We start from the raw sequence: 72,089 nt of genomic DNA on the forward strand, positions 1-72,089 counted from the left end.
GCGATGTAACATCCCATAAACAAGCGTTGCTATAACCTTTCACCAAACAAAGAGGATTAACTCACTATACTCGCACAACGCACACCTCTTGGTGGGCTGCTACATGCGTCCTATCTCTAGGCTACACGATTAAGCATGCGATCGCCTTTGATAAATAAAGGTTGAAGATAAACAATGATAGAGATAAAGATGATGAAGAAGATGGCAATGAAGGAATCAAGATTTGCATTGATCACAAAATGTCTTAATATCTTAAGCTAAAATGTAATACAATACAGAGATTAGAAAAGAAATGAAGGGCTCTGCGTCAAGGCTGTCGGTGGTGCCATGGATGAATGGTGGAGATGTCTCTCTCGAGCTTTATCTCCGACGAAAGCTCTGGTCGTCACTTGGTCTGGTTTGTGGAGATGAAGACTTCTCACTGAAAATCTCGTTCAAGCTCTCATCTGTGATCACAAACCTCTGCCTTGAGGTAGAAGTTCAGATATCTTAAAATGAAGGTCTAAAGGCTATTTATAGAGTTTAAACATCGATAGCTATCATGATTGCGTTATGGCTCACTGATTTTTTTGTCGTGGTATGGGGCAATGTCACATCATCTTATCTTATTGATACTCCCAAGGAATGGGTCCGAGCTTGATTCAGCTGAAGCATCAACGCGTTCTACCTATCTTGCGATCGTCCTTCTATTATGGTTGTCACTCCGTGGATGCAATTCCCAATTGATCGTCGCATTCGCTTGATCACCGCAACTTTCGTGCAATGGATGCATTCGATCACTACAACTTTCATGCGGATGGATGCATGTGATCCAACTTTTAGCACATGCGTTTGTCTTTGCAATCGCTTAGCTTCAGCGCATGCATTTGATTCATGCGATAGCTACAAAAATAGACACTTTGGCATGGAGTAACGCATAATATTGGGGTCAGTGAGGATTTAGGTGCTAATCGATGCAAAACTCAATTTTTCGCAAATTCTAAGTATTATTACCGCATCTTCTACTTATTAGCTCTCATGATTCTAAATAAAAGGCTTATAATATCTGGCATTTCTGCTAGTTATCAGATGCCAAAGATGAATGGTAGAATCGAAAGCCTACGTCGTTAATAAGCCTCGGGTCTGGTCAAAAGAAAATTTATAATATCACCGAACTACTTCTATCACTACTAAAATGTAGCAACAGTGGTAAGTATGTGGTCGAACCATAGAGAAGCGAGGAATTAATTTCTTTTTGTGTTAAATTTGACTGCGGGAAAAACAGTAAAAATGGGGTTTTGATTTTGATTTATAAAGATGCAAGAAAAGTAAATTGCAAGGGATATATGGAATAGTAAAGGACTCGTTTAGTTCTTAGATCAAGTGTTCATTCGATGTAAATTAAGTCATTGTTATATGCCAAATAACTAATATTCGAATTATGCATGCATAGCTATTTAATTTGGTAAGAACTAATCAATCTCTACAAAGGTCAAAAATCAATTAGTACAAACCAAACTGAGCGTCCTAATCCATAGTTGAGGCTGGAAAGACCGTGCCCTAACTAGCCTACATGCTCCTAGATACAATTAGGTCCTTAGCGGCCATAAAGAACTAGAAACACATGCATGAAAATCAAGGATTCAGCTATTTTGATTAAGTGTCAGGAAAGCCATATTCAAATAATCAAAGTTTTCTTTAATTCTAAATTAAATGTACGATGCAAAGATTCAAGATTAGCCTATAAACTTAAACATACTCATCTAATTTGTGCTACATGGGTAAATTCAAAGCATGGACAATTATAAGGATGCGTGTGAGCCTGAACTTAACTAGCAAAGACATGCAATCGTGATAGGGTTGTCAGTCCAACACACAAGATCAAGTCTAATTCATGCGAGATTAAAGAAAAACACAATTCTTAATTGAAGCACACAATTGAACACATAACTCATTAAATTACAAAGAACACTTAGTCCAAGAACTAATCGAAAATTACCTCATTGATTCATAGACAAAGCAATGGGGTACAATCCGATACAAAACCATAATCCGGAAAAATAAATCTGACCTATGATACTAAATACATAGAAGAAAAAGAGAAAATCAAGGCCTCTCCTCGGCCTCCATGAAGAGTTCCACGTTTTTTTAGGGCATTTTTCTATACAATTCAGCATATATTTGACCTAGCAAACGGAGATATTTATAGAAAAATTCAGGGCAATGTCATAGCGTTGCAATGCTACGCTGTTGTCTTACAGCGTTGCACGACGTTGTGACGTTGATGTTGGGGGTATTTTGGTCTTTTAATGTCCCTTGAAGCTTGGATACTTCAAATCTATTCCAAACCGCTTCAAATTAGTCCCGATCAGCTTCAAATCCCTGATTCTACCTCTTGATTGCTCGGTACCTACAAAATGGAGAAATAAACACATAAAATCCATTAACGAGCTCGAATTAAGCTAGGAAGAATAGCTCTTTTTGAAAGCTATCAATGAGCATTTTCCTTGGGAGAAATTTTAAGTTTTTTATTCTAAGTTACCAGAGTTTTAAATAGTTCAATATTTAGGAGGGCTTTAGTTGCTAATGGTTTTAGCACATAAAGATTATCTTCCAGCTTAACAAAACAAAGTTCTATACTATTCTTATAAATAAATGATTTATTCATAGAAAAATGTACATAATATTTTTTTTCAATCAAACACTTTACATCAATTAAGTTGCTCTTTAACCAGGAATAAAAAATACATTTTCTAATAAAATATATCTATTCTATAAAGTAAGCTGGAGTCCTCCTATTCCCACAGTTGAGACGACGTGCCCAGTTCTAACAAGCATCCCCATCTCCCCAGCCTCCAGTTGCTACTAGGAACTAATTCCTTGAAATGAAGAATAAATATGATTAATGGCGCCTGAATCTATTATCCAAGCTGAATCATCATTCTCCACTAAACAAGTCTCTAAAACAAGTAAATCATATTTACCTTGCTTGGCCTTCTTCTTTTCTGCCAAGTATTTGGAACAATTCCTCTTCCAGTGTCCCTTATGGTTACAATGAAAACAGATTAATTTTGCAGCCTTGGCCTTCTTTCCCTTTTGGACAGCAATTGGTGGGTTAGCTTTCCCCTTTCCACCTTTCTTCTTCTTCCACTTTTTGGTGCCGAAAAAAGAAGACACAGACTTAGTTTCAGAGGTCGAACCTCTGTAGAACTTCTTAGAGGATGAAGCAACATTTGTCTCACCCTTCTGTTCCTTGGATTTCATCAAGGAGTGGAATGTCCGTAGCTTATTGAGCAAAGTGGGTAGGTTTGAAGGAACTCGTATTGAAGAGATCCTTGAGCAGAAGCAGATTATCCAAATTCCATTAATTATTGAAAACATAATTTACAATATACATATGATAGATATGCATTTACAATAAACTACAACATACTTTTTACAAGAAAAAAGGTTCAAGATACATTATCCTTGAAGAACCTTTCTTCGTGAAACTCCCTCGAACAGTCACGAGCCTCCAACAGAAACAACAACTCTTGAAGGTCTTCTTCAAGATATCTCGAACAGAAACATGGACACTACCACAAAGAGCCTTTGGTATTCTTGGGTGAGAACCCAAGAGTGGTGGGCTCCGACTATTTTGGTTAGGAGGGAAAGTTTGAGTGTAGAGGAAGAAGATTGAGAAATACACAGAACTTTTCTGCAACTCTCAATCGTTTAGCAATCTAAAAAATGTTAGCCATAGAGGAAGAAGAGAAAACCAATTTTCTTTCATTCATCTTGCCACAAAATCATAACCACCCACTAAGGTTGTTGGAGAGAAAAGAGGGAAGTTATTATTCAAATAATAATAAATTAATATAAATAAATATGATAACTAACTTATCATATTATATTTATATTAAATTATATGTTATATCAAATATAACACATAACCTATAGTTTTAATATTGTATCACATACAATATAAACTATAGTTTCTTTTCTCTATTTTATGGTATTTAATATAAATTATATTTATATTAAATTTAACAACTATGAATCACATTCATAGAAAATATATTTGAATCTCATGCAAATATTTATTTCCTCCAATTAGACTATAATGTATCAAATACATTATGATAATTATATCATATAAACCTGAAACAATTTAATTATATCATATATAATTAAATCTCTCTTATTAATTTGAACAATTCAAATTGACCCAAAAACTGATTCTCAAATAGATCCTTTTGAGCTATCAAGGGGACCTTATGGACCTGTAACTTGAAGTTCCAACGATACATGAATAATTAATTAAATTTTTTAATTACATTATTCACCATCCGTTAATCGTCGGACACTCCACTAGAGACTGACAGTTGCACTCTTTGCACTACAGATATATTTCTGTGTCCATTGGATATAACCAATCAACAGTACAATAACCCTTCACAAATTGTTCGTAAGTACAACTAGACCAAATTACCGTTTTGCCCCTATAATTACATCTAACTTCTTAAGTATCACTGGCCCCTCTAATGAACAGTATATCATAGTCCTACTATGACTAAACCTCTCTTATCCATATACTACAAACCATTTAGGTTATCACTTAAATATGATCCATCTGTATGTCTCCACATACATGTTTAAGTTACAATGATAACCTTGGATGTTAGTTTATTGGTTTGTAGTTAATGCAACTAAAATATCACATATTTTATAGACAAAGTGAATAACATATAATATATTGTTAATCACTAAAGAATTTGTTCATGCAATGTTTACAAACTATAGCACCCTACGAGATTTAGGGCATCAACCCCAACAAGGTTGTAGTCAATCTTGTTCATAATAACATTGCTACGAAACTGCAGGAAACTTTCAGGTAAAGATTCCAGTATGAAGCTAACCCGATTGGCTTCATCGATGATAGATCCATTCATCTTCGCCACGTTGAAGTGGACGATAATGTTAGAGAATATGTTCTCTAATAGATGCCCCTTCTTGCATATGGACATTGAAGATGTTTTTCAGAGTGTCATGCCTGAGTTGTACAGACGATTGTTCGAACATCCCCCGTAGGGACTCCATGATCTCATGGACAATGATCATGGGCTCATGCTTCTTGACCAAGACCTCAGAAAGGCTTGCCAAGATGTACACTCAAACCTTTTCATTTTCCTATATCTAATTCTCCATGCCTCCCGAATGTTTCGAGGAGCATTTTGAGCAGGAATGGGAGAACAATCCTCCATAAGGACAAATATCAGGTCATCAATGATTAAAATCGTGTTGATTGTGTTTTTCCATGTAGTGTAATTTTCATCGGTAAGTTTGTCGGCAGCGAGTGAATTTAGTGTTGCGGAAATCATTATGAAGTTTGCTGAAACATACAATTTATTTATATTAGTATTTAAAAATTACCCATTTGAAAAACTAATCAAATTTAGCAAAATAATTTAATACACCCTATGTGACATTTATTTTGCAATGATGTTTCAGTGAGGCAGGGTAAAAACCACCGTAAGGTGATCAGGTACCCCTTCACTAAAATGAGACCATCTCAACCATACAAAACAACTCATTGTTACTGTAAATATTAATCACCATTGTTCGATCCTGTTAACATGCTTAACATTTTCTTGTAAGTGTAACTCCTTATTTTAGATTCTAGAGTTTCGCCCCAATGAGCCAACCGTAGGGAAAAAGCGATTGGGGCAAAAACTTAAGAAGAACGCCCAAAATTCTAGAGTTTCGCCCCAATGACAGGACAAATGCCAACAGGGAAAGCCTACCAACCATAAGAAGAACACTCAAGATAGTGAGTGATAAGTTCAAGTGTTTCCCAACTGCTTTGATGAACGCATTATTTCCCTTAAGCTAGTTTGACATTTGTTTTTGTTTCTAGTATAAAGAGAAAAGTTTCCAAGCAAACTAGTTTTAAAACTTCTCTTTAACGTATGCTTAAGTACAATGATGATTCTATGAAAGCATGACTTAAGTCTTTTCATTCTTATGTTTTATGAGGCATGCGTTGAACATCTCTTTATATTATGTTAGATTACTTATATTTCAAGCATGTTCTTATTTCAAGAATAAGTTTTATGATGATTTTATGATAAACCCGATACTGAAGGACTTTGAGAAGGTAACCGAACCCTAGTACCTAAGGTATGATGGTACTCATTTATTACCACGTGCACATAGGTAGAGTTGACGTTGGTTGTGTTGAGATTACTCCACACCAACTAAGGATTGACGTGGAGGGATTGGACAAAAGGGTTCTCTCTCAACTAAGGATTATGATGTTTAATGATTTTCAGTAGTTTTATATTTAAAAGTTTTAAGTTATAAGTTTGCTTGACTTTTCAATACATGTGTTTTCAAATAGTCACTCACTGGGCTAGTAGCTCATGCTTTTCAAATGTTTTCCTTTTCCCCAGGTAGTGGTCAACTCCCTAAAGGATAGCTGTGCTGCTGCTCTGCCACTCAAAGACAGAAGAGAAGTTCTAGGTGTTTACCTTTGTTAAGTCTATTTAATATCATGTATATGGTTAGGGACTAGTAAGGAAGTGTTGGGACCCACTAAGTTTTGTGTTGTAAATACATTATGCATGCCTGTGTGTTGAACCCTTGATGTTCTCAACTTAATATGGAAATAATATTGGGGTATGTTATATGTTGTGTTTGTATGGCAAAGGTTATTTAAGCAGGTCATAACAGTCTGGATGTGTAGTGGATGCCATAAGAGGGTTGATAATTGCTACCATCACAGTCTCTTCTAGATTAAAAGAGTAATCTATGAGGGGGTATGACAATAATAATCAATCAAACATTGAAATTGCTTAACAAAAAATATGTGAGATAAACGATCGTATACCATGATGTGTACGATCATATATACAATGGTATACGATCTTGTATGTTGTGGTACAGATCGTGTATACAATGGTATACGTTCTTGTATGCTGTACATGATCGTGTATGTCGTGGTATAAGATCGTATATGCTATGGTATACAATCGTGTATATTGTGGTACACGATCATATACCTAATGATATACGATCGAAAATACAACGATACAAGATTGCATATATAATGGTACACGATCAGAAAAATGATAGTGAACAAACTTCTAAAACTTTCGGTTAACACTTACAATATTTGTTTCTATTCAAAGAATGCTTGTTATAGACCCAAAAATAAATTGATTGGAGTTGAAAGCGATTCGTGTTTGATTGAAAGTGATAGAGTAATGGAGAAGATGATAGTGTTTGAGTGAAATTGAAGAGGTGAAAATAATGTGCGTTTACTTGTCTCATGGCTAAGATCTAATAGCATTGAATTCTAATGTACAATGTTGGTTAAGAATAAATGGTTGCATTAAATTGTAAACGATCGGTAGTTGGAAGAGAAGATCAAAGGATGAAGAAGAGTATGAGAAACATTTAAAATCGGGGCTACAAATGACATTTCATATGTGGAAAAGATAATGAGCACAAAGTTCTCTTTAAAAAGAGATTATCCATGGAAAAGTTTTTACTATTTGGGTTATTTTATGAAACTTTCCGTCGCAGCTGGTAGTTCCTATCTCCTATCTTCCACCCATCGCCATTGCCAAAGCTCACAATCAAACTCCATTGCAATCAAGCTCCATTACCATCTCCTCATCTCATCTTCCATTTCACACTCTGTCAAAACGAACCCACATTCCCTCTCATGTTTACAGGCACCCAGCCGCTGTTCTTCTCGAGCTCTGCACTTCCATGAAAGAACTCCACCAAATCTTCCCTCTGGTCATCAAAAATGGCCTCTACAATGAGCACCTTTTTCAAACCAAGCTTGTCAGTTTATTCTCCAAGTATGGCAGCATCTGAGGCCGCTCGTGTTTCCGAGCCGATTGAGGACAAGCTTGATGCTCTTTACCACACAATGTTAAAAGGGTATGCGAAGAATTCGTCGATGGAAACTGCTTTTGGTTTTCTTTGTCGAATGAGGTACGATGATGTTAAGCCTATTGTGTATTACTTATTTATTGAAGGTTTTTGGCGATAACGAAGATTTAAAGAAAGGAAAGGAGATTCATGGGCAGCTGATTACGGATTCGTTTGGGGCTAATCTGTTTGCAATGACTGGTGTTGTGAATATGTACGTTAAGTGTAGGCAGATTGATGATGTGTACAAGATGTTCGACAGAATGCCCGAGAGAGATTTGGTGTTTTGGAATACGATTATAGATGGGTTTTCTCAAAATGGGTTTGCAAAAAAAGCATTGGAACTGGTTTTGAGGATGCAAGATGAAGGCGAAAGACCTAATTCGATTACATTCGTTATTGTTTTACCTGTTGTTGCTGATGTTGGAATGTTAATAGTGAGAAAGTTTATTCATGGATATGCCATTAAAGTTGGGTTGCAAAGCTTGTTAATATTTCAACTACTCTAGTTGGTAGTACTCAAAATGTTGGTTAGGGGAGACAACTAGATTGATTTTTGATGGAATGAATCAGAAGACCTTTGTGTCATGGAATTCATGGATGGATATGTGCAAAGTGGTGAACCAGAAATGGCTATTGCTGTTTTTGAGAAGATGTTGGAGGAAGGGATAGAACCAACCAAATGATATTACATTTGTATGTGTCATCTCTACCTGCAGTCACTCAGGTCTGGTGGACGAAGGACTTCGTTATTTCAACAACATGAAACAAGACTATGGATTAGAGGCCTTCAATGGATCAGTGCTATGGTCAATCTTCTTGGTCGAGCTGGCAGGATAAAAAAAGCTTGGGATTTTATTGAAAACATGCCTATTAGTCTAGGGATTACGATATATGGCGCCATGTTGGGTGCTTGTAAAATTCACAAAAATATTGAGTTGGGAGAAAAAGCAGCTAACAAACTGTTTGAGTTGAACCTTGATGAGAGTGGCTACCATGTCTTGCTTGCAAATATTTATGCTTTTGCTTCAAAATGGGGCAAGGTAGCTGAAGTAAGAAAAACAATGAAGAAAGGGCTTCCTTCTATTTAGGGAGCACAATTCATCCACAATATCCAAGAGAATATATGTCTTTTTTCAAGAACTTGAGGATGAAATCAAGGCAACTGGCTATGTGCCCGACACTAACTCGATTCACAATGTAGAAGACGATGTGCAGAGTGTCACAATCGCTCTTTCGAGAGCTTCTCTTAGCGATTGTGCGACACTTGTTCCCGCTCACGAACAAGTCAGCCAATTCGAATACGGACTGCCAGTGGCACACCGAGTGCCTCTCGCAACCTCCACCCCCGTTTTAGGGAAAACGGTTTTAGAAAACGGGTTTGGAGAAAAGGTTTTCGTAAGCAGTTTTTGTGAGTGTGAATAAACAAAGAAAGATTGTAGTAGACTAGAAAGCAATAAGCAACAACAACAGCTTTATAGAGTACTACTCCGGGTATGGGGAAGTGATGGTTAGTCTTATCCCCATATAGTGCATTCTGAACAAAAAGCCAACTGACACCCTTGCATATGCAAAAGGGCGAGTGGTCACTTACAATGAAAATGTAAAGAAAGCAAGCTAACTAAGCTAATACAATACATGATATGAAAGTATGCTAGAAGGGGTTGGATCGGGCATGCGGCCATGGGCAACAGGCCCTGGACAAGCATGACCGTGACATTCTCCCCCACTTAATTGGTTGACGTCCCCGTCAACCGACCTTGTTCAAAATTTGCGATGGCTGGAGCTGCATTCTTCAAATCTTCGGCCCGCTCCCAACTGATCTCTTCGTCGGGGAGATCCTTCCATTTCACTAAGAACTCTGTCAGTTCTCGTTTGGGTCTTCCAATACGGCGCGTACGTTTATTCAGGATTTGTGCAACTTCTTTCTCAACGGAATTCTTCATCGTGACCGGTGGGCGCCTTAGCATATTTCATTGTTCATCCTCGGGATCGGGATGATAGGGCTTCAGGATACTCACATGGATGATAGGATGAATCTTCATCCATGAGGGTAACTGAACCTTATATGAGATTCTCCCGACCTTCTCAATTACCTCCACTGGACCTTCATATTTCCTTACTAGCCATTGGTCTTTCTGGCCTCGGAAACGAAATTGTTCCGGTTGTAGCTTGATCAGGACCTTGTCCCCAGCTTGAAACTCGAGGCCCCTCCACTTCTTATCAGTCCACTTCTTCATCCTTCTTGACGCTCTTTCCAGGTAGGCGCGAGCTATCTCAGAGGTTTTGCTCCACTCTTTAGTGAAGTTATGTGCCTGAGGACTTTTGCCTGCATAAGGGTGGTCCACCAAGTGTGGCATGAGTGGCTGTCTACCGCACACCACTTCGAAGGGCGTTTTTCCGGTCGCGGAACTCTGCTGGCTATTGAAGCTGAACTGAGCCATATCTAACAATTGGACCCAGTTCTTCTGCCTAGCGTCGATAAAGTGACGCAGATATTCCTCGAGCATACTGTTGAAGCGTTCCATCTGGCCATCAGTTTAGGGATGATAGCTAGAGGAGATATTTAGTGTTGACCCTAATATTCTGAACAATTCTGTCCAAAATGTCCCAGTGAATCTTCCGTCCCGATCGCTAACAATGCTCGCGGGGACGCCCTATAATTTCATGATGTGTTTGAAGAACAGCTGGGCAGTCATCACGACTGTGCACATCTTCGGCGTTGGGATGAAAGTGGCATATTTTGAGAACCGATCGATGATAACAAGGATCGATTCGAACTCTCTCACCTCGGGCAAATGGGTGATGAAGTCGAGAGACAAACTCTCCCATGGTCTAGAGGGCACAGGTAGGGGTTCCAGCAGATCCGCTAATTTCGCCCTTTCGACCTTGTCTTGTTGGCAGACAAGGCAAGTCTTGGTAAATTGCATGACATCATCTCGAAGGCTTGGCCAGTAGTAGCCTTGTTTCAGGAGGGCATAAGTCCTCTACCAATCATTATGTCCTGCCCACGGTGTTTCGTGACACTCCTTCATCAGCAACCTTCGTAACTCCCCGGATCTGGGGATGTAGAGGCGGTTGCCCTTGGTGTATAGTAGATCGTCTTCCACCCAAAATTGGCGTGTCTTCCCCTCTTTGGCCAACTGTATGATGGCCTGTGCTGCTGTGTCGTTTGTCAAGTGAGTTTTGACAGTTTCTCGTACTGTTGCACTCAACGTACTTGCTTGTAGGCAGGCGAAATGCACAGGGCCGCATGTTTGCTCTTTCGGCTAAGAGTATTGGCCGCTTGGTTACTTTTCCTCGGTCTATGTTCGAATTGAAAGTCGAACTCCGCTAGACACTCCTGCCACCGTGCCTGTTTCGACAACAACTTCGGTTGGTTGAAGAAGCGAAAAATGGAGTTATTGTCGGTCTTGACCACAAACTTGGCCCCCAAGAGATACTGTCTCCAGGCCCTCAAGCAGTGAACTACTACTAACATCTCTTTCTCGGAGGCGGCATACCTCCGTTCGGCATCATTTAGTTTCCTACTCTCATATGCGATGGGGTGTCCGTACTGGAGGAGGACACTGCCTAACGCGAAGTCAGAAACATCAGTTTCAACTTCAAATGGCTTGGTCACGTCGGCAATTTCGAGGACCGGCCCCTCAATCATCACTTTCTTCAAGCCCTCAAAGGCGGCTTGACATTCAGGAGTCCAGCTCCATTGGCTATCTTTCTTCAGCAGTTCGGTTAATGGCCCTGTTCTTCTTGAGAATCCTTCTACGAACCGCCTATAGTAGTTGGCTAGTCCGAGGAAGGATCGTAGTTTGGTCACGAATGATGGTACCTTCTAGTCTCTGATCGCGGCCACCTTGCCCTCTTCCATACCAATCCGACCACACCCAATCACGTGGCCGAGGAAATTTATGCGCTCTTGGGCAAATGAGCACTTCTCTCTCTTTACATACAATTGATTTTTCCTCAGTTTTTCGAAAACTAGTTGGAGGTGATGTTGATGGTCCTCCAGCGAGGCACTATAGACCACAATGTCATCGAGATACACTACAACGAATTTGTCGAGATATTCGTGAAACACTTGGTTCATTAAGGTACAAAAAGTTGCTGGAGCATTGGTGAGGCCAAAGGGCATCACGAGGAATTCGAAGGCTCCATATCTCGTGACATAGGTCGTCTAGGTTCGTCTCCTTCAGCAATTCGAACCTGATAATATCCTGACCGCAGGTCCAGCTTCGAGAAATACTTAGCGCTGTGAATCCGATCAAATAAGTCAGTAATGATAGGAAAGGGATATTTGTTGCAGACTGTGAGCTTGTTCAAGGCTCGATAGTCGATGCATAACCGGAGGCTCCCATCCTTCTTCTTCTGAAACAGTACTGGGGCTCCGTAAGGGGCCTTTGTTGGTTTGATAAATCCCGCATCTAACAGTTCATCTAACTGTTTTCGGAGTTCGGCCAATTCTGGCGGGGCCATCCGATATGCATTCTTGGCGGGCGGCTTTGCCCCTGGTAACAACTCGATCTCATGGTCAATCCCCCTTCGTGGGGGTAAGGACTTGGGCAAGCTTTTAGGCATGACATCTCGATACTCTTCCAAGATAAATAGAACGTCTCGGGGGATCTCCTCTTCTATGGATTCAGCTGATTCTATCGGGATGGCCATGAACGTGGGTTCGTCGTGGGTCAGGCCTCTCTTCAATTGGAGGGTTGAGATCATTCTCACCCCATTTGGCTGCTTGATACTGGCTTGAACTACGGTGGGTGTGGATCCGGTAATGACTAGACATTTGGTGAGGGGCATTGGTATAACTTTATGTTCAAGTAGGAACTCCATCCCCAATACCACGTCGAAATCATCCATCTTGACAATCACGAAGTCAACGAGGCCCTTCCAGTCTCCTAACTTCACCGGAGTTCTCTTCGCTATACCCATAATTGGTAGGGTTGCAGAATTCACAGCTTTCATCTTTCCTGCATCTCTTTCCCAGGTCAAGTTCAGGCGGTGGGCTTTCGTTTCAGTCATGAAGTTATGAGTGGCCCCAGAGTCGACCATAGTGCTCTTGGCCGATCTTTGGTTGACCCAAGAGTCCACATACATGAGTCCTCTCTCTAGTGGCTCCGTCGCCTTTCCCATTTTCTTCTAGAGCGCAGATAAGAATTTTAATGCCCCCATCCTGGGATTCTCAATTTTTGCAGCTGGCTCGATTATTGTCTCCCCCAGTTCAGCCTTGTCTTCTGAGCTAGAGGCTAATGTGGCTTGAAAAGCATTGAACGCGGTCCGATTTGGACATTCGCCCGCCCTGTGTGGCCCTCTACATATGAAACAAGATAGGGGGCGATTGTAATTGTTATGCTATTGCGGCGGCCCTCGCTAGTTGTTTCTTGATCTCGGTTGGGATGGTTTACGGTCCCCCCCTGTGTTCTTGTCTCCTCCCCCAGGTCTGGGAGGACTGGAACGACTGTTTCTATTTCCCCTATTTGAGGAAGTTGACTGCTTCCTCACATCTTGCGAGTCAGTGCTAAGGTCGTATAGCCGTTCAGCTGCCGCATAGGCAGAGGGGAGATCCTGTACTCCCTGTTCATATAATTTTGATTTCGCCCACAGTTTCAGCCCTTCGACAAAGAAAAAGACCTTGTCTTTCTCGGACATATCTCGTATGTCCAACATGAGTCCTGCAAATTGTTTTACGTAGTCCCTGATGTTACCTGTTTGCTTCAGCTCTCGGAGTTTTCGTCGAGCCAGGATCTCGACATTTTCAAGGAAGAACTGCGAGCGAAGTTCTTGTTTCAATCTATCCCAAGTATCAATTATGCATTGTCCTTCCTGTATGTCTGTAAATCGCGATCTCCACCATAGTTTTGCATCCTCAGCCAGATGCATCGTTGCTAGTGTGACTTTCGACTCTTCAGTCACCGTGTTCATCGCCTTGAAGTATTGCTCAAGGTCGAAGATAAAGTTTTCCAAGGCTTTTGCTTCCCGCACCCCACAGAAGAGTTTCGGTTCTGGGATTTTTATTCTGCTTACTGCCATTGCTCCCCCAGATGGGGCTTGGTTCCCTACCGCTCGAATGGTGAGATTCACCCTTGCGCTCACATCCGCTATCTTGGCTCTGACGACGTCAAGAGCCGACCGAAAGTCTTCAGAAAAATCGGTTACCATCTGAAGTATTGCTTTTTAGGAGCCGTCCAACTCTTCGACGCGCTCCTCTATGTGGGCAACAGAGCCCGATGAGCTATCACCACGTTCAAAGCTGCCGGATCGTGCTGTTTTGGTCTCAAGGTCTCTACCCTCATCATCAGTTCTCTGACGGGTAATCCGTCTAGGCGGCCCACTACCGCATCAATTCCATCGGCTTTCTCAGCAACTTCTTGTAGCCGAGTCTCTAGGAAACGGATACTATCCGGGAGCTCTCTCAAGTAGAGCATTTGCTCTTCCATCTTTACCAACCTATCCAGTGAGACTTGTTCAGGTTCTTCATCGCCGACATGATCACTAATCTTTCCCTCTATGAGCCGACTTGGCTCTAATACCAACTGTCACAATCGCTCTTTCGGGAGCTTCTCTTAGCGATTGTGCGGCACTTGTTCCCACTCATGAACAAGTCAGCCAATTCGAATACGGACTGCCGGTGGCACACCAAGTGCCTCTTGCAACCTCCACCCTTGTTTTAGGGAAAACAGTTTTAGAATACGGGTTTGGAGAAAAGGTTTTCGTAAGCAGTTTTTGTGAGTGTGAATAAAGAAAGAAAGATTGTAATAGACTAGAAAGCAATAAGCAACAACAACAGCTTTATAGAGTACTACTCCGGGTATGGGGAAGTGATGGTTAGTCTTATCCTCATATAGTGCATTCTGAACAAAAAACCAACTGGCACCCTTGCATATGCAAAAGGGCGAGTGGTCACTTACAATGAAAATGTAAAGAAATCAAGCTAACTAAGCTAATACAATACATGATATGAAAGTATGTTAGAAGGGGGTTGGATCGGGCATGCGGCCATGGACAACAGGCCCTGGACAAGCATGATCGTGACACAGAGCAGCTTCTCAGTAGTCATAGTGAGAAGCTCTCCATTAGTTTCGGTCTTTTAAATACTAGTCTCGGTACAACAATACGTGTCTGAAAGAACCTATGAGTGTGTGGAGATTGCCACAATGCAACCAAGTATATATCACTCGTGACCGGAAGGGAGAACGTAGTAAGAGATATGCAAAGATTTCATCATTTCAAAAATGGAACTTGTTCTTGTGGAGATTATTGGTGAATTTTAAGCCTAAAATTCTTCATCCCTGTTAGTTATAACACCCACCACTGAAAACCTAAAGCAAAAGATATGTTGTATTTATAGTTATACCAACAAAGAGGTAAAATGGTTTGAAAAGAATTCTTTTGTTTCTTACTAATTCAATTCCTTAAGCCTCATTTGGTACATTTCGTTTTTTGTTTTCGGTTTTTGGAGGTAAAAATGGTCTATAAGCTTAATTTTAAAAACAAAAAACCAAAATCCAAATGATTACCAAACAGGCTCTTAATAATTAGATATTATAATTTTCTTATCTTTTCTTAGATGTCAACTCATCAAGAACTCATAATATCACAAGAGATTAACAAAACCATTGGGTTAAATTGAAGCTAAACAAATAATACAATAAGGATTCGTTTTCTGATCACAAATGGCATCTTTCAACAAGATAGAGAATAGAATCATTAATTACTTTCAATTTTTTTTAGTACAATAAAAATAAGATGATTCGAACTACAAATATATACACCAATATATAGAAAAAGATTCAGTTAACAGCCTCAAATTGGAAGGGAAAACAACAAATCTCTCCCACTTCACTTGAAAAGAGAGAGATCTTGAAAAGCTCAAGAAGCAGTGTTATTTGAAACAGTGGGCTCAATAACAAGAAAAATGCTCTCCCATTTGAACATCATGATGCTGAAATTTAGACTAGAATAAGATTTTTAACTTACAACCTTCCAATCCTATAGAACAGATCTGGTTTCGGCTGCCACATTGCCCCGGTATATGTCCATAAGATCTGGGATTTCATCCAAATGCTTAAGAATATAATTCTCCACAAAATTTCTCTCCCCTTGTAAAAGTACCCAAGCAATCTTTTTGTTCTTAAGAAGATTTTTCGCCTTCAAAACCTCAAGAACTTTGTACCTTGGCCGGAGCCGCTTGTCGAGTGCACACATGAAGAACTTAGGGTAGGAAATTACAGTTCCTGGATCCAACTTTGCAGTGTTCAAACAGAAATCTGCAACATCCCTCATTTTCTCCTCCGAACGTGCTAAACAAAGTGGCTCTCTCTTAAATGCTGCAAAAATCTCCTTCTCAGACCATCCCAAACTCTTCAAAACATTTATTTTCTTCTTCCAAGTTGAATCCTTCATTGAAACCATTACTTTAACTGCATAAACAAACATATGAGCGTTTGGTTCAATGCCCAATTCCTTGACGGTTTTCACTGCATAAACCATTCTATCAACCATTTGCATAATAGCTCTAGGCTGCAGTACAATCAATTTCGCTATATTCCTGGAAGATACTCCTTCACTAACCAGAACATTAATGTTAGATTGCATAATACCCTTGAAATCAGCAGTTAAAAGCCACGAAGAACGACAAATAGCAAAAGTTACTTGTTCATCCGATTCAAGCATTCTCTTTATGAAACAAAATGATGGTTTCAACTGGGAATCTAAGCTCGTTTGCAGAATCCGAGGGTTCGATAGAATTACCTTAGGAAGTAAAGGACCGACGATCCCGATTTCCTCGAGGAACTCCAGTTTAGGCTTCAGATTGTCCGATACTCTCGATTGAAGGATCGAAGGTCGCCTCGAGACCAAATTGGCGATCTGCGAATTATCGAATCCATGTGATCTGAAGAAACCGATAATGGCTTCGTACTTGTGGGAGTTTTTTTCATCGATTTGGAGTGTTTGACAGGCGAGCCCACAAGAATTTTTGAGGAATTCGATGGTAGACACAAATGGTAAAGGAATTGTAGAACTAGAAACCGTACTGAGGAAACGTTTTTGGATGAAATATAGAAGAAATGTGGAGGAAATTTTACACATTTTGGGACTGGATTGAAAATTTTCAAGGGTTTTAGTTAGGGTTTTAAGCTCCACGATCATCCCAGTGTGGAAACCGGAAACCCATTTCATGTCTGATTTTGAAGTTTATAGCTCTCAAATTTAGGCGTTTCTAAAATATAATTATATATATGGTGGTATATTGAGATTCGAAAATGGAAAATATATGGTCGATACTATAATTATTCTAGGATAATGGATGTCCATGACTCCATTAGATGTTTATGTTTAGTTTCCTTTTACTATGTATCATGCCCTCATTTTTCAAAATATTGTCCATGTGTTTCAACATTACAGATCATTGGTGTCCATGTAATCTACCTCATACTTGTCAAATTGTTTATAAATAATGACATTTGGTAGATTTTGGAAGAAACACACATTGGGCAAATTCCAAAAAGTTTGGAGGAAGTGGAGAAATTTATAATTTGTTATTGTATTTACTTTTGTTATTTATTTTATCTTATATATTTATATATATTATGTTTAATTTATTTATTTCATATAGTTATATTATATTTATTTATTTTAGTATTATATTTTATTGGCATATGTGTTCCCGTTGTGCTCCTTAAATTTACAAACGTTATCAGCACGAGCTCCATTATTTTTCCTCGCTAAAGGTAGGTTCTAAAGATATGTCGGTTTTTTCCTTTTCGATTTTTCCCTTTTCATTATAATTAATAAATTTAATGTTATTTTGCATCTATTAAAGTTCTAATATAAATACAATATTTTATGATAGTGTTGCCATGACAAATTTCATAAAATTAGAATTTTTCACCCTTGATATTAACGACAATAATTATTTGTCATGAGTGCTCGATGCCGAAATCCACCTAGATGCTATGAATCTTGGAGAGACTATTAAAGAAGGAAATACGACATCATAAGCAAAAGCTATGATTATCATCATTTCCACGAGGGATTGAAAATGAAGCATTTTACAATAAAAGATCCCAGTATCTTGTGGAAAAATTTAAAAGAGAGGTATGATCATACAAAAACAGTTATTCTTTCTAAAGCTCGTTATAAGTGGATGCACTTGAGGCTACAAAGTTTCAAATCAGTAAAAGATTACAACTCCGCACTATTTAAAACCAATTCAAAATTGTTATTGTGCGGAGAGAAAATTACTGATGTTGATATGTTGGAGAAGACATTTTCTACATTTCATGTCTCGAATATGCTCCTACAGCAGCAATATCGAGAGAAAGGTTTTAAACAATATTCTGAATTAATTTCATGTCTTCTTGTGGCTGAACAAAATAACAAGTTATTAATAAAAAATCATGAATCTCAACCAACCGGAACGACACCATTCCCTGAAGTGAATGCTATGAATTTTAATAATGATCATAGTCGAGGTTGAGATCGTGGTCAAGGTCGTGATCGTGGCAAAGGAAGAAATAATTATTATTTTCATGGTGGTCATTTTAATCATTCAAATTTCAAAAGAACCACACAAAATGATGATCACAAAAAAAAAAAAAAAAAAACTCCACAATATATGAGTTCAAAAGGTGTTGAAAATAAATGTTTTCGATGCGGAATGACTGGGCATTGGTCACGTATCTGTTATACATCAAAACACTTAGTTGATCTCTATCAAGCCGCTCTAAAGGAAAAAAGAGAAAAATGTGGAAACAAAATTTGCATACTAGGATAATGACATTATTTGGCCCACCTCATATGACAAATTTGGATGTGACGGACTTCTTTGAATCTTCTGAAGAGAAAATCAGCAGAATTGATGGAACATGAAGTGTTTCATTTGACTTTGAAAATATCTAGACTTAATGTTGTTTTTTCATCTCCATGTTTTTTTTCTTTTAGTGTGTTAACCTTTGTATATTCCAAATATTGTTTTTCTTATTGTAATTATTTTCTTTTAAAGAAACCTGAATCATTTTCATATGTTAAGTGACTCAAAAATGAGTGAAGAAGATCTATGTTTGGCAAACAGTGCAACTACACATTCAATACTTACAAATAGAAAATATTTTTTCAAATTGATAATGCTGGAAGTAAAAGTTAATACGGTATCAGATTCTGCAAATCTGATTGAAGGCTTTGGAAAAGCAAATATTATTTTTCTTAGAGAAACAAAATTTACAATTGTCAATGCATTATTTTCTAGTCAATTAAAGAGAAATCTACTTAGTTTTAAATATATACATTGCAATGGTTATCATATTGAGACTGATAGTAAGAATAACATGGAATATCTGTATATCACATCTACTGTCTCAAATGAAAAACGTATACTGAAAAAGTTTCCTACTTTATCTTCTAGATTATATTATATTCATATACGAGTAATTGAAACATATGCAACAATGAACTTGAAGTTCATGAATCCAGACATGTTTACAATTTAGCATGACAGATTAGGTCATCTAGGGTCTATAATGATAAAGAGAATGATTGAGAATTCAAATGGACATCCATTGAAGAGTCAGAAGATTCTTCAATCTAATGAATTATCATATGATGCTTGCTCTCAAGGAAAATTGATAATTAGGCCATCACCAGCTAAAGTGGAGATTGAATCACCTACATTTTTAGAACGAATTCATGGTGATACATATGGACCTATTAACCTACCAAGTGGACCATTTAGATATGTTATGGTATTAATAGACGCATCCAGCAGATGGTCACACGTGTGCTTATTATCAAATCGAAATCTTGCATTTGCAAGATTACTTGCTCAAATAATTGAGTTAAGAGCACAATTTCCTGATTATACAATTAAGACCATTTGTCTTGATAATGCTGGTGAATTTACATCCCAAGCTTTTAATAATTATTGTATGTCAATTGGAATAAGTGTTGAACATCATATAACTTATGTTCATACACAAAATGGTTTAGCAAAATCATTCATAAAACGTTTGCAGTTAATTGCTAGACCATTTCTTATGAAAGCTAAGCTTCCTACATCTGTATGGGGATATGCTATTATGCATGCAGCGCACTTGTACGCATTAGGCCATTAGCTTATCATGAGTACTTGCCATTACAATTTGCTTATGGCCATGAGCCAAATATTTCCCATCTGAGAATTTTTGAATATGCAGTATATGTTCTAATTGCTCCACCACAATGTACTAGGATGGGTCCACAAAGGAGGTTAATATTATATATTGGATATGATTTCTCATCAATTAAAAAATATCTTAAACCCCTAACGGATGATGTATTTACTGCATGATTTGCTGATTGTCATTTTAATGAGACAAATTTTTCAACATTAGGGGGAGGAATTAAGAAGTTAGAAAAAGAAATTACATGAAATGCATCGTTATTGTTTTATTTAGATCCCCGTACAGATCATGTGAACTTGAAGTTAAAAAGATAATTCATTTGCAAAATATAGCAAATCAATTACCAAATGTATTTATAGATGCAAAGAAAGTAACTAAATCACATATACCAGCTGCAAATGTTCCATTGAAAATTGAAATCCCAACACAGCAAGTTGTCACTAATGAGTTTGGAACACACCAGAAGCGTGGTAGACCAATAGGTTCCAAAGATAAAAATCCTCGAAAAAGAAAGACAATAAATAGTCAAGAAGACTTGGTTGGGGATATACATACCCATGAGAAAATCATCGACATGATTAGTGAGGAAGGTGAAATACCTAAAGATAATAATGAGATTTCAATAAACTATGTCATGACAGGAAAAAGATGGAACCGAACACATGTAGTTATTGACAAAATTTTTGCATATAATATTGCTCTTGATATTATATATGAAAATGAGGATTCTGAACCAAAATTTATTGAAGAATGTCGATATAGAAAAGATTGTCTTCAGTGGAAAGAAGCAATCGAGGCAGAATTAAACCCACTTTCAAAATGTCGAGTTTTTAGACTAGTAGTCTGAACACCAGAACGTGTCAAACCTGTGGAATACAAATGAGTATTTGTGAGAAAAAGAAATGAAAATAATGTGATCACAAGATATAAAGCAAGACTAGTTGCATAAGGTTTTTTATAAAGACCTGGTATTGATTATGAGGAGATGTATTCTCCGGTGGCAGATGTAATTACATTAAGATATTTAATTGGTCTGACTGTGTATGAAAAATTGGACATGCTTCTTATGGATATAGTCACAACATATTTATAGGGATCTTTTGATAATGATATTTATATGAGAATCCATAAGGATTTATGGTATCTAAAACATATAAATCAAATTCCTGGGAATTGTATTCAATAAAGTTACAGAGGTCATTATATGGATTGAAACAATAAGAACGAATGTGGTACAATCACCTGGGTGGATACTTGTTGAAAGAAGGATATCAAAATAATCCAATATGTCCATGTGTTTTTATAAAGAAATCACAGTTATGATTTGCTATTATAACTGTATAGGTTGACGACTTAAATATAATTGGAATCCTTGAAGAGTTTTCAAAGGCAACATAATTTCTTAAGAAAGAATTTAAGATGAAAGATCTTGGAAGAATAAAATTGTCTTGGCTTGCAAATTGAACATTTAGCAGATGAGATATTTGTTCATCAATCAACTTATACAAAAAAAGTTTCGAAAAGGTTCTATATGGACAAAGCATAACCATTGAACATTCCAATGGAAGTTCGTTCATTATATGTGAGGAAAGACATATTTCGACCTCGAGATGATAAGAACTTCTTGATCTTAAAGTACCATATCTTAGTGTAATTGGTGCACTTATGTATCTTGCTAATAATATAAGACCAGATATTGCATTTTCAGTAAATTTAGTAAAATATAGTTATTCTCCAACTAAAAGACATTGGAACAAAATTAAGCATTATAGCTCTCAAAATTAAGCATCTCAAAATACTTCGATCAGATCGAGGTGGTGAGTATGTGGACATAGAATTCCAGAACTATTTGATAGAACATGGAATTCAGTTTCAACTCACAGTCCCTGACACACCTCAGCAGAATGGTGTGGCAGAAAGGAGAAACAGAACCTTGTTGGACATTGTTCGTTCCGTGATGAGTTACGCTCAGTTACCAAATTCTTTTTGGGGACACGCAGTTGGGACTGTGGTATATATTTTAAACATAGTTCCCTCGAAAATTGTTTCTGAAACACCTTACGAGCTCTAGATGGGAAGTAAAGGAAATTTACGTCATTTCAGGATTTGGGGTTTTCCACACATGTGTTGGTGCAAAATCTTAGAAAGTTGGAACACTGTTCAAAAGTGTGCCTATTTGTAGGCTACCCAAAAGAAACAAAAGGTGGTTTCTTTTATGATCCTCAAGAAGATAAAATGTTTGTATCGAAAAATGCAACCTTCTTGGAGGAAAAGAACCATCACCTCACAGTAAACTAGTAATAGAAGAAATGCCTAGAGAAACGAAAAATGTATCAACGAGAGTTGTTGATCGAGTAGGTCCTTCAACAAGAGTTGTTGATAGAGCAGGTCCATCAACAAGAGTTGTTGATGAAACTGATACTCCACATTATCTCAAGAGTTAAGAATACCTCGTCGTAGTGGGAGGGTTGTGCAACAGCCTGATCAGTATGTGGGTTTAACTGAAACTCAACTCATCATACCAGATGATGGTTTAGAGGATCCATTGTCTTTTAATGAAGCAATGAACAATGTGGACAAAGACCAATGGATTAAAGCCATGGACCTTGAAATGGAATCTATGTATTTCAATTATGTCTGGGATCTTGTAGATTAACCAGAAGGGGTAAAACCCATCGGTTGCAAGTGGATCTATAAGAGAAAACGAGACCAAGCTGGTAAGGTACAGACCTACAAAACTAGATTTGTGGCAAAAGGGTTTACCCAAAGAGAAGGGGTAGATTTTGAAGAAACTTTCTCTGTAGTTGCCATGATAAAGTCTATTAGAATACTCTTGTTCATAGCCACATTTTATGATTATGTAATATGGAAAATGGATGTCAAGACAACTTTTCTTAATGGCTATCTTGAAGAGAGTATCTATATGTCTCAACCAGAAGGGTTCATACAGCAGGGTCAAGAGCAAAAGGTTTGCAAGCTTAATCGATCCATTTATGGATTAAAACAAGCTTCTAGATCTTGGAATATGAGATTTGACACCGTGATCAAATATTATGGCTTTAAACAAAATATTGACGAACCCTGTGTATACAAGAAAATCGTCAACAAAACTATCGCTTTTCTGGTGTTGTATGTTGATGATATTTTGCTCATTGGGAATGAGATAGAATATCTAGCTGACTTAAGAGATGACTGGCTTCACAATTCCAAATGAAAGATTTGGGATAAGCACAGTATGTTATTGGAATCCAAATAGTTTGAAATCTCAAGAGCAGAACATTGGCTTAATCTTAAGCATCTTATATAGACAAGATGTTGTTTAGGTATAAAATGCAAAATTCCAAGAAAGGATTTTTACCTTTCAGGCATGGAATTCATTTGTCTAAGGAACAGAGTCCTAAGACACCTCAAGAGGTTGAGAAGATGAATCGAATTGCATATGCATCTGCAGTTGGGAGTTTGATGTATGTAATGCTGTGTACTCGTCCCGATATATGCTATGTCATAGGAACTGTCAACAGAATTCAGTCCAATCCAGGTCATGACCATTGGACTGATGTTAAAAACATTCTCAAGTATCTTCGGAGAACGAGAGATTATATGCTCGTGTATAGTGCTAAGGATATGATCCTTACTGGATACACTGATTCTGACTTTCAGACCGATATTGATTTAAGAAAATCAACTTCAGGGTCAGTATTCACTCTCAACGAAGGAGCAGTTGTGTGGAGGAGCATCAAGCAGAGTTGTATGGAAGCTGAGTATGTAGCTGCAAGCGAAGCAGCAAAAGAGGCAGTATGGCTTAAAAAATTCTTGACAGATTTGGAAGTAGTTCCTAATATGTACCTAGCTGTCACTCTCTATTGTGACAACAGTCAAGCAGTTGCAAATTCAAAGGAACCACGAAGCCATAAAAGGGGAAAGCATATCGAGCAGAAGTACCATCTCATCAAGGAGATTGTACACAAATGAGACGTAATCGTCACACATATTGCTTCCCAAGACAACTTAGCTGATCCATTTACAAAGGCCCTATCAGCTAAAGTGTTCGAGGGTCACCTAGTAGGACTAGGTCTACGAGTTTTGTATCACTAGGGAAAGTGGGAGAATTTATGGGTAATGTAATTCCCTAGTTTATTGTATTTGTACATTTTATTCTCTCCATGTAAGCTCAACATTGTATATATTTGTATATATTGATCCACTGGAGTTTTAGTCTAAGTGGGAGAATTGTTGGGTTTTATGTCCTAAAAACTCGTAGTTTGTAAAATGATAAACATTTTCTATAATAAATATACTTATTATTGATTTCATAAATTGTATGAAAGTCTAAATCCAATAAACTAAGACCCATGACTATTGTATGAGTACTTAAACTTTATGTGGAGACATAAGAGTGGATCAGGTTCGAGTAAATAGTAAAAAAGATCTATGGTACATGAATAAGGTTGGGTACCTTATTCTGGTAACACTATTGGATGCGGCCTACTCTGTAGTTGTTACAAAGAGTTGTAAAGTGCTACATACGATGTGATCCTAATTCGTACATGTTATGACATGAGGAGTGAGGGCGTCCTATGCAATGAGTTTGCATAAGATCAGGACCAAGAAATAAGTCACTCTTACTTTCTAACACTGTTTACTATTAAAGACTGACTATTTCACCTAGATGACCTAGGTAACTCAATCTTAATCCTGAGCTAACTATGAACTCTTGTTTATTCAGAATTGCCCTTAGATTTGTATAGGTGAGGGTTGGCTCAACAACACCGGCTCAATAGACCCCCATTTCAAGGGTAAGATCGGATAGATAACTGGGGACATAGGGTACAAGAAGAAGTTCACGCCTACCCAATTTAGGGATAGGAGAAAGTTTGTTCTCTTAAGTACTGAATCTAGGTTTTGAACAAGGGGCCCCACCCTCTCACTGGGCTGAGAGAGTTTGGTTTAGTGATTGGATCATAAACTAGTTGTTCATTAGAGAATCAGCAGGAACTTGAAGAATAAGACGTGATCTTGAGGGTAAAACAGATATTTATAGAAACAACCTGTGAAGGGTCGACTTGCTGATTATGGTTAAATCATGTGGACATAATATATCTACAGTAAGGGAAGTGCAACTATGGGCTTTAATGGAGTGACCCATTAGTTAACGAATGAGGATTAATCTGGTCTAATGAGTTTAGCCAATTAATCTCAGATCGTTGGAGCCCATGATCTGTAGGTCCGCGAGGTCCCCCTACTAGCTCGTAACGGACTAGCTCTAGAATAGTGTGATAAGTTAATTTGAATCGTTCAAATTAGAATTAAGGAATTAGTAATTATATGAGATATAATTACGTGTTTAATTTGAGAATTAAACGGAATAGGAGAATTTATATATTTAGATATGATTTAAATATATAAAGATGAATATGTGTTAAAATTAATTTAATATTTGATATTAAATTAATTAAGTTTTATTTAATAATTAATTAATTAAATTAATTAAAATTTTCATTTTTTAAAATCAAAATAGATTTTATAAAATTAAAATTTGATTTGGTGATAAAATTGAAAAAGTGAAAAACAAAACACAAAATGGAAAAAGCTTGTTTTCCATTATCCATCTTTCAAGTTGCTCACACAAAATGCAATCAACTTTGCCTTGTCTTCTCCAAGCATGAACTGCAACTCATGAAACTATTTCCTTTGCATGGTTCTTCAACAAGATTACTGCAGTGAGCATTTCTCCTTCATCCCTTGATTCAAGCTTGTTTTGAGTCCCACAACTCAATCTAGAGCACCAAGAGAATAGTGGGGAAGATCTTGAGGTGGTCTGCAACAAGATTTGAAGAAGATAGCAGCTGGAGAAGGAGCTTTGAAGAAGTTCTACAAGAGGTATGTCTTGAAACTCACTTGTTTTCTACAAGAGCATGCTTTATATTTTGCCAAAATTAGTGAATTAGAGTGCTTAGATGATCCTTGTGCTTCCGCTGCTGCTAATACAATCCTACAGTTGCAACGTTTGCCTGACGTTTGGCTGATGCTCTGTAGAGTTGCAATACTCGCCTGACGCTATGAGGTAGAATGTGCAGTGTTGCAACACTTTGAAGTTTGCATAACGCCAGCGTTGCAACACTGCAATGATTTCTATAAATACCTCCCTTCGTCTTTAGGTCAAAACATGCTGAATTTTGGGGCCGACTTTGATGGAGGTTGAAGTTAACCTTCATTCTTCTTCCTTTCCCTTAAGAATTTAGTGTCTTTAGGTTAGTTTTTCTTTTTGTTTTGGGTTGTAATCGATGGATTGGATGTGTATCTCGGACTTGTCTATGAATTAAAAGGCATCTTCTATCTAATTTTCTTTGAGCAAGAGCCCTGTGTCTAATTTCTTTAGTTTTCTTTAATTAAATTGTGATGTTCTTCCATTCTATGTTTTTCTTTGAACCTTGATGAATTTAGATTTGCATTTATGTGTTGGACTGACAACCCTATCATGATTGCATATCCTCGTTAATTAATTTCAAGCTCGCACATTTCCTCGTAGTTCGTCTATACTTGATTTTACCCGGTAACAATGGTTGAATGTATATGCTTGAGATTTATAGGTTGTCCTTGAATTTTGGCATTGCATGTTTAACCCAGATTCGAAGAATAAATTGGTTAATTGAACATGGCTTTTCCTGACTTTTAATTTATGCGATTGAATCTTCATTCTTAATGCATATGTTTTTCTTAATTCTATATGATCGTTAAGAACCCAGTAGAATTGAGAGCATATAGTTTAATTACGGCATGATTTTTTCGACCTTAATTATTAATTAGGACGCTTGATTAATTTCGATTTAATTGATTATTGGTCTTTGTAGAAATTAGTTAAGTCGAATCGATTTGGTGTCGTGCATGCATAGAATTGAACGTTCGTTTAATTATCGATTCCATGATATAACATAGGATTCTCTCTCTTACTCTAGAAATTAGATAGACTCTTATTCTAGATTACATTTACCATTTTATTTTAATTTTGCACGTTTTATCTCTTCCATACCAAAACCCTCTTCACCGCTCTAGTTAGGAAATTAACTTAACGAAAAAAATCACTTCCCTATGGATCGACTCAGACTTACCACTTGTTGGGGATGTTGCCCTAAACTCTCGTATCATGTAGTTTGTAAACATAGTTTTGTACGAACGTTTGTGATGTATAATATCTTATATTTTCTTCACTACTTGTCTTTGAACATTGGATGTTTTATTTGCTTTACCACAAACCAATAAACTAAAATCCCTGGTTGTCATTATGTAACTTAAGCATGTATGTGGTAACATACAAGTGGATCATGTCTTAAGTGATAACCAAAATGGTCTTTAGTATATGGATATAGGAGGGAAACCATATTCTGGTAACGCTACGATGCGGCCCGCTTTGTAGAATAGATACAAGTGTTGTGACTTGCTACAGATGGTCTGATCCTGATCATTCATGTGGGGATATGTGAGCAGGATGTCCTATACAAAGAGTTTGTATAAGACCTGACCACGAAGTGTTAACGTCTCGTTATATAACGTCGTTCATGAAAGAGACTTCACTTTACTAGGCTGACCATAGGTAATATGACCTCAATCTTGAGTGAGTTAGGAACTCCCACCTTTGAGGGCGGTTCTTTGATTTGCATGAGTGCAAGTGACCAGGTCGCTGATTCAAACCTACCACTTTGGGGATTCGTCTAATTTAGGAGCTGGAAACTCAGGTACATAAGATGGAATTCACTCCTCCCCAAAGCAGGGGTAAGTAGATAGATTGCTTTCTTAAGGGCTGATCCCGGGGCTTGAACGATGTGGCGCCACACACCTTCTCATGGCTCGAGAGGTGTCCACACATAGTAGCACTATGTTGTATTATTCATTAGAGGGATTAGTAGCACTATGGCTTGAACGAGCTGGAAACTGTACTTACGAGCATCTGTGAAGGGTTATCGTACTGTTGATTAGTTATATTCGATGGACACAGAAATATATCTATGGTAAGGAGAGTTTAGCTGTCGGTCTTTAGTGGAATGCATGACAGTTAACAGATGGTGGATCTTGTGGCTAAAGAGTTTAGTCAGCTATTCACGTATCGTTGGAGCTTTGAGCCATAGGTCCATAAGGTCCCCTTGGTAGCTCAATGGATTCAAGTTGAGGATTAATTTTTGGGTCAGTTTGAATTGTTCAAATTGACAAGAGGGAGTTCGATTATATATGATATAATTGAACTGGTTAATTATATTTGATATGATTGACTTTATGTATGAGATACATTAATTGGAGAAAAATGGATATAAATATGATTTATATCTAGTGGAGGAGAAAATACTTTGGTTTATATGTGATATTAGACTATAGGTTAATAAATATAATATGATTATATTTATTATTTTAATTTGACAATTATAGGATAATTGTGCCCGAAGTTTTCTCCATAACCGTGTGTTAATGGGAAGTTTCAATCAGTTTTTGTAACTAAAGAATAAAATGAAAATCATTTTCATTTTGCAAGATATCACGTAATTCGCTCACGTATAGTGTATGCTACCTGTCGCATAGCTAATTGAAAGACTATGCATAACTATTCGTTGCTACACGATAGTATACAAGCACGCATCTTTCTAAAAAATCGCCTACATTTCTCTGAATGATCATCTAGCGCTGAGCATTTACTAAACGATCATCTATACGATTGCAACCTACTTCCTACACAATCGTGTACTTCTTCTAAACGATCAAGCACAGTCTATATGATAGACCCTGCTATTTTCCCACTTGCTTGATCATTGTATACGATCTTCATATCCTCCTCCCCTCTACCAAATTCCAACAGAGCCCACTCTTTGGATTCTCACACCGAGAATACCAAGATTTCCAAGTGGTGGTGTCATCCCCATCTGTTCTGTTCGTGTGGAGACCATTCGTGAGTAGACGACAGGTGTTGGTGGACGATTGCTTGACATTCTAACGAAAGCGAGAGCACCTGTTCGCTTGGAGAGAACGGGACTTTCTGTGGAGAATAGTTCTTCAACTGGTACGTATCTCTTCTCTGTGTTGTTTATTGTTCTAAGCATGCCGATAATTTGTAGTATGATGCATATCTGTTTGTTTGAATTCAAATGTGGTAATTCTGTCACAATGTCTTTGGAAAGATCCACTTTCGCTCAGAGGTACTCTTATATTGCTACGTCTTTGTAGTGATAGAGTAGTTTGATATTATAACTTTTCTTTTGTTTCATAGTCCTTTTCGGGAATTAAACGACACCTAAAAGTTATCGAACAAGCATATACTCCGTTATCTTCGAGGAACGATTGATATGAGTTTGTTTTATTCAAATAAATCGAATTTTAATTTGGTTGGTTATGCAGATTCTGGATATTTATCTGATCCAAACAAAGCTAGATTTCAAATAGGTTATCTATTCACATATGGAGGAACTGTTGTATCGTGGCGGTCAGTGAAACAGACCATAACGGATACTTCCTCAAATCATGCTGAAATTCTTGCAATTAACGAGGCTAGTTGAGAATGTGTATGGCTAAGATCAATGACTTAACACATTCAAGGAACATGTGGTTTGTCTTCTAGTAAAAAATCTTCCAACGATATTGTACTAAGACAACACAACATGCATATCCTAAATCAAAGTAGGATATATTAAAGGAGATAGAACAAAACACATTTCACTAAAGTTTTTCTACACTCATGACTTGAAGAAAATGGTGACATCACTGTACAATAAATTTGTTCAAAAGATAACTTGGCGGACTTATTTACAAAGGCATTACCTACCATAATCTTTGAAAAATTGGTGCACAACATTTAAATGTGGAAACTCAAAGATCTCAAGTGATGTTTCCATGAGGGAAAGCAAATATAATTTTTAGGAGTATAAATTATATGAAATATGTACTCTTGTCCCTTCACTAGGATTTTTTCCCATTGGGATTTTTTTTTAGTAAAGTTTTAATGAGGCATATTTCATATATATAATAAGCATATAAGGGGGAGTATTATAAAGATTATATGATAATAGATGCCCATTAGATGCTTATATTTAGTGTCCATTGACCATGTGTCATGCCTCCATTTCCCAAACTGTTGTCCATGTGTCTCAACATTACACATTATTAGTGTCCATATAATCCATCTCCTACTTGCCAAATAGCCTATAAATAGTGGCATTTGGTAGGTTTTGGAAGATACACACACAATCGGCAAATTTCAAAAAGTTTAGAGACAGTAGAAAAATCCACAATTTGTTACTTTATTTATTTTATTTACTTTTGTTATTTAATTTATTTTATATATTTTTATATATATTATGTTTAATTTATTTATTCCATATATTTATATTATATTTATTTATTTTATTGCCATCCGTGTTCCCGTTGTGCTCCTTAAATTCACAACCGTTGAATTATTATAGTTATACATTTAGTCTATACTTATAATATATATGTATATATAATTAAATCGTTGTATGGATAGGTGATCAAACTTTCGACTTTAAAAAGGAAATTAATTATCGGATATATATGTATTGAATTTTGAAAATATAAAATATATAATTAAATTATTATTATTATTATTATTTCTCTTTTTTCTAAGTTAAACAAAAGTACATACTTTATTGTTTATTTTTTTTTAAGAGAAAATATATTAAAAATCGAGAGAAAAACTAAATGCAGCCAAGGTCCTCTAACAAAGTGAAGGACACCATGTCTAGAAAAGGTCCAAACTAAAAAAGCTATTTTGACCCCTCAACCGAGGAAGAGACACTACAAAAATATCACAGGAAAGCTTAGCCTACTAACCTCTGCTCTTTTGAGAGTCTTGGATAATCGAACTAAGGCCACCTCTGCCCTTCAACTCACTCCAAGACGCATTAAAGTTGAGCTTCCAGCAGCCAATTGGAGGAGGGACCCACTTTCTAAGACTTTCATAGGTCTCGAGCCTACTAACCTCAGGATAAGGGGGCTTTCCATACTTGAAAGTCACCCAACGCACTCTCCACTTTGACTCTAAAAGTTTGAAGATCAGCTTTGGCTTTAGATCGATTAAGGGAATTGCGGTAAGACCAAATCTGCCACATGAGACGATACCCCTATCCCTATCTTCCCGATCCAACTTCTCGAGCATCAACTGTCAGAAATCTTCTGGGTGCATCCTAAACCAGTCCAAATCCCAAAAAAACCAATAAAGAAGGGAAGAAGAAGTTCTAAACAGAGGAAGAAAACTTACACAACCAAATGTTGTGGCTAGAAGACACTTCTGAAGCGATCGAATCTCACAATGGAAACATTGCGAACGCGTTGCATCCCATAAATTTTTAAATAAACAAAACATCAAACTAAATAGAATATAAACATGTAAAATAGCATACTTTAGGGAAAAAGATTAGAACCTTTCTTACCTTTGTAGATTCCCAAGCTTCAGGAATAATCCTTTTCGGAGTTCCAACGAACAACTCCTCCAACAATCTACGAATGATTTCTTGAACAATTTCGAACATTACAACAAGAGTAACATCGTTATTCTCTAGGATTCCAATAGAGTGATAGGTGTTATCCAACTGTTGGGAGAGGGAGAGGAGAAAATGGTTTTGAGGAGTAGAGAGGATTCTCTTTTTGTGATTTAGGGAAAATTCTACACAATAACACTTGTGTGTTGTGTATTGTCAATGTGTGTCTCCAAAGGAGCCATAGGGAGATCCTTATATAGAGAATGGCCAAGCCCTTTTCCTAATTCTTTTCCTATTTCCCTTTTCCATAATTAATTAATTAAATAACTCTTACTTAATTAATTAGCCCAATTAATTAAATAACTCTTATTTAATTAATTAGTCCAAGTAATTAAATAATGCTTTTATTTAATTAATTAGCACAATTAAATAACACTTATTTAATTTAATTTGCACATTAATTAAATAACTATTAATATATTAAATCCAATTTAATATATATATATAATTATCATAAACATCGTATGTTTATGTGCAATACCTCTCTATTAATTAATTCTTCGTGAATCTAATTCACTTGAATTAATTATCTGAATTTTATTCAAATATTTCTTTCCAATTTGAATTATAGATCATATCCATAATCAATTATATATTAATCACATTAATATATAGTTTCCTCAAATTAATTTGAATAATTCAAATTATCCTCTTAAATATCCTCTAGTGAGTTAATAAGGAGACCTAGGAGACCTGTAGATCATAAACTCCAACAATATGAGATTAATTGGCTAAACTCATTAACCAAATTAATCAATGTTTGATAATTATGGGTACACTCCATTAAAGACCCACAACTACACTCTTCTCACTATAGTTATATTTTTGTGTCCACGGATATAGACCAATAACAACAAGTTAGTCCTTAACGAGTGTTCGTAACTCCAATTGGGTTAAATTACTGTTTTACCCTCGAGTTAACTTCGACTCCTTAAGTATCAGTGCTTCTCTAGTGAACAACCTGTTTATGGTCTTACCAATAAACAGAAACCCCTCTCAAGGCAATTAGAGGGTAGAGCCCTTTTTTCAAAGTCTCGAAGACACCACTTAAAGGAACACTTATCTACTTACCTTTAAGGCGGGAAGAAATGAATTCCATCTTGTATTATTATGTTCCTAACTCTTCACTTGGTTTTGTTCCCAAAATGGTAGGCATATTGGATCGGCGAACTGGCCACCCTCACCCATACAAATCAAAGGACAATCCATTGTGTATAAGAGTTCATAACATACTCAGGATTAAAACTAAGTTGCCTATGTCATCCTATTGAAATAGGAACTTAACTAGTTAATGGCGTTACATCTAGTGGTTACTATTTCGCGGTCTGATCTTATGCAAACTCATTGTATAGGATACCTCCACTTGCATATCATGTTTGATCATTGAGTTTGTATCAAATACAAAGTGGGCCACATCAATAGTGTTACTAGGATGAAGTACCCAACCTTATCCCTATACTATAGACCTTTTAGGTTGTATCTTGAACATTAATCCTTGTATGTTTCCACATACAGTGCAAGAATCATAAGGCATCCTTAGATATAAGTTTATTGGATTTAGGGTTATTAAGACAAAATAGAAAAATAACACAAACAATAACATTTATTGAATTAACATCTATAACTCTTTATTGATGATGGCCAATTAATAACATTTACTATCTACGAGTTTTAGGGCATAAAACCTAACAAACTCAACTAGGGCATCAAAATACTCATTACACATCTTCCACTTGCCCTAGATTATGCAATGTACATGTCTTGTAGACCTAGACTCTCTAGATGACCCTTAAACATTTTAGTCGAGAGAGAGTCTTCAAAAATAGATCAGCAATGGCTACTGCTCCACTATTGTCACAACATAAGGTGATGGGCAAGTCCTTGGAACCAGTTCCAAATCACTTAGGAACTTCCTTATCCAAACTGCTTCCTTTGCTGCTTCACAAGCAGCTATATACTCAGCTTCCATAGTGGAATCTGCAATACATCCTTGTTTGATGCTACGCCACACTATAGCTCTCTCGTTCAGGGTAAATACTGATCCTAACGTGGATTTCTTAGAATCCTTGTCAATTTTGAAATAAGAGTCAGTGTATCTTGTAAGGATCAAATCCTTTGCTCCATACACCAAAGTCCCTCGTTCTCCTAAAATACTTGAAGATGTTCTTAACCGCAGTTCAGTGGTCTAACCCTGGATTAGACTGGTGCCTACTAACTTTTCCCACTGCATAACCAATGTATGGCCTAGTGTAGAGCATAATTCAGAAACATAACATATTTAGAGTCATTACAACACTAGATTCACAAGTCCCAAGACCCAAAAACCCTAGTCCCTATATGAACAATAGTAACATGTGTACAATATTAACAATAACCACTTAAACCGACGGGTTACAAATCTCTTATTCCTTTAATGGCAAAGCAGAGCAGAGCTATCTTCAGAGGATTTGACCGCTACCTGTGGGGGAGGGGGGGTGGGAAAGAAAACATTTGAAAACAGGGTGAGCTTGTGCCCAGTGAGTGACTTAAGAAAGATAATTGATTCTCATGCAAAATCTCGATAAAGAGTTTAACTGAAATATAAGCTTCTACAATACTTGTACTGCAGTATAAACATTTTCCAAGCATAGAACAAATAAAGTTATTTTAATCATAAAACAGTAAAACTTCTCAGTTGAGGATAACCCTACTGTGGGTAAAAACAATCCCAACACCAACTACTAGTCAAGAGAGAACCGTTTTGCTCAATCTCTGACTCTACCTACGTGCACATGGCCATACTAAGTACCGTCATACCTTAGGTACTTCTGCTCAGATACCTTCTCAAATGTTCTTCAGTATCTGGTTGGTTTGGTACCTTCTCAAACGTCCTTTAGTACCAATAGATACCTTCTCAAATGTCCTTCATTATCTAGTTGGGCGGATACCTTCTCAAATGTCCTTCGGTATCGTATTTTAAGTAAAACTAGTCATAAATGACTTTCTCTTTAAAGCATGTAAAGTATAACACATATAAAAACATGGCTTTAAAGGTACTAACACATGCTGCACATATAAATAGATTTTTAACAAACTTCTCACTCATGCATGCGTTTGAAACATAATTCATAGCTTGCTTGGAAATCACTTTGTAAAACTAGTTGGCATGAGAATATTCTTCTTTAAAACATAGTTTCTATAACACGTTGTAATAAAAAATTTAAGCAAATTCTTTAGTCAAAACGTTTTAACCACTCACCTTGATTTCTTAGGAGCTTTTCACTCTAGTAGCTCCCTTTTCTACCTTGGGTTCTCTTTTCACCCCTAGAATCTAAATTCAATTTATAGCTCAGATTGCTCATAGTTATGGACCTTATTTTGAAATACTTCCTTCTACAAACATATTCTAAAATATCTCAGAAAACTTACCCTAAAATATGAGCTTAGAACTTCTCGTGGTTTGGCCGAAATCATAGAATCTTCAAGACTGGCCCAAACCAATCCGACAGCCTGACCCTTCTGTCTTCTTCTCAGTTTCTAGCCTGATCCCTTCGAGATTTTCCTCCGAAACCCTACCCTGAAAACTAGACTTTCAAAGATTTCAGGTGGCTTTGGAATCACTCCGAACGCACAAGTAAATTGGGAGAACTTCTCGTCCTAATTTGATGTGTCCTCTTCAGACCTCACTGTCCAATGCGTCCTCTATGTCTAACGCATGGATTTGGCTCCAACGCAAGGTTTTCTCCACTCTCCCACTCTTTTACGGTATTTTTGAGTTGTGATCTAAAAAATGAAGTCCCTTGGCTCTATTTATAGGCGTCCAAACCTTTTCTGGAGTTGACACCACTTACTTTGCTGCATGGCCAAGTGTCTCCTTCTCATCCCATCAACGCAATGCTGTGGTCATCGCAAGCTAAGTGTCTTTTTCCCATGTTGCCTCCAATCTGATGCCACCACCTCAAATTCTTAAGGCTTAAGGCTTTCCTCCCAAGAAGACACATGGTTTTGATGATGTTATCCTGATGATTTCATCCTTGCATGCATCCAACTCTTGGTTGCTCAACACCTAGTCCATAAGCAACGCATAACCTTTACTCAACGCATAGCAAGCCAATTCACTATCATGACAATTCAACTTAGCCATCGCAAGGAGCTAACCATCACCAACGCATAGGGTGACAGTCCATTCTTGACGCATGGCTTACTCGCACAGCTTGCTTGGCATGGGCACATGGTGTTGGCCACCAACGCATAGGCTGGCCGCTCGACGCATGGGCGCACTGGCCGCTCGACACATAGGCGTGCTTGGCCGCATGGGCTGCGCGCGGCGCCTTAATGCTTGGTCGAGTGCTTAGGCGTTTGGGCATGTTGCTTCGATGCATGGGTGTGCGGCGTGTGCTGGCCATCGCTCGCTCGCTCGCATAGGCGCATGGCATAGGCTGCGCGCTTGGCATCATGGCAGGGCACCTCGACGCACGGCATGGCTGCTCGGTAGGGTGCTCACCACATGGGTGTGGCCACTTGGTAGTGCGCTCAACGCACAGGCGTATCTAGTCGATGCATGCGTCCGATCGAGGCTGCTCAGTGTATGGCCTGGGTGCTACCCGAGGCTACTCGATGCATGGCTTGGGCGCTGGCCGAGGCTGCTCGACCCATTACATGAGCGCTAGCTGAGGCTGCTCGACACATGGGCTACCTTTCCATGCATGCCTCGCCTACTCATGTGCCTTCCAACGCATCATCTCCATTTTCCTTCTTCAGTCGCATGCCTTCACCAACAACTCTTCCAACGCATCAACATCACTCTAACACACAAAATTCTATACTTAGCCAAATTTCCAAAATTTTCCCCAAAAGTTAACCTTCCAAATTTCCTCTTTTCTTATAATTTCCACTTTTTTCTCTACCATTTCACCTTAGTTTCCACATCAACCTACTCATCACACTAATCTCAATAGGGAACATACTCAAGTAGAGAAATTGGGATTCGAGGTTCACACTATGTTCGACCCTGGACTTACCAGGAAACTCAGAGGAATTTACACTTGGATTCTGCTGGAAAAACTTGAGTGCACAACGCAATTTCATCGATGCATATCATCCACATTTCCACTTCATAAAATAAGGCATCAGCACTCACGCCAAGTATAACGCGAACGCAAGTTTCTCGGGTGATCCGAGGTCGAACTCAGGGACTTGTAACTAAATGCTATGTGGTAATGTGTTTGCGGTGGATAAATAAAAGAATGATAGGGGTTGTAAGCTAATAACTACTCCTACTCTTAACTAACAGACAAAGCATTGGAGGTATGAATGAGAGGTAGGGACATGGCAACTGTTGACGCGTAGTAAAATGCATGGAAAATAGATTAAATGAGAGGAGTTATGCTTATGCGTTGATCTTGGCGACTTACTTTCGGTTTGGCTTGCCCCCACGTGTGTCATACGGACATCAAACTACGGGTAAGTTCCTTTCACAACTTTAACTCTTATCAACACGGGTTTCCCCATTGCATTGACAGTAGAGTTGTTATTCTCAAAATATTTTTTTTTATTATTTATTATTTATTATTATTATTATTATTATTTTGTAGAAATGATCGCAATGTAATGAACGCAATTCTCCGAGATCGCTGCCACCCCCAAACTTAGAGGTTGGTAGCACTTTCACCGCAAAGCTAAAAACAAAATCAACAGGAATGCGGTAATAAATGTTTGAGCCAAGGTTTGCACATAATAAAACTTAAGACTTTCAAATTTTGAAGAAGCTATTAAAAGTAGGGAGTGTCTTACGATGCGTAGTTTACAGAAGTGGTGAATTATACGTTCCATCATAGATGCATCGCAAAGGAACGCAATTAGACAAGGAGAATTTCAAAAAGATAATGCATAAAGGATAACAAGAAAGGACCTTAGGCGGAATAACGCATGCGATTATGCATTGGAATCCACGCGATCGAAGCCATGCGTTGAAGGATGAAAGGAATTCTTCTGTTGTAACGGCGCACCAAGGAGAATTATTATCGCACCTACAAAGAGCAAATGCACCATAACCAAGGAAGCAGCCGCATATCCAAAATAACAATAAAAATAACTAATCTAGAAAAGCAAGGTAAAGATAGAATAGAAGACGTCCTTGGAGAAATTAGAGTGTTGTCACCGCAAGGAGTTTCCCATGCAGGAGATTTCTCTCAACTGCTTGGGTCAAGAAGCTCGTCCTGACCATTGGAACTTCCGGCAATTGGTGAACGCATGCGGCTGTCATGCGTTTAGAACTACCTTCAGCTTATGCGACTGATTGCCCTTCTACCTTAGGGTCAATATTGGCTTTCGGCGCATCATCTACATTTCAATATTGGTTGCAGCTTGGTCGCACAAACTACAATACTCCCAAGGTAAAAAGGTTACCTGCAGAGACAAAAAACTCAACAAATGACGCCAAAAACTTGGTGACGAAAATTAGTGAACGCAATTATGTGATGTATGTCTTAAGGTTATGCATGATACTCATGCGTCGGTGGTCATGCGTTGGAATGAAACTATGCATTAACGAATGTATGCGATGATCATGCGTGCCCATCACAAGTTTTCTTGCACTCACGCTAAGTATAATGCGAACGCAAGTTTCTCGGATGATCCGAGGTCGATCTCAGGGACTTGTAACTAAATGTTATGCGGTAATGTGTTTACGACAGATAAATAAAAGAATGATGGGGGTTGTAAGCTAATAACTACTCCTACTTCTAACTAACAGACAAAGCATTGGAGGCATGAATGAGAGGTAGGGACAGAGCAACTATTGACGCGTAGTAAAATGCATGGAAAATAGATAAAATGTGAGGATGTCTTCATCGCAACCCTAGGCTTGATCGCAAGGGCAACCCCAACCAACGCAAACTATGTGATCATGCTACACACACTTGTGCCTAATTCTAGGATGCATGCAATGTATATGCGATAATGTCGAGAAGCCTATGCCTAAGCCTCCATAACCCGCTCACGTGCTCTCACACATAAGCGTGATGACCACATACCACCGTATCCTACTTCTAGACGCATGCAATATCCTATCCGTAGGGTGCATACGCTGTGTAATAGCAAACAAGCTTATTCCTAAGTTCCCCATTCTTGCTTATGCATTCCAATTCGCTCTCTCGAGTCTTAGATTTGGTTTTTAGACTACTCTTCCAAGTATGCCTAAATGATGAATGATGCGCTCATAAGACAAGGTAATCACATAAACCTGGCTGACGTAAGATTATTCCTATCTCTAGTGAACACTTGTTTACATTGCTTAATGCGACAAAAACTTGATGCGTTATTTTATGAAGTGAAAATATGGAATGAAATGCGGTGATGGAAATGCGTTGAGCAACAAGTTTTCTCAGTGGAATCCAAGTATAAACCCCATTGAGTTTCCTGGTAAGTCTAGGGTCGAACTCAGGGACTTGGGAAAACAATATGCGGTGGTAATTTCTCAGAAGACTTTGCGATAACCAAATAAATCAATAGTTGTTTGGGTTGTTGTTTGCGGTGATAAAATAAATAAATGCAGCAGATTTGAGAAAAGTTTGATTATGCGATAGATGCACTGAGTATGCGGAGGAACAAGTTGAGAAGGTCTTTAGTTAGCGTTTCATGGGGATGCATAAAACTATGCGATCATGCTACACTCATGCAACAACAAATCATTTTCCAATACAAATGTGGTGCTCTTAAGTCTAGGACGCATGTGTTGAATGAAACAATGTTCATAGAGCTTATTCCTAAGTCTCTACTCTTTTCCTATGCGATGATGCAAGATGCACACAAAGACAACGTGACAACACATAATCATATCCTATCTCTAGGATGCATGCGATGCGTTAATAGCAGACAGTGCTTATCCCCAAGTTCCTATCTCTTGATTATGCGTTCTAATCTGACTCTCCTGAGCCTCGATTCTAACCTGACTTTTCCAAGCCTAGACCCTGTCCTTGGACTACCCTCCTGAGTATATCTAATGGACGAATGAAGCATACATAATACAAGATAATCGTATAGAGTGAATATCCCCAATTAAGCTAGCTAAGTACTTCTCAACCCATTCGACAGATTTAGCTACTCATGCATAATAAGCAGAGAATGAACAAATATAAAGAAGTAAATTCCATTTCTATAGGTAAGTCTGAGTACAAAATGACAATAGAAGTTAAGGATAGAGAGCCTGGTAGCAATCCCTTGCTTCCCAAGGCCTTTACACTGTCAACTCTATTCTGTTCAAAAGATATTCCTGCTTCTGCAGGAGCTCGCCCTCTTTCTGATCTTGAAGCTTTCGGCACTCTCCCAAGTTCACCGGAACGATCTATCGACACAATCTCGCCTCTCTCGCTTCCGCCTTAAAATAAAAGAAAATCTAAGAACAAGGCTAAACTATCTAAGGGAAAATTCTCTAACTCTTCGAACTCCTCTTCTGAAGGTTGCCTTCGGTATTTATAGAGCCTTCGGGGTGAAAGGAGGCTTCTCTCTTATGATTGCACAAATGGGATGGCTTTAATTCGATGACTGATGCGCCGAATATTTGTCACCGAAAAGCTAAGTGTACTTGTTATCGTTAGCGGTTTGTCAACTTAATTCGGATTCGACCATCATCAGCTTTCTATCCCATCGTGATTAATTATGTTTTTCACCCAGATGCGCCCACCAAGTTGCGCTGGCTCTATGCAGCAATCCTTCTTGAGCAAATGTTTGCGAGCACAAATCACCGCAAAGCCTTGCGGTAATGCTGTGCTCGACCATTGATTTCTTGTGATCGCGCTTTCCACCTTGTGTCAACACATATTCTGCATAAAAATACAAAAATTAACTTTTTCTGTGCGATGAACGCATGCGACCGCAATGTTATGAACTTAATGCTTTTTGGACACAATCTAACATATTTTATCAAAGCAAACCTTCATTGTTTAATAACTTAGCACTGTAATAACGTGCATTTCTGCCCGTTATCATACCCCCAAATTTAAACAATACTTGTCCTCAAGCATAAGCTAAAGATTTCCTTTAGAAAGTCAACCACAAATCTCTTTTCCTAGATTTCTCAATGATACTTCATTCAAATCCTATACACCAAAGTTTTCTCAATTCTTATTCAAGTCTCCTCTTAAAATATTTCTAAGACCTAGTGACCGCAAGTTTAACCTTAAAAAAGGACTTTACTAGATTCCAGGACATCGCATGATTTATTTCAAAAAAACTTTTTCACTAGGGTGTCAAATGATTTTTATCCTTGCATACTTTTGACATTATTATTTTTTTTTCTGACCTTGCGCTGATCCAAGTGCCTCGCCTTCGTTTTGACTTGCCCCCACGTGTGTCATGCGGACATCTAACTACAAGCAAGGCGATCTTTCTCAGACTTAAACTCATACCTATTCGGCAGTGGAGTTGCGGTCATTTATTTATGCATTGATCCTGGCAACTCACTTTTGTTTTGGCTTGCCCCCACATGTGTCACATGGACATCCAACTATGGGTAAGTGCCCTTCACAACTTAACTCTTATCAACATGGGTTTCCCCATTGCGTTGACAGTGGAGTTGTTATTCTATAAAATTTTCCTCTTTTTTCTATTTTTTTTTCATAGAGCTAAAAATAGCAAGGTCAAAAATAAATACCTCACCCCCAAATTTAAAATGCGACAATGTTCTCATTGCCAAAAGATTGAAAGAAGTCATGCGATATTCTTAGGAAGTTAGGTAAAGAGTCAGTTTGAAAGAAAGCTAGCAGACCACTAACTTCTAGAAATATTTCATGAGGTGACTTTTCTAAGATTAAGTTGACTCTAGTGTATACGAAAAAATAGAGGCATGTGTTTCATCATTGAAATCATAATTGGCAAAGAGACAGCTTGCGGTGACTTACTAAATTTATCAATATTAAATGATTGTGGTAATCAAAGAGGATGCGTTGATAAAACTTTCAAAATTAAAATACGATGCGATAGTGCAAAATTTGGAATAAAGTCAAGGAAGAATACAACCCCCAAATTTGTGTTGTCGCCCGCATTGTTTGTTGACGCATCTTGCTTTGCGACGATTTTCTTTTTTTAGATTGCGATGACGGAATAAAGTAGTTGCGTCTTCGTGTGGTGCCTCCGCAATTGTTCGCCTCGATTTTTTGCAAGAAAAACATCGAGAGGGTCAAATGATTTTAAATAAAACAAAATCTTTTACTGCAATCGTTCAACATGATCACATTTTTTTTAGAATAAAGAAAAGTGCAGATAGATAAACAATAACAACAAAGTGATTGCGATAAATGATAATAACAAGATGATGAAAGTTCATGAAGTATTGATGCAGGAAAAAGGATATTCAAAAGAGTTGCGTCCCTGATGAGGTTGAGTCATATAGTAACTCAGGGACTGTTTATTCCAAGTTGGGCTTTTCACGTCCACGATGGCTCTTTCTTCTTTTCTTTGTCCTCTGGGATCTTGACTGCCTTAATCCGGATCTTTTTCCCATGAAAGTTCATTACAATCTCCCCCTTGCGCACATCAATTTGAGCACAACCGGTCGAAAGGAATAGTCGTCCCAATATGATGGGCGCATCTTCGTCCGCTTTATAATCCAAAATGAGGAAGTCTGCCGGCAAGATGAATTTATCAATTGAGATTGCGTCATTTTTTAACTCTTCTTTAGGATCTATTTGGGATTCGTCTACAAGTAGGAGAGTCTCTGTCGTGGCCGTGAGTGTGCCAAATTTATACTTGCGGCATTGCGTTTATACTTGCCCCAAGATCGCATATTGCTTGGCCACCGTTGACCCCTCCCATGGAACATGGTATCATGAAGATTCCTAGGTCGCACATTTTTGGTGGGATCGTAGCATTTTGCGTTGCGGCCACTGTTGCGATCTTTTCTTCATCATTTTGTTTCTCTTTCAATCTTTGCGGAGATGGTGGTAGCTGAACTTCTTCTGTCTCATATTCTAGAGGTTTGAGGATGGACGCAACTTCGGGGTTCATTTTCTTGGGCTTTTCCGAATTATAAGTCAATGGGACCTTCCGTTGTTACCGCATTCAAGTTGGTCGCGATGGGTTCTTCCCTTACTTCCGCAGTCATTTTGGCACTTGGCAAGGAGACTGATAAGCATTGTTCCTTCTCGATACCCCTAACGTTGCGAGGAAACTCAGTTGAGCTCGGCAACGCTCCTTGCGGTCTATTTTTCAGCTCGCTCATAATTTGTCCCAGTAGAAGTTCGAGATTTTGAATGGACGTTGCTTGATTCTGAAGCACTGATTCGTTTTTCTCAATGTACTGCTTCAACAAGCTCTTTAAGGACGAAGATTACGGTGTTTGCGAGCTGCTAGCTTGACTATGCGTTGGACCGTTGTTTTTCGGGAAAAATCTAGGTGGCCCTTTTTTTTGCGCCATTGGTTGGAAGTTTTGTTGTTGATTTTTCCACGCAAAATTTGGATGGTTTCTCCACTCGAGGTTGATAGGGATTGTTCTTTATGAAGCACACTGACTGCGGATTTTCTGGGCATTCTTCCATCGAATGAGCATCTCCACAGATGACACAACTTGCGGTTGTTTGAGCAATTGCGCTAACCTGCCCTTTCTTCGCTCCCGTGCTATTAATTGCGATGCCTTGTATCAAACTCATCATCACAGTCATTTGATTCTGTAGGGATGCGATGGCCCCATAGTTTACATCACTGTCTTTAATTCTTAATTTCTAATCACTTTCCCGCCAATCCTCGTGATTTTTTGAAATGGGATCAAGTATACTCTTTGCCTCCTCATATGTTTTGTCAAGCAGACCACCAGCTGTTGCTGCATTGGCAGCGGTCTGCGAAGCAAGGTTCAGTCCTTGATAAAAGATCTCCATTTGCAAGCAGTCTGTAAGCCATTATGTGGATAGTCTCTTACCAGCCTCTTGAACCTCGCCCAGGCATCACTGAACGATTCGTCATCTTTTTGTTCAAAATTTGTTATTAATTTCCTTCTCCTGGTACTCCCAGTTGGTGAGAAATATTTCTTCATAAACTTTTCGATGACTTATTCCCACGAGGTTATCTCCCCCAGTTCGAGAGAATACACCAATTTTCTTGCTTGATCGCATAAGAAAAATGGGAACAGAGTGAGTCGAACTTCCTCAGTGGAGATATTCGGGAACACAAAAGTATTGCAGATTTCTATAAAGCTCTGGAGGTGAGCGTGCGGGTCCTCGCCACGCCTTCCTCCAAATTGCAAAGCAGCCTAGATCATCTGCAACATTACCGGCTTCATTTCAAACCTCAATTCGTTTAATGCTAGCCTCATGATTCCTGGAGAGAAATCGTAGAGGTTAGGTGATGCATAGTCCCGAATGGGTCTATTGTGGTCATTTGCTAAAAGGATGGGGTTGGCCATTATATTATTCGCATTTGCGGCCCTTGCTTCTGGTTGTTCCGCCATTCTAGGGGTTCTGTCTTGTTGTTGGCGGTTGTCTCTCAGTCTTCGTCGAAATGTCCTCCCAATCTCTGGATTATAATTCGCTAGAGATTGAGAGCTGCAAAGAAATCAGAAAAATTACCGTTAGCACATTGATTTGCCGAAGTCCTCGGCAACAGCGCCAAAAACTTGATGCATTATTTTATGAAGTGAAAATATGGAATGAAATGCGGTGATGGAAATGCGTTGAGCAAAAATTTTTCTCAGTGGAATCCAAATATAAACCCCACTGAGTTTCCTAGTAAGTCCAGGGTCGAACTCAGGGACTTGGGAAAACAATATACAGTGGTAATTTCTCAGAAAACTTTGCGGTAACCAAATAAATCAATAGTTTTTTGGGTTGTTGTTTGCGGTGATAAAATAAATAAATGCGGCAAATTTGAGAAAAGCTTGATTATGCGATAGTGCATTGAGTATGCGGAGGAACAGGTTGAGAAGGTCTTTAGCTAGCGTTTCCTGGGGATGCGTCAAACTATGCGATCATGCTACACTCATGCAACAGCAAATCATTTTCCAATGCAAATGCGGTGCTCCTAAGTCTAGGACATATGTGTTGAATGCATGTCCATATAGCTTATTCCTAAGTCTCTACTCTTTTCCTATGCGATGATACAAGATGCACACAAAGACACGGTGACTACACACAATCATATCCTATCTCTAGGATGCATGCAATGCGTTAATAGCAGACAATGCTTATTCCTAAGCTCCTGTCTCTTGATTATGCATTTTAATCTGACTCTCCCGAGCCTCAATTCTAACTTGACTTTTCTGAGCCTAGACCCTGTCCTTAGACTAGCCTCCCGATTATCTTTAATGGACGAATGAAGCATGCATAATCCAAGATAATCGCATAGAGTGAATATCCCCAGTTAAGCTAGCTAAGTAATTCTCAACCCATTCGACAGATTTAGCTACTCATGCATAATAAACAGAGAGTGAACAGATATAAAGAAGTAAATTCTATTTCTATAGATAAGTTTGAATACAAAATAACAATGGAAGTTAAGGATAGAGAGCCTGGTAACAATCCCTTGCTTCCCAAGGCCTTTACACTGTCAACTCTATTCTGTTCAAAAGATATTCCTGCTTCCTTAGAAACTGGCCCTCTCTCTGATCTTGAAGCTTTCGGCACTCTCCCAAGTTCACCGGAACGATCTATCGACACAATCTCGCCTCTCTCGCTTCCACCTTAAAATAAAAGAAAATCTAAGAACAAGGCTAAACTATCTAAGGGAAAATTCTCTAACTCTCCGAACTCCTCTTCTGAAGGTTGCCTTTGGTATTTATAGAGCCTTCGGGGTGAAATTCTTCTCTCTTATGATTGCACAGATGGGATGGCTTTAATTATCTGACTGATGCGTCAAATATTTGTCATCGAAAACTGAGTGTACTTGTTATCGTTAGCAGCTTGTCAACTTAATTCGGATTCGACCGTCATCAGCTTTCTGTCCCATCGTGATTAATAATGCTTTTCACCTAAATGCACCCACTAAGTTGCACCGGCTCTATGCGGCAATCCTTCTTGAGCAGATGTTTGCGAGCACAAATCATCGTAAAGCCTTGCGGTAATGCTGCACTCGACCATTGATTTCTTGTGATCGCGCTTTCCGCCTTGCGTCAATGCATATTCTGCATAAAAATACAAAAATTAACTGTTTCTATGCGATGAACGCATGCCACCGTAATGTTATGAACTTAATGCTTTTTAGACGCAATCTAACATATTTGATCAACGCAAACCTTCATTGTTTAATAACTTAGCACTGTAATAACGTGCATTTCTGCCTGTTATCAACCAACCACTTACCCTCCTAGGCAGTTAGTTGTTGCTGACTTTACTCATAGACAAGTGTTGCATCCGCCTATAGACAGGCGTTGCTACAACTTCACACTAAGAAAATAAGGTTTTCTCATAACACTCACGCTACGCACACCTCCCGGTGGTTTGCTACATGCTTCATATTCCTATGTCGCATGATTAAGTGTGTGATACTCTCACAATCTCGCTAAGTGATGCAATGAAGATTAAGGATGCTAAGTAAATGAAGATGGAGATAGAATCGAAGGAAATATAGAAATACATTGATCACAAATGTATTAATTTCTTAAGCCAAAATGTAATACAATACAATATAAGAAAAGAAGAGAAATGGAAAAGGCTAGCTAGAAGCAATGTCTTGCTTCCAGCATATGTGTGTCAAGGCTGCCGGTGGTGCCATGGAAGGACGGTGAGGCTGACTCTCTCGAGATCTCCATCGAAGGCTCCAGTCGTCACTCGGAATGGATGAAGGAGATGAAGAACTCTCAAACTTTCTTCTAACGCATTTTTCTGGATCACAAAGATCCACTCGATGACCGAAACTTGGTTGTTTTGAAGTTATGCTCAGCGGCTTCTATTTATAAAGCTTGATCGCCGACAGCATTAATAGACCTGCTCTGATTTTGACATTCGTGGCACATTGGTCCTTTTCTGAATCTTTGCTGCTAACGGCATGGTAGGTGAAATGTCAACATCATCTTTTTATTTTCTCGAGATATGCGTTGATGCTTCCATTCCACCAACCTTGCGGTAATCCTGCTATTATGGTTATCATCGTGTAGCCGCAATCTTGAAATGACCGCATTCACTTGATTACCGCAACTTCTACACGATGACCGCAATCGCTTGACAATCACAACTCCTATGCGATGGATGCATATGGTTGATTACCGCAACACCCATGCATTGAACGTATGCATCCCTTTGCGATGGAGAATTTCTTCGTATGTGATCGTCTATGCGATAGCCCGGCTTCCGCATCTGCGTCCGATTCCTGCGTTAGCTACAAAAATAGATAATTGAACGCATAATAATGCATAATAGTGGGTTAACCGAGATTCTTAATGTTGAACGATGCAAACTCCTTTTCTCCTGAATTCCTAACATAATTGTCGTATATTCTACTTAACAACCCTCATAATTCTAAATAAAAAGCCTAAAATGAGGTGCATTTCTGCCCGTCATCACACCCCCAAACTTAGAATCATGCTTGTCCTCAAGCATGCGTTATAATAAAAAAATTCTTAACTCACCCTCCGGCTTTGCTTTGCGATGACTAGCCTCTCAGAATATAATTACCCATACCACTGACCATGGTCGCAATGCTCTCCTCAACTTCAGCTATTTCTTCAAAAAGATATTTTCTAAGTTTAAATCTGGCAAGCCTTTGCTCAAAAACTTTTTATTCATTCACTGCAACTTTGCGTTTAGCTTTTGAGAATGCGTTCGTTCAAAATACTTCAAAAAAAAAAAAAAATTGCGATTACTTATTCGAATGCGGCATTGAATCTGGTTACACTCTTCGTTTTGGCTTACCCCCACGTATGTCATGCGGGCATCCAACTTTGGTTGCGTTCCATATTTATCTCAACTCTTGTCTTGCTTAATTTGGCTTGCACCCGACAAAGGAGTTGCGCTTATGCGTTGATCTTGACGACTTACTTTCGTTTTGGCTTGCCCCCACGTGTGTTATGCGGACATCCAACTACGGGTAAGTGCCTTTCCCCATTGCGGACATCCATAATTTTTTTATTATTTTTTTTTAGAAATGATCACAATGTAATGAACGTAATTCTCCAGGATCGCTGCCACCCCCAAACTTAAAGGTTGGCAGCACCTTCACCGCAAAGCTAAAAACAAAATCAACAGGAATGCGGTAATAAATGTTTAAGCTAAGGTTTGCACATAATAAATCTTAAGACTTTCAAATTTTGAAGAAGCTATTAAAAGTAGGGAGCGCCTTGTGATGAGTAGTTAGCAAATGCGATGAATTATACGTACCATCATAGATGAATCACAAAGGAACACAATCAGACAAGGAGAATTTCAAAAAGATAATGCATAAAGGATAACAAGAAAGAACCTTAGGCGGAATAATGCATGCGGCCACCTTGTTGCGCCGCCTCTATGCGGCCACCTTCTCAAGCAGATTTTCGAACACAAACGATCGCATAGCCTTGCGATCGCAATCTTTTATGCGTTCGGACATTAATTTCTTTAGATCGCATTTCCGCCTTGCGTCAACTCATTTTCCTGCACAAAAATACATAAGTTAACTGTTTTAATGCTATGGATGCATGCGATCGCAATGTTGTGAACTTAATGCTTTTGGACGCAATATTGTATATTTTTATCATCGCAATCCTACATTGTTTTATGACTTTGCATTGTAATAATGTGCATTTCTACCCATTATCACACCCCCAAATTTAAACAATGCTTGTCCTTAAGCATAAGCTAAAGATTTCCTTTAGAAAGTCGACCGTGTTCTCTTTCCTAGATTTCTCGAGGATGCCTTATTCAAATCCTATACACCAAAATTTCCTTAATTCTTATCCAGGTCTCTTCTTAAAATATTTCTAAAATTTAGGGACCGCAAGTTTAACCTTCAAAAAGACTTTACTAGATTCCAGGGCACGCATGATTTATTTCATAAAAAAAAATTTTCACTGGGGTATTTTCAAATGATTTTTTTTATCCTTGCGTATTTTAGACTTTTTTTTTCTATGACCTTGCGCTGATCCAAGTGCCTAGCCTTCGTTTTAGCTTGTCCCCACGTGTGTCATGCGGACATCCAACTATGAGCAAGGTGTTCTTTCTCAGTCTAAACTCATGCCCATTTGGCAGCGGAGTTGCAATCATTTATTTATGCGTTGATCACGATTCCTACCTTCGTTTTGGCTTGCCCCCATGTGTGTCATGCGGACATCCAACTACGAGTAGGATCCGATCGCAACGTTATGAATTTTTTTTTCTTTTGTAAGATAAAAAATAGCAAGGTCGAAAATGAATACTGCACCCCCAAATTTAAAATATGACAATGTCCTCATTGCTAAAAGATTGAAAGAAGTCATGCGATGCTCTTAAGAAGTTTTGTAAAGGGTCGTTTGAAAAAAAGCTAACAGACCACTAACTTCTAGAAATATTTCATGAGGTGATTGTCCTAAAATTAAGTTGACTCTAGTGTATACGAAAAAATAGAAGCATGTGTTTCATCATTGAAATCATAATTGGCAAAGAGAGATCATGCGATGACTTACTAAATTAATCGATGTTAAATGATTGCGCTGACTAAAGAGGATGCAATGATAAAATTTTTAGAGTTAAAATGCGATTCGATAGTGCAAAATTTGGAAATAACGAAGTCAAGGAAAGGTACAACCCCCAAATTTGCCCTGTCGCCCGCATTATTTATGGACACATCCTGCTTTGCGACGAACTGCTTTCTTTGATTGCGATGACGAAATAAAGTAATTGCATCTCTGTGTAGCGCCTCCGCAATCGTTCACCTCGATTGTTGCAAAAAAATAATAATAAAACAAAGTTGACAAAAAGCCATTTTTTTTAATATAAAGATAAATAAATTGAAAAAAAGCCATTTTTTTTATATAAAGATAAATAAACGTTAATCGAAATAACATAAGAGTAGTGTGAGTTCATGAATCATTGGTAAGAAAATGATATTCCAAAACAATTGCGCCCCTGATGATTTTCTGTTGCATGCCAACGCAGGGGCCACTCGATTTTTCTTCATTTCGGATTTCTCAGGTTACAGAGGTCTTTTCCCGATGAAAATCACCCCTGCAATATGTCTTGACTCTTTGCCCGTTAACCTTGAATGTCCGGGTCCCTTCCTCATTAATCAGTTCAACCACACCATGAGGGAATATTTCTTTGATTATAAAGGGTTCGGACCATCGTGACTTTAATTTTCCGAGAAAGAGTCGTAGCCGCGAATTAAAAAGTAATACCTTTTGTCCGACATGGAGATTCTTCCCGCATAGCTGTTTGTCATGCCAGCGTTTTGCTCGTTCTTTGTAAATTTTGGCATTCTCATAAGCTTGCGCTCTCCATTCATCCAGTTCCACCAATTGAAGTTTTCTTGCTTCCTCTACTACCTTTAAGTCGAAGTTAAGCTTTTTCCCCGCCCACAGCACTTTGTGCTCCAGCTCAAGTGGTAAATTACATGCTTTACCAAACACCAATGCATATGGAGACATGCCTATAGGTGTCTTATAGGCGATTCTGTATGCCCACAGCGCATCGTCCAGCTTTGTTGCCTAATCTTTTCCCGAAGGCTTTACCACCTTCTCCAATATCAGCTTAATTTCCCGGTTGGACACTTCAGCCTGACTATTCGTCTGTGGATGGTATGCGGTGGCCACTTTATGGAGGATATTATATTTGAGCAGAAAGTTGCTGACTATGTGATTGACAAAGTGGGAGCCTTCATCATTTATTATGGCACGTGGAGTGCCAAAACGAGTGAAAATATTTTTTTTTCAAGAATCTAGAGACTACTGCCGCATCGCTTGCAGCGCATGCTACTGCTTCTACCCACTTGAAAACGTAGTCGATGGCTAACAAAATATATTTGTGACCATTCGATGGTGGAAATGGTCCCATGAAGTCAATGCCCCAGACGTCGAACAATTCCAGTTCTAAAATGATGTTCATAGCCATCGCATGTTTCCATAAAATACTACCCATGCACTGGCACCGGTTACACTTCATCGCGTAGTCTCTTGCATCCTTGAATAGTGTTGGCCAATAGTACCCACTTTGTAATACTTTTGGTGTTGTGCGTTGGCCTCCAAAGTGCCCTCCATATGGTGAGTCGTGATATTGTGATAATATGCGTTGGTGAGCAGCATCTGGTATACATAGGCGCAGAATCTGGTTTGACCCCCTTTTCTAAAGATTTGGCTCATCCCAATAATATGATCTGCATTCATGTTTGAGCCGCCACTTTTGGTGGTTGATATAATCTTTGGGAAATTGCTTGCAAACTAGAAAAATTACCACGTCTGCTTGCCATGGTAATTATTCAATCTTAAATAGCTGTTCGTCTGTAAACGTTGCGCTCACCTCTGACTGATTGTGGTCAACTTTTGGATTTTCTAATCTGGATAAATGATCCCCAACTTAGTTCTCCGTCCCTTTGCAATCAATGATTTCCATATCGAATTCCTGGAGGAGGAGAACCCATCTAATCAACCTCGGCTTCGCATCTTTCTTTGTCATCAAATATTTTATCGCCGAGTGGTCAGTGTGAAAGAGTACTTTCGTTCCCAGCAAATATGCTCTGAATTTCTCCAATGCAAATATCACCGCAAGCAATTCTTTTTTTGTGGTGGTGTGGTTTGTTTGAGTAGGATTCAGAGTTTTACTCGCATATGCGATGGGATGTAGTATTGTTTTTCTCTTCTGCGACAGCATTGCTCCCATCGCATAACCGCTTGCGTCGCACATTTATTCAAAGGGCTAAGTCCAGTCTGTTGTGATTAACACAGGCATGGTCGTTAATGCATTCTTCAAAATCATGAATGCATTGAGGCATTGGTCATCGAAGTCAAACTTTATATCTACCTTTAACAACGCACTCAGTGGTCGTGCAATCTTTGAGAAGTCTTTGATAAAACGTCTGTAAAATCTAGCATGTCCCAATAAGCTTTTGACAGCCTTTACACTTGCTGGAGGTGGGATATTTTCAATCGCCTCAATTTTTGCCTTGTCCACCTCCAACCCATCCTCGGAGACCTTGGCCCAAGCACAATGCCTTCCTTCACTATGAAGTGGCATTTCTCTCAATTAAGCACGAGGTTCGTCTCTTCACATCTTTTCAATATCTTCTCCAAGTTGTTAAGACAGTCTTCGTATGTTTGCCCATATACAGAGAAGTCGTCCATGAATATTTCTACAGAGTCTTCGAGATATTCAGAAAAGATGGCCATCATACACCTTTGAAAAGTGCTCGGCGCATTGCAGAGGCCAAACGGCATGTGTCGAAACGCAAATATTCCATATGGGCAGGTGAATGTGGTTTTTTCTTGATCTTCAGGAGTGATCATGATCTGGTTATAACCGGCATACATATCCAAGAAGCAGTAGAAGTCATTTCCAGCTAGGCGATCCAACATTTGGTCGATGAAAGGCAAAGGGAAATTATCCTTCTTTGTTGTCGCATTTAATTTGCGGTAGTCCATGCAAATACACCATCCGGTGATGGTCCTTTGTAGAATCAATTCGTTATTTTCATTAGGGACTACCATCATCCCTCCTTTCTTCAGAACACATTGCAAGGGGCTAACCCACGTGCTGTCGACTATTAGATAGATGATGCCCGTGTCTAACCATTTGATTATCTCCTTCTTTACGACCTTCTTCATCGCAGGGTTGAGTCTACGCTGATGTTCGATCGATTCTTTGTGATCCTCTTCGAGATGAATTCTATGCATATAGTATGCAGGGCTAATTCCTCTAATATCTGCGAGCGTCCAACCAATTGCTTTTACATATTTTCTCAAAATGCTCAGCAGCACATTTTCTTGGTCTTCATTAAGTGCAGAGGAAATGATTACAGATAGCTTTTCCTTCTGCCCTAGAAACACATACTTTAGGTGGTTAAGAAGGGTCTTCAGCTCTATTGTTGGTGGTTGTTCTAAGGATGGTTTTGATGTTTTTCTTTCTTCATTCACTGTCAGGTTATCTTCTTGGGATGCGATCATCTCATCTTCTTGGGATGCGATCATCTCATCTTCTTTGGTTGTTTTTTCTATGATCGCATTGCATGCTACAATGGATGCGATCGCATCCTCATCTTCATTTTCATCTTCAGGCTTCTCTTCATCATTCAAACTTTGTTCATCATCGGATTCATTAAGGTCTTCTTCATCAGGATATTTCATGGCTTGGATAATGTCAAACCTGAGCTTATGTCTATTCACACTCAGCGTGATCTCTCCTTTTTATACATCAATTTGGGCACGACCGGTGGATAAAAATGGTCGCCCCAGAATGATGGGCACATCCTTATCGACTTCATAGTCCAAGATGATGAAGTCTACTGGTAATATAAATTTGTCGATTGTAACCAGAACATTCTTCACCTTCCCCTCTAGATGCAGAAGAGATCTATCCACTAATTGGAGAGTCACCGTCGTTGGCACAAGTTGCCCCACATTCAGCTGCTTGAAAATTGACAGGGGCATCAAGTTAATGTTGGCCCCAAGATCGCATAGCGCTTGACTGATGTATAATCCTCCAATGGAGCAAGGTATAGTGAAACTCCCAGGGTCGCGCATTTTCGGTGGGATTATAGATTTTCAACTCTGTATCAAAGCCACCATTGCAAACTTACCAGTGCCTCTCTTCATTGTCACCATATCCTTTACAAACTTTGCATATGTGGGTATCTCCTCAATTGCTTCAGTGAACGGAATATTAATATGTAATTGTTTTAACATATTCATGAAGAGTTGATACTGTACCTCATCATTTTTCTTCTTTTTTAGTCTCTGTGGGAATGGCGGCAGCTGTATTCTTACGGTCCTCTATTCTTTTGGCTTTGAGGTGGACGTAATCTCTGATTCCATTTCCTCTTTTTCTTCTATTTCTTCTCGATTCAACGCAATCTTTGATTCCAGTGCAATTGGAGCAGTCCGGCTAGGCTTCTTCTTCTCCTCTACCACAGTCTTTCCTCTCCGCAACATCACGACTTGACATTGCTCTTTACCCGTACTCCCTGGGTTGCGTGGGAGTTCCGTTGAACTCAGCAGGGCCCCTTGCGGTCTATTCTTGAGTTCGCTCGCAATCTGACCTATCTAAATTTCTAGGTTATAGATAGACGTCGCTTGGTGTTGAAGCACAGTTTCGTTCTTTTCAATGTATTGCTTCAACAAACTTTCCAAAGTGGAATTGCGGCGCCTGCGAACAGCTGTCTGGATCACTTGTTTTACTGTTGGTTCGCGGGAAAAATCCGAGTGGCCCTTCTTTTTGTGCCACTGAATGAAAATTTTGCTGTTGATTTTTCCACGCGAAGTTGGGGTGGTTTCTCTACCCAGGGTTGTACATGTTAAAAAATGGATTATTCTTCACAAAATAGATTGACTGTGGGTTTGTGGGCATTCCTCCATTTGATGTCCTTCACCGCAAGTAGCACAACTTGCAGTCGTCTGGTTGATTGCGTTTACTTGCCCACTATGCGTTGCTGGGCTATTGATTGCGATTTCTATATCAAGTTCATCATCGCAGTCATTTGACTCTGAAGGGATGCGATGGCACCATTGTTCGCGTCACTGTCCTTGATTCTCAATCTTTGATCGCTTTCTCTCCAGTCTTCATGATTTTTAGAAATGCGTCAAGGATATTCTTGGTCTCATCATAAGTTTTATCCAGCAGACCTTCAGCTACTGCCGCATTGACAGCTGTCTGCGAAGCAGGGTTTAATCTGTGATAAAAAAATCTCCATCTGTAAGCAGCCTGGTAAGCCATTATGTAGGCAATCTTTTACCAGCCTCTTAAACCTCGCCCATGCGTCGCTGAGCGATTCGTCAATATCCTGTTCAAAGTTGGTTATCAACTTCCTTCTTTTGGAATTCTCCATCGGAGGGAAGTACTTCTTCATAAACTTCTCTACTACTTGCTCCCATGAGGTAATCTCCCCTGGCTCGAGAGAATAAGCCCATTTTCGTGCCTAGTCACATAACGAAAATGGAGACAAAGTTAGTCGAACCTCTTTAGTGGAGATGTTAGGGAACACAAAAGTGTTGTAGATCTCGATGAAACTCCGGAGTTGGGCATGCGGATCTTCGCCCCACCTACCACCAAACTGTCCGGCAGTTTGGATTATCTGCAGCATCACCGATTTCATTTCGAATCTCGATCTTTCAAGAGTAAGCCTCATGATTCTTGGGGAGAAATCGTAGAAGTTCGGTGACGCATAGTCCTAAATGGGCCTATTGCGGTCGTTCGCCAATAGGATGGAACTCAGGGACGCATAGTCCTAAACGCATAATCTTGTTGAGAAAAAATCACCAGTTTTCTCAACAAGATTCAAGTATAAATCCTACTGAGTTGCCTGGTAAGCCCAGGGTCGAACTCAGGGACTAAGGAAAACAATATGCGGTGGTAATTTTTAGATCACTTTGCGGTAACAAATAAATAAAAAAGTTGGTTGGTTTTTTGTTTACAGTATAAAAAGTATGCGGTGGATTTGAGAAAAGAGTAATTATGCGACAGATACACTGAGTATGCGGAGGAACGGGTTGAGAAGGTCTTTAGTTAGCGGTTCCCGAGAATGCGTTAAAGCTATGCGATCATCTACACTCATGCAACCGCAACTCATTTTCTAATGCAAATGCGACGACTTCTAATTTTAGGACGCATGCGATGAATGCAATAATGACTATAGAGCTTATTCCTAAGTCTTTACTTCTTGCCTATGTGATGATGCAAGATGCACACAAGGACAAGGTGACCGCATACAATCATAACCTATCTCTAAGATGCATGCGATGCGTTAATAGCAAAAAGAACTTATTCCTAAGCTTCTATCTCTTGATTATGCGTTTTTAATCTGACTCTCTTGAGCCTAGATTCTAATCTGACTCTCTCGAGCCTAGATTCTAATCTGACTTTTCCAAGCCTAGATTCTATCCTTAGACTACCCTCCTGAGTATATCTAATGGACGAATGACGCATACATAATACAAGATAATCGCATAGAATGAAGATCCCAAGTTATGCTAGCTAAGTGCTTCCCAACCCATTTGACAAATTTAGCTACTCATGTGTAATGTACAGAGAGTGAACAGATATAAAGATGCAATTTCCATTTCTATAAATAAATTCAAAGTACAAAATGACAATGGAAAATATGGGTAGAGAGCCTGATAGCAATTCCTTGCTTCCAAAGACTTTTACACTATTATCTCTGTTCTGCTCAAAAGATATTCTTGCTTCCGTAAGAGTTGGCCCTCTCTAATTTTGACACTCCCGGCACTCTTCCGAGTTCATCGGGACGATCTCTCTGTGTAATCTCCCTTTACTCGCTTCCGCCTTCTAAGTAAAAGAAACCTATGAACAAGGCTACTTCTATCTATAGGGAAAAATTCTCTAAACTGAACGAACTCCTTCACTAAAGGTGGCCTTCGGTATTTATAGACTTCAGGGTGAGAAGCTTCTTCTCTCTTATGATTGCACTGATGGGATGACATTAATTCTCTGTCTAATGCGCCGAATATTTGTCACCAAAAAGTTGATTGTACTTGCTACAGTGGTCATTAACGACTTGTCAACTTAAATCGGAATCGACCGTCATCAACTTTCTGTCCCATCATGATTTATTAAACTTTCACCTAGATGCGTCCACCTTGATGCGCCGGCTCTATGCGACCACCTTCTTGAGCAGATTTTCGAACACAAACAATCGCATAGCTTTGCGGTCGCAATCTCTTATGCGTTCGGACATTAATTTCTTGGGATCGCATTTTCGCCTTGCGTCAATGCATTTTCCTACACAAAAATACATAAGTTAACTATTTTAATGCGATGGACGCATGCGATCGCAATGTTGTGAACTTAATACTTTTGGATGCAATATTGTATATTTTTATCATCGCAATCCTACATTATTTTATGACTTTGCATTGTAATAACGTGCATTTCTGTCCGTTATCAAGTTCCCAGCTCCCCAAATCAAACAAGTCCCCAAAAAGTGATGGAAAAATAGGCATGCGCAGCGGAAATGAGGATCAATTTTACTCTAATTTCACAAAATTGAACATACAACCCTAAATTAATTAATTCGGGTTTTTTTGAAATATTACCTTTGAAGCTCCCGAAACTCTTCTATCTCTGCTCGAACAAGAACTGGACAGCCATTAGAGCTGACCTACTATCCTCTGGACTCAGAACTGGATTGTGGGACCCGATGGATGAAGAACCCGAGAGAGAGAAAGAGAGGGAAATAAAAGATAGTTTTTTGGGTTGGGTTTGGGTTTTGAATTTTTCTCAAAAAATGGTGATTTTTTCCAGCCCAAATTTAGAAACCAATTTTGGCAAAATGTTCAAAAGTCTTTTCTCCAAATTGAAAGTCCAAATTTATAGGAAAAAACCATGCAAAATTGCATGAAACAAATTCATAAAAACCCAACACCTCAAAATCCACTATCTAAGTGGGCTTGATGTCTCCACTATAAACCAACACCTAGCCCACTATCTTGTTAGTGGAATTATCCAACAAAAGTTTGGATTTTCCCACAAACTTTAGTCAAAGGGCAAAATAGTCATTTTGTCAAAGTCAAACTTTGACCAAAAAGTCAACATTTTGACTTTTCATGATTTTTTTTTCGTGTTGATTAATTTTGACCTCCCGAGCATGAATCCACATTCATTTTCTCGAAATTCAAATCACATTTGAACATAAGGTCGGTCAAAGTTTGACTTTTCAAAGTCAAAAGTCAACTCTTTGACTTTTTACATCTTTGACCATTTCCATTATTTCCGAGCTTCCGAATATGAACGTATTCATATTATTGATATTTAAATCACATTTAAACATTAAGTTGTATCTCTAAATTGAAAAACCAACCACTATATCACATATATTTGTCAGTTTCTCTCTCTTCACCTAATTCGAACAATTCAAATTATTTTATCATACAGTTCTAAGTTTATTCCATATGAGCTAATAGGGGAACCTAATGGACCTATAGATGGGCTTCAACGATCCGAGATTAGCTGGCTAAACTCTTTAGATAGAGCTAATCAATATTTGTTAACTCACGGGTCATTTCACTATAGTCCCGTAGTTGCACTCCCTTCACTATAGATATATTTGTGTCCATATGATATAACCATGATTAGTAAGCTAATCCTTCACAGATTGTTCGGAATCTCGGTTGGGTCATAAAAATCGTTTTACCCCCGAGACTACATCTTATTCCTTAAGTTTCACTGATCCTCTGATGAACGATTGGTTTAAGGTCCAACCAATAAACCGAACCCCTCTTAGGCCAAGGAGAGGGTGGGGCCCCTTGTTCAAGACTTGGATGCAGTACTAAAGGGAACAACCTATCTACTATCCCTATAACGGGTAGGAGTGAATTCTGTCTTGCACCCTATGTTTCCAGCTATCCACCTGATCTTACCCCTAAAATGGGAGGCTTATTGGGCCAGCCATAATGAGTTGCCCTCACCTATGCAGATCTAAGGATAATTCCGAGTGAACAGGGGTTCATAGTTAGCTCAGGATTAAGATCAAGTTACCTAGGTCATCAATTAACGAAATAGTCAGTTTTATACATTAAACGGCGTTTAGAACGTAAAAAGTGACTATTTCATGGTTCAGTCTTATGTAAACTCTTTACATATGATGCCCCCATTTTCATGTCTCCACATGAACGATTTAGGATCACATCGTTTGTACTAACTACAAAATGGGCCGCACCCATAATGTCCCCAGAATAAGGCGTCCAACCTTATTCATATACTATAGACCATTTTGGCTATATATTTGAACTTGATCCACATTTATGTCACTACGTAAAGTTCAAACTTAAACTTAATAGCCTTAAATCCTTAGTTTATTGGATTCATGAATATAGAAGTTAAATTTATTAAAGATTTTCAATAACAGCTTTATTGAACAAGATTATGATATTACAGACTAGAGTTTTAGGACATAAAATCCAACAAAAAGGTAGGCATGTTGAGTTGGCAATCTCACCCATACTAATCAAAGGACCGCCCAAAAAGGTAGGAGTTCCCAAAACATTCAGGATTGAGGTCATGTCACCTATGGTCGTTTAGGTGAGATGTAAGTCTCCAGTATCAACAACGTTATATACAGAGACGAATCATCTCATGGTCCGGTCTTATACAAACTTTTTATATAGGACACCCTCGCTCGCATGTCTCCATATGAATGGTTAGGATCTACCATCTATAGTAGTTCACAACACTTGCAATCCTCTACAAAGCGGGTCGTATCCGTATTGTCACCAGGATCAGGAATCTCTCCTTAATTCTTATACTACAGACCTATTTAGGTTATCACTTAAGGCATGATCCACTTGTGTATCTCATATACATGCTTAAGTTTACATACGATAATCATGGAGCTTTGTTTATTAGATATGAGTAAATGTCAAATAAAATAATGCTTATTTATTCATGACAAATGAGTATATATTACAAACTACGAGACTCCGGGAGAATTAGGACACCAATCCCAACAACATGATTCCCTTAAGCATTACTTTGACACATGCTCTAGTATGAGAATGGATGTGTGGACGCATAGTCTAATATTTCCTTAAATATTGAGATTATGAAGCATGTGTTAACCAACATTCCTTACTTATGTTAATCTTTCATGATGAATGTGTTAAGACTTGTTTTATTGGAATGCTTAATGTTTCAAGGTTGAGTTTCCTTTTCCAAAGGAAGAGATACAATAATATAACGATGAAACCCTGATACCGAAGGACTAGAAGATGGTATCTGGGCCCCCTGATACCTAAGGTATTGTTGGGTTTTATGTCCTAAGACTCATGGTTTGTAAATAATAAAGTTATTCTGTAAATCGATAAAGTTGTTATTGAATATATGAATTGCTTATTTAGTTTTAGAAATAAATCCAATAAACTAAAAGATTCCTGACTATTACATGAGTACTTGAACTTTATGTGGAGACATAAGAGTGGATCAGGTTTGAGTAAATAGTCAAAATGATCTATAGTATACGAATAAGGTTGGGTTCCTTATTCTAGTAACACTATTAGATGCGACCCACTCTGTAGTTGTTACAATTTGTTGTAAAGTGCTACAAACGAAGTGATCCTTATTCGTTCATGTATTGACATGAGGGGCGGAGGTGTCCTATGTAATGAATTTGCATAAGATTGGACCAAGAATTAAGTCACTCTTACTTTATAATGTTGTTTAATGTTTAAGACTGAATATTTCAAAATGATGACCTAGGTAACTTGACCTTAATCTTGAGCTAACTATGAACTCCTGTTTATTCGGGATTATTCTTAGATTTGCATGGGTGAGGGTTGACTCAACAATGTCGGCTCAATAAGCCTCCCATTTTAGGGGTAAGACTGGGTAGATAGTTGGGGACATAGGGTGCAAGACGAAATTCACTCCTACTCACTTTTAGGAATAGTAGAGAGGTTATTCCCTCAAGTTCTGACTTCGGGTCTTGAACAAGGGGCCCCACCCTCTCATTGGCTCGAATGGGACTTGGTTTAGTGATCAGAATGCAAACCAATTGTTCATTAGAGGATCAGTGGGACTTAAGAAGCAAGATGTAATCTCGGGGGTAAAACAGCTTATGACCTAGCCGTTATTACAAACAACCTGTAAATGGTTAGCTTACTAATCATGGTTATATCGAGTGGACATAATGTACCTACAGTGAGGGGAGTGCAACTATTGAGCTTTAGTAGAGTGACCCAGTAATTAATGAATGGTGGTTAATAAGGTTAAAAAGTTTAGCTGGATAATCGCGGATCATTACAACCCATGATCATTAGGTCCATGAAGTCCCCCTACTAGCTCATATTGAACTAAACCTTAGAACAATGGCACGTACGAATTTAAAGTGTTCAAATTCGTTTTTTGGAGCAAAGCGATAAATATATATGATAGATTTAACTTGTGAATTAAACATAAAGAGAGAGAAAATAAGATATATTTAAATAAGATTTAAATATCAAGATTATGAATAGGGATTCATATAAATTGGGATTAGTGTTGGATTTCATATTAAATTATTTAATATTAATTTTATTTTTAAATTGATTATTAGAATTAATTTTGAAATCAAATGGAATTGGTCAAAATTGCACTAAAAGTCAAATTGTTGACTAGGTAAAAAATGCAATAGAAGTCAAATTGTTGACTTTTGATTTTTGAAAGTCAAAAAGTCAAATTTGCTGACTTTGGACTTTGAAAGTCAAACTTTGACCAAGTTAGTAGAAAAATCCAACATTTGTGAGTGGAAAATTCCAACTATTGAATTGCTAAATGTTGTCTTCATTTGAAAAACTCGTCCCACTAAATCTCACTTTGAGTTAGTGGATTTTTTAGTGTCAAATTCTCATCAAACTGAAAGTTGCATGTTTTGCATGTAATGGTCTTTAAAAGGGAGTGCTTATTGAATTTCAAAAACTCTTGGCCATAGTGGAATTGGATGAGATTATCTGATAATCTCTTAACAATTTACTCTCTAAGACTTAACCTTTTTTCCTCTCCAAATTAGTCACTCACCGGATCCCATCATCTCGTTCTAAGGCCGACGAATAGTCGGAAAGACTCTCGTGGTGGTCTACGAACCGTTCTCAAGGAGATGGAGCTAATTTGGAGAAGATTCAAAGTCTACAAAGGTTCTATTCTTTTTCCCCTTTTATTTGTTTCAATTGCATGCTTATCCTTTATAACTAACCTAATTAGAATACTTTAGATCCTTTATTTCTTCCACCACACATGTGTTCGTTCATCGGGTATGACAGTATTCTAGACATTATGACGTACACGTATATGCCATAATATTAATGCTGACTATATCGAAATTACTTTACATCAGTGATGGTGGCTGCGCAAGCACACACGTCAAATTATAATATAGTAAAACGGTCAAAAGACTGAGTATCATCCTCTGGGGAATTTGTTTAACTCTTTTAACTATTCAGAGATCCTTCTAATTTTATTTAGGGGACTGGACTGTGATGAAAGTCTAATTAATCTAATCCTAAAAAGTGAATAAAAGATAACACCGGGGCGAAACTAGACAAAGACACGTCCTAGGGTATAATTTCATTGAATGAATCAACCAAATTAACTATTTAGACCTTAGATTGATTTCATACAAATTATAGATCTAGGAGTCTTATATCCAAGTATCCTCTCTTGATCTCAACCCTTTCTAATAACTAACAATTAATTCAAACTTTTCCAATTACTTGATTAGTTACAACATTAAGTTCCTCCATCAACAATCTCTATTAATCTTCTATCACTCTCGCGCATACTTGATTAATAGTTTAACATGCTAGATCTAACCTAACGCCCCCTTTCTCGAGCAAGACATTAAGTAAAGAACATTCAAATAATGGCCAATTGTTTGCAAGCAATAAGACTACACATGTCAAATAATTATGCATAATTCAAATCTAAGAATAATCAATTCAGTTCAAGTAATCCATAAAACTAGATCAAAACCCTAGAAACACAACTCAGTCACTCGTGGTTACAACACAAACATAGACCATTCATGAAGTTTCCAAACACAAAGGAATAGAAAATAAAAGAGGAAGAAGATGCAAGCCAAGTTCTTGACTCTCGTCCTCAAATCGAGAATCATAACCCAACAAATTCTTCAAATCTTCGATCCTTTGAAGCTACAAGATGCCGCATCTGTTCAGAATTACTCTTCGTGGAGGCCTCACTGCAATATTAAATTAAGCTCTAAAAAATAGCCCTAAATCGCCTCCCTCATTCAATTCAACAGTAACTTGCTTTTATAGGTAGCAGTCGCAGCGTTGCAACGCTACACATCAGCATTGTAATGCTGACACTAAAATAAACACAATGCGCTTCAGCCATCTGTAGCGTCGCAATGCTGCAAAGGCTTTTTGGGGTATTTTGGAATTTAGTCCTAAAAACTTGCTTGTTCTGATCCAACTGCTCGATTTTCTACAATTAAACATAAAAACCATCAAAGCTCTCATATTAAGCATAAAACTAGCTAATTTCTAAACCCAAAGAACACACTTTTGGAGTGTGTTTCACCACCCCAAACTTAGAACTTTGCTAGTCCCGAGCAAAGAAAGAACAAGACTATAAGGAAATTCACACAAACTGATAAATGACCCAAAGCCTCATCATTCAGAATAAGCATAATAGATCCATTAGCATAAACTTTCAAACACATCCCAACATTAAAAGATTTTAAGGCTAAATCTTATCATCTCCCACATGTGTGTGTGCAAGTTGCATTTAATTCAAAACCCAAGAACTAAAGTTAGGTTCAAGAGAGCTTCTCCACTTTTTCCCTACTCTGGCTCATGCACCAATCATCAATCATCCACACATTTCAAGATAGTAATATGTGTTGAGATTGGTGTTCTAATTCTTCAAGTGGTCTCGTAGTTTGTAAACATTTTGTACACATTGTTATTAAGCAAATAAATGTTATTGTTTTTACATTTACTCAAATCCAATAAACTTAGAACTGTGGTTATTTCATGTAACTTAAGCATGTATGTGAGACATACAAGTGGATCATGCCTTAAGTAATAACCTAAATGGTCTGTAGTATAAGGATAAAGGAAGGATACCTTATCCTGGTGACACTACAGATACAACCCCCTTTGTAGATTTTACAAGTGTTGTAAAGTGCTACAAATGGTCTGATCCTAACCATTCATGTGGAGACATGCGAGCGAGGGTATCCTATACAAAGAGTTTAATAAGACCAGACCACGAGATAATTAGTCTCTTTATATAACACCGACATCGTTGATAATTGAGACTTACATTTCACTAAAATGACCATAGGTGGAATGACCTTAATTCTGAGTGAGTTGGGAACTCCTGCCTATGATGGCAGTCTTTTGATTAGTATGGGTGAGAGTGGTCAGATTGCCAACTCAAAAAGCCTACCTTTTTGGGGATTCGTCTGATTGGGGAGTTGGGAACTCGGCTACACAAGACGGAATTCATTCATTCCCTGAAGCAGGGGTAAGTAGATAAATTGCTCCTTTAAGTCTGATTACGAGTCTTGAACATAGTGGCCACACCCTCCCTTTGGAAGAGAGGACTCGATCATAGTAGGACTATGACTTATTATCATTAGAGGAATCAGTGGTACTTAAGGAGTTAGATGTAACTACATGAGAAAATGGTAAATTGGCCCAGTTATACTTACGAGCAATTGTGAAGGATCATTGCTCTATTGATTTGTTATATGGACACAAAAATATATCTATAGTGCAAAAAGTGCAGCTGTCGATCTTTAGTGAAGTGACCAACAGTTAATAGATGGTGGAATCTCGTGACTAAATAGTTTAGTCAGTTATTCACGTACCGTTGGAGCTTCAAACTACAGGTCCATAAGGTCCCCTTGGTAGCTCAATGGATTCAAGTTGAGAATCAGTTTTTGGGTTAGTTTGAAGTGTTCAAATTAACAAGAGGAAATTTGATTATATATGATATAATTAAATTGGTTCAATTATATGTGATATAATTGATTTGATGTATTAGATACATTAATTGGAGGAATTGATATAAATATGATTTATATTAAATAATGAGAAAAGAACTATGGTTTAAATATTACATATGATGTGATACTAAAACTATAGGTTATAAATATAATATGATAAGTTAGTTATTATATTTATTTATAATAAAAAAAATTATGAGATAATTATTTAATTGGTTATTTTCTCCATTAATCGTGCAAGTGGGAGGTCAATTTCAGTTTTGAATAACTGAAGGATAAAATGAAAAGAGTTTTCATTTTATGAACGATCGCTTCATTTTAGTGAACTGCTAATCGTTTACTCACGAAAGACTACATGGTAGCCCTCTAGCGAGAGACTAAACGATCGTGTAAACGATCTAGCGAGAGACTATGCGATTGAGCGAGATTTGTTAAACGGTCATGTAAATGATCTAGTGAAAGACTAAGCGATTGAGCGAAGTTTGCTAAACGATCGTGTAAACGATTGAGCAAGAGACTAAATGATCGGCTAGACGATCCTCACAAGAGCGAGATTTACTAAACGATCAAGTACTCTCAGTCTATGCGATAGACAGAACCTTTCTCCCACTTACTTGATCATGTAGTTCGATTTCTTCCTCCTTCCCTCTACTAAATTCACATAGAGCCCACACCTCTTGGATTCTCACTCCGTGAATACCAAGGTTGCTGAGTGTTTGTGTCGAGGGGTTGACATTCGTGGATCAGACAATTCGTGATTGCTAGACGATTGTGACGACAGTGAGAGGTTGTTGTTTGATTGTTCACGAGAGCGAGATATTGTCAGACAATTGCTCACGAGAGTGAGAGATTGCTGTGTAATTGTTCACGAGAGTGAGAGATTTCCAGAAAAAGAGTTCTTTAAAGGTATGTCTCTCAATTCCTTTTGTATTTGGTTAAGAAAGCATGCTGTAATTTTCTTGAATATGCATAACTATTCTTGTATGTTCGTGAATGTATTTATTCTTGTACAATGGGCTTGGAAAGATCTTGCTTCCGCTCATGGAGATCTCTGTTTAGATTTCCTTCAATATGTCTACTAAGGTGCCTTGTCTTTTTATTTTATCATTATTTATTTCTTAACGACAAAAGGGCCCTAAACTTTCATTATTTTACCTAGGGGCACTAGTTTTCACACATCCACCGCAGGGAACCATACCTAGTCAATTCCCAGGTGTCCTAACTGATCACAAAAAAGACAGCTCTTTTTACCTTCATCCATGCATACACATTACAAGTTTAAATAATAAAAAGATACTTCTTTTAAATGCATGAGCATACACTTTTTTTTTTTCTTTTCTTAAAGGCAATCATAATATTCTTTTCTTTTTCTCTTAGTCTAACATTACAAACTATCATGCACATCAACCCTCTAATCGGTGGGACCTTTCAAGATGACAACCAAATACACTCAACTCAATCCTACTTTTAGTTAAAGTTTCTAAATTAAAGTGACTACGTGCTCATGCTATGGAAGACTCAAAGAAGGACTTAAAGATAATTTAATTCAAGAGTATGACATCCTATTTCCACAGCAGATCATCTAACATGCAAATTTAGAATAACTCATAGGCAATCGTAATCATTACATCCTCAACAAATTTCACAATTAAAGTACAACATCATCTTTTCAATTCAAAAAAAAAAAAAACTTCAAAATCCAACCACTCAAAATATTTGGTCAATTAACATAAATAAGACAATTTTTCTATGTAACATCCATAGCAGGATGAGAAAACATGACAAGCAACAATGCACAATAACTCCCCTACCCCAAACTTCGAAACATGCATTGTCCTTAATGCAATAGAATAAAGCACAAGAAGTGAGTGAAACTGGCCTGATTATTGAAGTAATCCACGTGTGTCAGGCTTGCAAACCACTGCTTTATTTAAGGGCTCCTGTAAAACATATACCAGAAAAAGATAAGACTCCATAGAGTAAGCGTTGAACTAAAATAATAAAATCAATTAAAACAGCTAAAAGAAAATAAAACTTGGGTTGCCTTCCAAGAAGCATTGAGTTTAACATTCGAGCTAGACGACATGAGAGATTGTACATCAAGGTACATAAAAGGTCTCTCATTTTTCAGGCGCCTTCTTGCTTGAATCAATATAACCTATAAAGTCTTGTAGATTGTCCATCTTTTCCTAGGTACCTGAAAAACAAAAAACTATTTTTGGTATTTTTAATTTTTGAAAAATAAAAAGACTAAAAATTAAAAGTAGACTCAAACTGACAAGGCTTATAAGAATACGGAAGAGGAAGATCAATGACATGAGGACTCTCAAGTAATGGAAAATAAGGCTCTTCAACCTTGACCTTTATCACTTGAACTTCCTTATCTAAATTAGGCATAGCTATCTCTCAATCTCACGAACCGGCTCGTGATATGACTCTAATGCTTCCAACTCATCTTCACCATCAGGATCTAAAATAATTGACCTCTCTACCTCAGTGGCATTGGAAATATTCTCCTCATGTAAGGCTCTCAATGCATCAACTATCAGACTAAGTTGATCTCCTATACGTTTGAGAGATGCCTCATTCTCTACAACTTGGGCTTCTATCCTATCCAACCTCCCCCTCTCTTCCATACAAAACCTCCTAAATTGGGACTCTAAGATAAACCCTTTTAACTGGTCCTTTAAAGAAGGTTTCTCCTCTACTAGGGTTAGATAAACATAAAAATTCCTATAGTCATGGGATGGATAACTGATGGGATAAGGGTATAAGTTGAAAAACATTCGTGTTGATGGTGGTGTTGGACCTAAATTAGGTTGGTAAAACCCATAAGACCTCCCAAAATTATAATAAGACATGATAAAGCAAACATCACAAAAAATCAAACAAGAGAAGACTCTAATAAAAATAAACCAAAAATAAGAATAAAAAACCAAAACAAAAAAAAAAAAATCTACACCCTAAATTAAGATATGTCAAATCTCTTAAATATTAAAAGAAATAAAAACACAATTCCCCGGTAACGGCACAAAAAACTTGATGGTGGTCGCGCAAGCGTACACGTCAAATTATAATATAGTAAAATGGTCGAGAGATCGAGTATCATCCTCTACAAAATTGTTTTGACACTTTTAACTATTCAGAGATCCTTCTAATTTTATTTAGGGGACCAGACTGTGATGAAAGTCTAATTAATCTAATCTTAAAAGGCGAATAAAAGATAACACCGGGGTGAAACTAGACAAAGACACGTCCTATGGTATGATTTCGTTAAATGGATTAACCAAATTAATTATTTATACCTTAGATTGATTTCATGCACATTATAGACCTGAGAGTCTTATATCTAAGTATCCTCTCTCGAGCTCAACCATTTCTAATAACTAACCATTAATTCAATCTCTTGCAATTACTTGATTAGTTACAGCATTAAGTTCCTCCATCAACAATCTCTATTAATCTCCTATCACTCTTGTGCATACTTGATTAACAGTTTAACATGCTAGATCTAACCTAACGCCCCCTTTCTCAAGCAAGACATTAAGTATGAACATTCAAACAATGGCCAATTGTTTGCAAGCATTAAGGCTGAGCATGTCAAAATAATTATGCATAATTCAAATTTAAGAATAATCAATTCAGTTCAAACAATACATAAAACTAGAATAAAACCCTAGAAACACAAATCAGTTACTCACGGTTACAACACAAACAGAGACCATTCATGAAGTTTCCAAAAACAAAGGAACAGAAAATAAAAGAGGGAAGAAGATGCAAGCCGAGTTCTTGATTCTCGCCCTCGAATCTAGAATTACAAATCTTCAAATCTTCAATCCTTTGAAGCTCCAAGATGTCGCCTCTATTCAGAATTACTCTCCCCATGATGGCCTCGCCGCGATATCAAATTAAGCTCCAAAAACCAGCCCTAAATTGCATCCCTTGCAGTAAACTACTTTTATATGTGGTAGTCGTAGCGTTGCAATGCTGCACATTAGTATTGCAATGCTGACACTAAAATAGACACAATTAGTGTTGTAATGCTACCCTATTTTGTAAACATCTCGGGTCTCTAGCATTGCGGGGTAGCGTTGCAACGCTCGTGTGACGTTGCCCTGCCTTCAATATTCACCTTTTCATCCATTTTTCCCTTTGATCCATTTCCCTAGGTCAAAGTTTTGACCTTCTTGGGATATTTTGGCATTTAGTCCCTAAAAATTGCTTGTTTCAATCTAACTGCTCGATTTTACAATTAATCATAAAAAGCATCAAATATCTCGTTTTAAGCATAAAACTAACTAATTTCTAAGCCTAAAGAATGCACTTTTGGAGTGCATTTCAATCAGCTAAGGATTGACGTTGAGGGATCGAGCAAAAGGGCTCTCCCTCAACTAAGGTTGAATGATAATGATTTCCAAGGAAAATATTGATGTTTGAGTTTTTAGGGTTTGCATGTTTTCATGTTTTAATATATGAATATAATTGTTTTAAACCTTGAACCTTTTAGAGAAATTGAAGTTTACTTAACGCTCAATAAATATGTTTTAATATAGTCACTAATTGGGCTAGTAGCTCACTCTTTTCAATGTCTCCCTTTTTCCCAGGCAGTGGTCAACTCCCCAGAGGATAACTGTTTTACTAGTCTACCACTCGAGATGTAAGTTTTGGAGGTTAAAGGAAGAAGAAGGAGAAGCTTAAGTGGTTAAGTAGTCTTGTCTTTAATTGAGCCATCATTTACATATGAGGGACAAAGGGTAGTATTATCGGGACCCATTGTTATGTTTCGGTGTAAATAAGTTGCTACAAATGTATAAACATGTACACCTATTTAAATTGCCTTAGTTGTGTGATGTCTGGGGAAAGAACATTTATATATGCTTATCAGGTGCCTGAGGCTATCCAACGGGTGATGGTAGTAAAGTTAAGCAATAGTCATCATAAGAGGAATGGTAACTACTGTCTTCACATCTTCCCTTCTAAGGTAGGAAAGGGTTCTGAGAGGAGGGTGTGACAAAGAAAGTGTTCATAAAAACTTAATTTAGAAAAAAAATAAATAAATGGTGAGCAAACAAGGAAATTCATTTCTTGTTTTGTATTCTCGATAAGAGAAACATAATAATGCATTTGATAGCATTATTAGGTTTCCTGTGCTTTAATTTGTTAAAAACATAAAGGAAAGTAATATATAATAATAATGATAATAATGATAATAATAAAAGCAGCTAGGCTCTTTTAAAAAAATACAAAATGAATAAGAATGTTAAAGTCTATCAATGATTTTCATATTGCTCTATAATTGCGATTATGCAATTTAAACAATTTTTAAATATGATCAATAGAGTGAAACATGAAAAGTCATCAAATATACACAAGTACCTTGAATCTAAAGAAAGAATAGTAAAATAATCCTCCCAATCCTAAAGTATATTGCCGATTTCAGTTTTGAAAAGATCAACAATAACTACAATCTCCAAGGAGAAATCCTCATTTGAAAAATGTTTCTTCAAGGATCCATTGTAGACATACTCATAAACAAGTTGCAGCCTACGAGTTACTTCTCTAAATGTACCCAAAAGCATCACCAAATTCTCATGGCTTACTTTGTTAAGAACATTAAACTTAGACCCGAATTCCTCTTCCCCTTGAGAACTCACAAGTTAATGCTGCTTGTCAGCAATCCTGATCCCATCAATTTCACCGCTATAAAACAAACCAAACCCACATTTCGAAAGGAAATTGTGCTCCGAGAATCCATTGGTAGCCGCTGAAGCTCTGCCTAAGTGAGATCCCTACTCCATCCAACCACGGGCTGTTGGATATGGCAGATCAAACAGGCGGAGATTTTGAAGTCATCAAAAAGGAAGACAATTCTTTTCTCTTAAAAGATACTTGTCTTTGGCATTTGAATGACAGTTACGGATAAATTTATAAGAGTTAGAGGTCTTGTATTTCATGCAAGAGTGTCATTAAATCTTATTAGAAAAGTCTATCTGGCCAAAGAATCTGTTGGGCTTATGCATTTTGAGCCAAGTGGTCTAATGACTGAAAGAGTAGGTCTGACATCCTTAATATGTCACTAATATGATTGATGAATACTTATGAATGAAAGTATCTTAATCTAATGCATCTTGTATCTTATATTCATTAAAATGTTCAAAATAAATTAGACTAAAGTTCGAGTCAATTAATGACTGAAAGAATAAGTCTAACATCGTAAATATATTATTAATATGATTGATGAGTAATATGAATGAAAGTATCTTAATCTAATACAAGTTAAGTCTTATTTTCATTGAAATGTTTAAAAGATGTTAGACTAAAGTTCGAATCAATTAGGCAAGTCTATTATGACATTATGATGAGATCATAATGATTAGTACAGGAAATTTATTGTATTATGCATTGATTAACAGAGATGATATTAGATCTCAACTTCAAGTATTAGATACAATTAGGATGAAATTGTGCTGCAATAGGAGAAATACAGCCTTGTTAAACTTAGTACATGTTAAGTACTTTGTTAAACATAGTCCTAATTTTTTTAAAGTTACACTAATGCTAGACTCATTAAGGACATGCAATAGAGATTGCAATTTTGAACATTATTTCCTCAAAAAATGTTTGAGAAATAATTTTCTATTATGAAGGTGTTATAAAACTGGTTTACGACATTTCAGTATTTGGGTAAGTTGAGACATTTGTGTCAAAACAAACCCTTGGCGAAATAAATGTTCGAAAGTACACTTGAATGTAGGTAGTCTTTGAGGAGTTTATAAAATGACCTTTTGTACACTCCAAAAATAAAATCATGTATTTTTGTGGCAAATACTGATTTTATTAGGAATGTAAAAATAGAAGGTTGTGGACCTAGAAAAAGGTTAAGTAGTGTTGATGAACTAGTTCTAAGTAAAATCACTTAATAGTTAACAAGTGTTGTCAACCATTTATTTTCATTAAAATGTCAAACTCTAATTGTTAGCCAAATAAGTCTTCCTCGTAATGGGAGAGTTATGAGATAAGTCATCCTTTACAAAGGCTTACTTGAAGTCTATATAGTTATATTAGATGACAAGATGAAAACTTATAAACCTCAAAGTAATGGGAGAGTTATGAGATGACTCAACCTTTGTTATGGCTTATTGGAGTCAAAGTTATCATAATGGATGATAAGAATTGAAGGAGATCGACAAAAAGAAATTATGTCAAAGTCATAAAACTTGAGGTAAAGTAGTATACTTAATCTCAACTTGTTTTTGTAGATTTTCTTGATGGGGTCAATCCCAAAGGATATAGATGGATCTACAAACATGACACTTAAAAGTATAGAACTTTGAGATAGATATCTTCAAAGACTCTTGGCGTAAGGTGAAAATCAACGCTAGAATTAGTGGATGAAAATTGACTATGAGTCAATTTTCTAACTAGTTTCTATAATAGAGCCTTTATGCATTATTTGATTTATTATTACATATAAGATATGTAAACATGAATTAATGTCTTTGTGAAAAGAAGTCCAATGAATCTACAAAAATTTAAGCAAATTTTCAAAGATTGAGTTGCAAAAAGATTACAAAATTGTGACGTTCATCTGAGAAATGAGTTTCACAATTAGGATCTTTGAGAATAAGGGTTTGATATAGTATCATAACCCATGACTTTCAACAAAAAGTGGGTATTTATCTATTTTATATTGATATTTACTCATTGTGAAGTAAAAATCAATATAAATGTTTGACTATTTAACCAATTTCAAATAGTTAATTTGAATTAATTTTGTATATTAATGTCCACATATAGATGTTGAGGACATAATGTTAAGTTGTCTCATGCATTTTACATTTATAAAGTTGTTGTTTAATGTTCGATGCAATAGCTTCAGATGGAATAATAGTGTATCTTTCTACTATGAAGTTGATATGTCTAAGGAAAAATTTTCTAAGACACCTCAAGTTGTTGGGTTGTATGTCTTAAACTTGCAGTT

General features: G+C 37.8%; 2 protein-coding genes, 2 non-coding genes and 1 pseudogene across 4 annotated transcripts; 4 read left to right on the forward strand and 1 right to left on the reverse strand.

The window, feature by feature from the left end:
- Positions 1 to 6,915: 6,915 nt before the first annotated feature.
- Positions 6,916 to 15,166, forward strand: LOC120081072 (pentatricopeptide repeat-containing protein At1g11290, chloroplastic pseudogene; annotated as a pseudogene).
- Positions 15,167 to 15,583: 417 nt separating this feature from the next.
- LOC120081614 (uncharacterized) lies at positions 15,584 to 17,127 on the reverse strand. The gene has a single exon (XM_039036642.2). The coding sequence runs from the start codon at positions 17,080 to 17,082 to the stop codon at positions 15,892 to 15,894; it is 1,191 nt and encodes a 396-aa protein (XP_038892570.1). The 5' UTR covers positions 17,083 to 17,127; the 3' UTR covers positions 15,584 to 15,891.
- A 521-nt stretch (positions 17,128 to 17,648) lies between these two features.
- On the forward strand, positions 17,649 to 18,679 carry LOC150035193 (uncharacterized). Its single transcript, XM_090315263.1, has 3 exons — positions 17,649 to 17,654; positions 17,936 to 18,340; positions 18,560 to 18,679. Exons 1-3 carry the CDS (start codon positions 17,649 to 17,651, stop codon positions 18,677 to 18,679), a joined length of 531 nt encoding a protein of 176 aa, XP_090171389.1.
- A 24,779-nt stretch (positions 18,680 to 43,458) lies between these two features.
- Positions 43,459 to 43,565, forward strand: LOC120082306 (small nucleolar RNA R71). Its single transcript, XR_005483137.1, has one exon. It is a non-coding gene; the product is annotated as a small nucleolar RNA R71 (small nucleolar RNA).
- Positions 43,566 to 54,356: 10,791 nt separating this feature from the next.
- Positions 54,357 to 54,463, forward strand: LOC150035194 (small nucleolar RNA R71). Its single transcript, XR_016530984.1, has one exon. It is a non-coding gene; the product is annotated as a small nucleolar RNA R71 (small nucleolar RNA).
- The last annotated feature ends 17,626 nt before the right edge of the window (positions 54,464 to 72,089 follow it).

Source organism: Benincasa hispida, chromosome 7, assembly GCF_027475165.1.
Source record: "Benincasa hispida cultivar pf3 chromosome 7, pf3_genome.v1.1, whole genome shotgun sequence".
NCBI lineage: Eukaryota > Viridiplantae > Streptophyta > Magnoliopsida > Cucurbitales > Cucurbitaceae > Benincasa > Benincasa hispida.

Bases quoted from the DNA above. Each gene is read 5' to 3' on its own strand.
- LOC120081614 (XM_039036642.2), bottom strand. From the start codon at position 17,082: ATGAAATGGGTTTCCGGTTTCCACACTGGGATGATCGTGGAGCTTAAA.
- LOC150035193 (XM_090315263.1), top strand. The intron at 18,341-18,559 runs GTGAATGCTATG...TGTTTTCGATGC, and splicing joins GAACGACACCATTCCCTGAA to GGAATGACTGGGCATTGGTC.